The 72,089-nt window shown below is 37.3% G+C and overlaps 2 protein-coding genes across 9 annotated transcripts; one reads left to right on the plus strand and one right to left on the minus strand.

Moving 5' to 3' along the window:
• Nucleotides 1-16,714: 16,714 nt before the first annotated feature.
• On the plus strand, nt 16,715-35,489 carry LOC110605274 (nicotinate-nucleotide pyrophosphorylase [carboxylating], chloroplastic). 8 transcript variants are annotated; one of them, XR_002486368.2, is made up of 13 exons: nt 16,716-17,016; nt 18,093-18,261; nt 18,348-18,505; nt 18,779-18,912; nt 18,997-19,060; nt 19,154-19,236; nt 19,770-19,853; nt 19,935-20,087; nt 20,663-20,839; nt 26,023-26,090; nt 26,343-26,441; nt 32,396-32,501; nt 35,292-35,489. XR_002486368.2 is itself a non-coding variant. In XM_021743714.2 (12 exons), exons 2-11 carry the CDS (start codon nt 18,206-18,208, stop codon nt 26,437-26,439), a joined length of 1,074 nt encoding a protein of 357 aa, XP_021599406.1. In that variant the 5' UTR covers nt 16,716-17,016; nt 18,093-18,205; the 3' UTR covers nt 26,440-26,441; nt 35,292-35,489. The 8 variants fall into 8 exon arrangements, 7 of the variants coding, with proteins under 7 accessions (XP_043808285.1, XP_021599406.1, XP_021599405.1 ...); XM_021743714.2 differs by lacking the exon at nt 32,396-32,501; XM_021743713.2 differs by lacking the exon at nt 35,292-35,489 and having other exon boundaries at nt 32,396-32,727.
• A 410-nt stretch (nt 35,490-35,899) lies between these two features.
• LOC110604493 (plastidal glycolate/glycerate translocator 1, chloroplastic) lies at nt 35,900-42,719 on the minus strand. The gene is made up of 8 exons (XM_021742673.2): nt 42,326-42,719; nt 40,103-40,418; nt 39,661-39,922; nt 39,292-39,407; nt 38,589-38,698; nt 37,775-37,952; nt 37,042-37,171; nt 35,900-36,237 (listed from the first exon to the last, which is right to left on the minus strand). Exons 1-8 carry the CDS (start codon nt 42,608-42,610, stop codon nt 36,087-36,089), a joined length of 1,548 nt encoding a protein of 515 aa, XP_021598365.1. The 5' UTR covers nt 42,611-42,719; the 3' UTR covers nt 35,900-36,086.
• Between the last annotated feature and the right edge of the window lie 29,370 nt (nt 42,720-72,089).

Raw genomic sequence — 72,089 nt, forward strand, 5'->3', positions numbered from 1 at the left:
GCATAATTCTTTATTTTTGTGGATGGATGTTGGATGACCCACTAGCCCTTGAGCTTATTTTGTTATGTATGACGGATATGGAAATCCATGTCGAAACCCATTTTACGCTCCTAAAATAATGTAAGAGAAAGACTAGGGTGCCCACTCTACACTTTTGGCACTATGCTTATGTTATGTTATGTTTAAGAGGAAGTTTTGAGGAGGACCCATTGTGAGCTGCGCACTATTGGTATTATGGAGATAAGTTCATCTTGATGTGAATTGTTTGTGTTATTAAATTATTTTATATTATATTTCTACTTACTAAACTCTTATAGTTTATCCCTTTCCCTAACCCCAGATTTGCATGACTAGAGTTAGCTCGAAAGGTCAGCAATGTTCTATAGTATAACTCTGATGTAATAGTTTAGTGGTGAACATATAATGTATCGTGGTTTAGAATTATGCTTTGCCCGTGTTTTCTTTTAAGATCTCTTTGTTAATGATCTTGTTATGTAAAAGTTTGAAGTTTAAACTATGTTTGAATCAAACTGTGGTGTGTTGATAATCATACTAGAACATTTGATGAGGGCTCTAATATGAGTTTATGTTTTTAGTTATGTATATATGCACATATCGAGTTTTGATTCATGTGATGAAAATGTTTATGTATATTTTTAAGATCATATTTTGGGCTTATATCAAATGTAATAGGATGTATAACGGACTTGCTACAAGCTCCGGCAGCCTTAAGTCAATCTAAACCCTAGCGCCAATAACGATTCGATTTTTGGGTTGTTATAGGAGTTGCAACTTTCTTCTCCTTCCAAAACACCATCCATGCCTTTGAAACCAGTCATTCATTATGGGCTTGGCCCGAAAACCTTTTCTCACAAACCCACCTATCTAAACACCACAATGCCATCTGTTCCTCTCTCTCTCACCCAAACCTCCAGATAAATTTCTTTTCCAGCCCAAATAAACCTCATCATCTATCTCTTCCTCCATCAAATTAATCTCTTCAGTTGATTCTTCTCGTTTCCACAATACTCAACACCTTTCCTACTAAGAATTCCAAGATTTAAAGGCAAAGAGATTATGCTTTAAATGTAAAGAACCATTCTCCCCTCTTTATTAATATTCGAACAAATCTTTGCAAATGGTTATTGCAAGGGAGGATGGCTCCACATATGCATATCTTGATGTATTGGTTGCTGTATAAATAGAATCACCCAATATGAACATAATTGAGTCCCATTTGTCCCAGATGGAACTTCTCTTGTTCTCTGTTGGAGGAATTACTGTAATGATCCGGAAATCGGATCGCTTGACAGGAGCGGTTGTCGAGGCCGGTCAAAAATAACCTTCTTGGTTACCTACAATTTACAACTGTAGACAGTGGTGAAGGATCGTATCCACAGAGAATTGATTACTTATTTATTTATCTCAATCAAGACCAATAAGACTAATTGAAAACACAGTGAAAGCAAGTGATCAAAGAGAAATAGGAACAAGTGCAATAAAAGTAAAAAGGGGGTTTTGAGATGATTTGATTAACAACTATTGAAAGCAATTAAAACAGCAAGTAATCTAAAATAAGAGAGAAATTAATATGAGAAAAGTCTAGTTGAAGATAGAGATCCACTTTGGTTGTTTGGATTGATCATTGAAACATGGTTATCTTGATTGATTCAATAGGTTGGTTATGGGGGTGGAAGACGCTTCTCACCACCACGTCTTTCCTTATGAATAAACTGATTAGGGAACGTCCTCAAACCAATTACTAATCAACAAATTGCCAAGGAACGTCCTTGGGCATAGGCATCAAAACAATTGCCAATTGCATGAAGAACAAGAAAGATCCAAACCCTAGCTACTCAAACGCATGAGATGTTGCTAGATCATACAATTTCTTGGGTTTTTACACCAAGTGTTCTTGGATCAGAATATTTCCAGCAATTACGGACTAACAAATATCCTAATCCAACAATCAATTAACTTTGCAATTAAGAGTCAAGTGGCCAATTTGATCAAAACAACAAAGCAATCTTGGAATCAAAGCACAATTGCATGAATATTGAATAAAATCAAAGACAAAAGTTTCTGTTCAGATCTCACAACCCATTAAACAACCTTAATTTCAACCAAACTTCAACTAGAAAGAGGGTTTCAGCCACTCATGGCTGAACCAAAACAAAAAATAAAAGAAAAGAAGAAAGAAGATGAACAAAAGTGGTGGGAAAGCCTTGGAGTGTGGCTGCCGAACCTTGGAAGAGTTGGAACCAAATCTGCCTTTCTTGTCTTCTTGAAGCCTTTATATAAGTCTTGAGAGGCTGCCTAGGGTTTCATGGAAGTCCAGGAGACTTTTAGAGGCTGTCCAAAGTGTCCTTGGTGTTGCATGTGCCTTGTTTGTGCATGAGTGAAGGCAAAAACGAGTCACATGTGATGGAAGGCAAGTGGGGGCTCTTTGGTCTTTTCAATTGCTGCCCAAGGTCTTCAAGATGTTGCCCAAAGAGTTAAGAGGCTGCCCATGCACTAATAAGGAAGGTGGAGCCTCCTTTTGAATTTTGAATGTGCATGATACTAAGTGGGAAACATGTGATCTTTGGATTTGGCTTCCTTAATAAGCTTGATCTTGAAATCCAATATTTGAATGTGAATCTTGAAGATTTGGATCTCAAAATACTTCCCTTGTTTGGCTCCTCAAATATGGCAACTTGAGATATGGCTTCTTGAATAAGGAAAGTGTGCATTGGAGTGCATTTTCGGCTGCCTAAAGTGAGTTTCGGAGGCTGGACTTTCGGCTCTGGACATAAGGTTCGGCGGCCGAAGGTGCCGCCGAAGGTGGTCGACTTTCGTCTCTGGAGTCCTCTTTCGGCCGCCGAAGGTTGCCGCCGAAGGTGACTGATTTTTGGCTTCCGAAAGTTGCCTCCGAAGGTTGCTTCTCTAGTTTTGGCTTCTTTTGGCATTTTTAAGAGCATTTTCTCCAAATTGTTTCTTCATACCTAATACTTGCAAAACATAATTAAAACCACAAAATTAGGTAGAATAGGTGCAAACAAACATCAATAAGATCATGAAAATATGGGCTAAAATATGCTCTATCACCGCTACCGGCGCTAGGATCCAGATCGACTTAAGGTCGCCGGGACCCGTAGCAAGCCTACTATGCATCCTGTATACCTGATAGAATCTCATACATGATCATACATTTTCATAAAAAACTTAAACTTTTTATATACTAAGCTTGACCTGCATGCAACATAGCTGTAAACATAAAAACCTCATACTAGAGCCCTCATCAAATGCTCTAGTAGGGTCAACATTTTATACATCAAGCTTAGTTCAAAACATCTCGTTATTTAAAACATTTACATAAAGATCATGTACAAAGAGATTACAATCTACCAATAGGGCCAAACACAATACTATCCACAATACATTACATGTCCACTACTAATCTATTACAAAGACTATACCATCAACCTTGGCGACTTCCCGCACTATATCTGATCCTACAAACTTGGGGTTAGGCGAAAAAGGTGAGCTATTAGAGCCCAGTGAGCAGAACACAAAACAATTTAATAATCATATGCTCGTATGAAATGCGTCACAGCACAGACAATACACATTAAGGATGGACCGACCCAAAAATCCTTCCACTCTGTGCCCGGCCCTCGATGGAGCTCCTCAAGACTTCTTTACATACATAAGCTGTGTGCCAGGGGCGTAGAATGGCAGCCCTAGTCTTTCATTACATAACATAACATCTAGAGGGCTAATGGGTCGTCCTGTTGTCCATCCACATCAACAACCAATTATGCAATGCGGCATATTCATGAAATCTAATGCATCCAACCTATTTCATATACATGATGCATGAACATGCTTAAAACATTTGATTTCTTGAAATAAAAGATTAGTTTAGTTCTACTCACCTCTGGCTGACACTGGAACAACTAACTCACTGTTGGCCTTCTCGGTTCCTCGGGTCTGATCCTACACAGGTGGACTCAAATGAGGGGCCAAACAAACTCTAACATAACACTAAACATCTCCCCAAAAATCCCCTAAAACATCATAAAACATGCACACAAAACAAGCAAAGGAAGGTTGGGCAGGGGACTTTCGACGGCAGGTTCGGCGGCCGAAGGTCCCTACAGATCCGAAAGTCAGGCACTTTCGGGGGCAAGGTTCGGCGGCCGAAAGCCTTCACAGATCCGAAAGTCAGGCACTTTCGGGGGCAGGTTCGGCAACTGAAACTCCCCTCCAGAGCCGAAAGTCCAAACTTTCAGGGGCGAGTTTAGGCGGCCTAAAGCTGCCTCCACAGGCACGTTCGGCGGCCGAACATGGCTTCGACAGCCGAACCTGGGTTCTCCAGAATGGCAGAACCTGATTCGCCTCTCTCATCTAGCCTCTCAAAACCCTCTAAACTCATACTCAACACTCATAAGCATGCATAAACACATCATCAAGCATGTAGGGGCATAAAACTAGCCTAAAACTAGCCTAAAACCCCAACAAACAACACATAAACATACCATTTATCATTAAACTAACATAACCCTAACATTTTACATCTACTCTAAGCATGCATTAAATACCCTTAAAACCTCTCAAAACTTACTTAAAACATAAAAGAAGGTGAGGATCTACGCTTACCTCTTGAAGATCGAGAGGAGAGGTGATCCAAACTTGGAGGTTGGGAGAAATCGAGTTTCGGGGGTCTCCAAGTTTCAAAACTTTGATCTTAGCTTAAAATCTTCAAAACAAAGGTAAAAACCCATCAAGACTTGAAAGAAAACACAAAATCAACCAAAGGAGGGTGAAATCTCGCCTATACCCGAAAGTAGAGAGAGAAAACTCGCCCATTTTCGGACAAGGGGCCTTTTATAGGTGGCTGGCCAGACCACCTTCGGGGGCCAAAGGTGCTTCCGCAAGAGCCCAATGTTCGGCGGCCGAACCTAGCTTTTCCCTCCTTGGTCTTTTCTTTCAAAACTCAATTTCTTTCTTCATTAAAACCATAAAAACATATAAAAACATTTTAGAAAATTTTATTTTACCCTTCTAGAAGGCTCCGACATCCGAGAATTCCGGATTCCAACGGAGATTCCGCCGGAAGTTAGGAATTCCGATGCAGGGGTCTAGCCGGGTATTACATTCTTCCCCCCTTAAGAACATTCGTCCCCGAATGTTCAAAAAACAACAAAAGCAACAAGGAAGCACACATAAAACATAAAACATAAAACACTAACCTTAGAAGAGATAAGGGTATTGCTAGAGCATGGACTCTCGTGTCTCCCAGGTACATTCTTCTACATTATGGTGATTCCAAAGGACTTTTACCATCGGGATTTCCTTGTTCCTCAGCTTTCTGATCTGCGTGTCTAAGATCCGTACTGGCTACTCAACATATGTGAGATCTCCTAGGATCTCCACATGAGGCTCATTAAGAACCTTTCCCGGATTTGATACGAACTTCCGTAACATGGAAACATGGAAAACCGGATGGATTCTCTCCATTGAAGCAGGTAGGTCCAGCTTATACGATACATTCCCAATCTTCTGTAAGATTTCAAAGGGTCCAATGTATCGTGGAGCTAGCTTACCTTTCTTCCCAAAACGAATCACCCTTTTCATAGGAGACACCTTGAGCAACATCATATCTCCCTCCTGAAACTCTACATGCTTCCTGCGGACATCTGCATAACTTTTCTACCGGCTCACAGCAATTGATCCTTTTTCTGATAATGGGCACTACTCTGCTGGTGATCTCTACTAGCTCGGGCCTGCTAAGGCCCATTCTCCCACTTCCTCTCAGCAAACAGGTGACCTGCACTTAGGGGTGTAATCGAGCCGAGCCGAGCTGAGCTTTGTAAAGCTCAAGCTCGTTTATTAAAAAAGTTTGGAAGCTCGAGCTCGACTCGAGCTCTAATATTTGATTCGAGCTCGGCTCGAGAATTAAATATTATAATCGAGCTCGATTCGAGCTCGACTCGTGAAAGGCTCGTTCGATTTAATAACGAGTCTAATTCGAGCTCGAGCTCGAAAAGCTCGATTAAAAAGCTCGTTAATAAAACTCGAGCTCGAACTCGGAAAGCTCGATTAAGAAACTCGTTAAAAAAGCTCGAGACCGAGCTCAAAATTAAAAAGTTTGGTTTGAGCTCAAGTTCATGCTCGAGCTCGAATTAATAATTACACTTTAATTAGTTTTTAATCATCATTAATTTAAATAATATAAAAAAAAAGAGAGTGTACATAAAAAAAATTACGTAACACAATTTATAACTAAAATAACACAAATAAATATAAATTTAACAACATAATAAAATTAGATTACACACAAAGTTTAATATCAAACGAATAAAGTTGATTCCAACTTCCAACAGTTGAAACAAGCTAATATAATTTAATTATCTTCATAATCATCTTCATGCTTGTTCAATTAGTTAACTTGAATTTCAACTTCAACATCCATATAACCTTAATTAATTATTATTAATATACTTTGATAATTATTATCATCTTTTATATTGTATGCTTAATTATATACAAAATTTTTTTTATAATTATACTTTAATTTTAAAATGTATATAATTTTGACAACTCAATTTATCATGTAGTACTATAATTTTAAAGAATACTTATTATAATAATTAATATTAATTATTTGTGATTATACATTAATTTTATGGAATCTTATTATAATAATTATATACAAAAGATTTTTATAATTTAATTTTAAAGAATATTAATTATAATAGTTAATCTTAATTATTTGTATTTTTCAATACTATAATTTTCAAGTATTTATAATAGTTTAAATTTTATAACTTTATAGTTATTTTTATTTTTTTAATAATATATGAACTTGTTCATAAATTTATTTAACGAATTGGTTCACCAATTTATTTAAACAATATTACTCACGAGCCTATTTAACGAGCCTGCTCGTGAGCCTTCTCAACGAGTCTGCTCGCGAGCCTTCTCAACGAGCCAGCTCGCGAGCCTTAACGAGCCGAATACTATGGAGGTCAAGCTCAGCTCGTTTAAGTGACGAGCCTCAAAATTGAGCTCGAGCTTGGCTCGTTTAAAAAACGAGCCGAACTCGGTCGAGCTTTTATCGAGTCGAGTCTCGAGTAGCTCACGAATAGCTTGGCTCATTTACAGCCCTACATGCACTTCCTTCCATACAAAGCTTCATATGGAGTTATCCCTATGCTAGCATGATAGCTATTATTGTAGGCAAACTCAACAGACTCCACCAAAACCTGGAGGTGAACTAGGGTCCCCTATCTGACACTATTGAAATGGGAGCCCCATGCAACCTGACAACTTCATCAACATACACCTGCGCCAATTTGTCCACAGAATAGCCACTCTTGACAGAGATGAAGTGAGCAGATTTGGTCAGTCTGTCCAATCACCCATATGGAGTCTAGTCTATTGGACGTTGCTGGTAGCCCTACTACGAAGTCCATTGCTATGTTTTCCCATTTCCACTTTGGAATCGGTAGTGGGTTGAGCATCCCAACTGGCTTTTGATGTTCCAGCTTCACTCTTTGACAAACTTCACAGGCGGACACAAACTGTGCCACTTCTTTCTTCATAGCTGGCCACCAATAGACTCTCTTCAGATCTTGATACATCTTGGTGGCTCCAGGGTGAACACTGTATTTGGCATTATGAGCTTCTCTCATAATGTCCCCCTTCAGACTCACGTCATCTGGTACACATAACCTGTTCCCGTAACGGAGGATCCATTTGTTGTCAAATCTGAACTCATCATTCTTGCCTGCTTGAACTACTCTGGCGATCTTCACCAACTCTGGGTCCTCATGCTGTTTCTGAGCCACTTGCTCCAGAAACACGGGTGTCACTCTCATCTGGGCTATCAAAGCACCTGTACTAGACAACTCCAACTGCAGCCCTTCATTAATGAGCTTATAGAATTCCTTCACCACCGGTCTTCTCTTTGCTATAATATGGGATAGACTGCTAAGTGATTTCCGGCTTAGGGCATCTACCACAACATTTGCCTTATCCGGATGATACTGGATCTTGCAATCATAGTCACTGAACAGTTCTACCCATCTCCTCTGCCTCAAATTCAACTCTCTCTGACTCAAGATGTATTGCAAACTCTTATGATCTGTAAAGATCTCACATCTTACCCCATATAGGTAATACCTCCACATCTTGAGTGCAAAGATCACAGCTGCCATCTCTAGATCATGTGTAGGATAATTCAACTCGTGCTTCTTCAGCTGCCTAGAAGCATAAGCAATTACCCTCTCATTTTGCAGCAACACACAACCTAGTCCCATACGGGACGCATCACAAAACACTGTGAAGTCTTCATTACTCGTAGGCAGAGTTAATACCGATGCTGACGTTAACCTCCTCTTCAGCTCTTCAAAGCTTTCCTCACACTGTCCTGACCAAACAAACCTCTGATTCTTTTTGGTCAGCCTGGTCATGGGAGCTGCAATTCTAGAGAAGTCCTGAACGAACCTCCTGTAGTAACCTGCCAAACCCAAAAAGCTTTTTATCTCTGTCACTATAGTGGGTCTAGGCCAGTTAGCTACAACTTCTACTTTCTTGGGATCTACTTCAATTCCTTTTTCTGACACCACATGCCCCAAGAAAGAGATGCTCCTCAACCAGAATTCACACTTGGAGAACTTGGCATACAGGCCGTGCTCCCTCAGGGTCTGCAGAACTATCCTCAGATGATGGGCATGCTCCTCTACGTTTCTGGAATACACTAAGATATCATCAATGAAGACAATAACAAAGTGATCCAGATACTGGTTGAAAACTCTGTTCATGAGGTCCATGAATGCTGCAGGGGCATTGGTTAGCCCAAACGGCATTACTAGGAACTCATAATGCCCATATCTGGTCCTGAACGCCGTCTTCGGCACATCTTCTTCCCTAATTCTCAACTGATGATACCCAGATCTCAGATCTATCTTGGAAAAACAACCTGCTCCTGCTAGCTGATCAAATAGATCATCAATCCTGGGTGGGTAAAAGGGAGGATAGGGCATGAAGGTAGGATATGGGTTATAACTAAAGGATAGGGTTGGTACTGAGGTGGGTGAACCCTGTGGATACCCTGGACCCTGTGGCAAAACCCGAGGCCTGAGCTGTAATAGCCCGGAATCCGATACCCCTCTATAACGGCCCGAACAGCTACCGGCGCTAGGATCCAGATAGGCTTAAGGCCACCGGGACCCATAGCAAGCCTAACCTGAACTCTGTGTACCTGATAAATCCCATACATGATCAAACATAAACATAAAAACTGAAAAACTTTCCTTCCCCTTACCAAGCTTGACCTGCATGCACTATGTCTGAAAACATAGAATCCACTCTCATAGGGTCAGCATATCATAAGTCAGCCTTGGTTCAGCACATTTCTCATCAAGAAATGTAAAATAGGATTCATGCATAACAAGGGATCAATCATACACTAGGGCAAAACAAAACTTTATCCAGTACATTACACACTTCCTTTACTTTACATCATGTCCACTACTTTATAAGCCAATTCATACTCATAACTCTGCTGACTCTGACTTTCCATAGCTAACTTTAGCCCTGCAAAACTGGGAATTTAGGAGAGGGATGAGCTACTAAAGCCCAGTGAGCAGAACAATAATACAAAACCATTTAAAACATATGCTATCATGGAATGCCTCACATCACAATAAATCACATCACGGATGGACTGACCCACAAAATCCCTCAGCTCATTGCCTGGCCCTAAAAAGGGCACCACAGGACTTCGTCATATGCCCGGCCCCCTAGGGAGCACCACAGGACTTCGTCATATACTACTCAAGGGCTAATAGGTCCTACTCAGTGTCCGTCCCACATTCATGTAATAATGCAATGTAACATCTTCGTGAATACTAATGCAATGCAACAACTTATCATAAACATGGCATTTATGATGCATGGAACATGCTAAAACATTCATTAACTTAAAAACATAGTTCAGTTCCACTCACCTTTAGCAACTGTTGGGCTAACTCAGAACCAACTAACTCTGAAGCAGCTAACTCTGCTGACCTCCTCGGTTCCCCAGGTCCGATCCTATACAGGTGGACTCAAATGAGGGACCAAACAACTCTAACATAATACTAAACATCTCCCCAAAAACCCCTCTAACACTCCTCAAAACATGCATGCAAAACAGGCAAAGGAAGGCTGGACAGGGCACCTTCGGCAGCACATTCGGCGGCCGAATGCTCCCACAGATCCGAAAGTCAGGCACTTTCAGAGGCAGGTTCGGCGGCCGAAAGTCCATTTTCGGGGGCAAGGTGAGGCAGCCAAACCAAGCATCCAAGGGCATGTTCGGCGGCCGAAACTACCTTCGGCGGCCGAACCTGAGTTCATCCAGAACTCAGCCTCTCTTGCATACAAGCCTCCCAAATCTTTCACCACCCAAAACATGCCTCAAACCTCTCCAAAACATGCATAACTCATACAACAAGCATATAGGGGTCTACCCCCAACAAAACATCAGATAACATGCAAGAACACACTTTTCTCATAAAGGGTATCAAAACCCTAAACATGCATACCATGCAACTCATGCATAAAAACCCTCTTAACCCTTCATAAAACTCATTTAAAACCTCTCCAAAGCTAAGGATCTACACTTACCTCTTGAAGAACAATAGTTGGTGCGACCTCAAACTTGAAGATATGGAGAATCCAAGCTCCAAAGTCTTCAAACTTCAAAACCTTGCTCAAAGCTCACAACTCTTCAAAACAAGGAGAAAACTCATGAAAACCTTGAAAGCTTTGAAGAAACATCATGAAAATAACCAAAGGAGAGCATGAGCCTACCCTTTGCACAAAAAGAGAGTGAATGCTCACTCCATTTCCGGTCAACGGGGCTTTTATAGGTGGCCAACCGCCTCACCTTCGACGGCTAAACCTGCATGCAAAACCTCACCACTTTCGGCGGCTGAACTTGGGGTTCGGCGGCCAAAAGTAAGCCTCTTTCGAAAGCCAAACTTGAGCTTCGGAGGCAGCAAAACCATGCAATGTTCGACGGCCAAACTTCACCTTCGGTGGCCGAACCTTGCAAAAGCTTCCTTGGTCTTTTCTTTTCAAAACTCAATTCCTTTTGCATTTCAACCATCAAATCTTATAAAAACATTTTAGAAAACACATTTTATCCATCTAGAAAACTCTGACATCTTCAGAATTCCAGGTTCCAACGAAAAGTCCGCCGGAAGGTAGGGATTCCGATGCCGGAATCTAGTCGGGTATTACATGAGCGCCTCCTTGGGACTCTCCCATGCCCTCTTCTGACATGCTCATGCCCAGATTACCATCTCTTCTCTATTCATCCTCCTCTGATTCCCCCACTTCAGCTGACATTCTATCCTGAACTCATCTCCTCCTGCTTGCATCAAAAGACCTTTTAGGGTCCCTTGATGTTCCTTCTCTACTTGTTCTACAAGACCTTGCCCTTAGCAGAGCAGGGGGATGGGCATCCATGCCCTCATTCTCAGGTGGAGCTCCTGTCAATCTAGCGGATCGACGTGAGCCTCGCATCCTGCTTCTGAAAACGACATAAAACACATAAACATTAGCATCATATGGTTCATGTGGAAACACATGAACCCACATCCTACATAGCATATCATTAATGCACATGCATATCATCATGGCATTTCACATTATCCTCAAGACAGGACTCTATATCCTATTCTAGTGGACATGATTTTTCCTATTGTGCTTGCCCTTCTAGAACATCTATGAGCCCGACACTCTCTAGGTCCGACCATGTGAACCTAGGGCTCTGATACCACTCTGTAACGACCCGAAAATCAGACCGCTACCGGCGCTAGGATCCAGATTGACTTAAGGTCGCCGGGACCCGTAGCAAGCCTACTATGCATCCTGTATACCTAATAAAATCCCATACATGATCATACATTTTCATAAAAAACTTAAACTTTTCATATACCAAGCTTGACCTGCATGCAACATAGCTGTAAACATAAAAACCCCATACTAGAGCCCTCATCAAATGCTCTAGGAGGGTCAACATTTCATACATCAAGCTTAGTTCAAAACATCTCGTTATTTAAAATATTTACATAAAGATCATGTACAAAGGGATTACAATCTACCAATAGGGCCAAACACAATACTATCCACAATACATTATATGTCCACTACTAATCTATTACAAAGACTATACCATCAACCTTGGCGACTTCCTGTATTATCTCTGATCTTGCAAACCTGGGGTTAGGGGAAAAGGGTGAGCTACTAGAGCCCAGTGAGCAGAACACAAAACAATTTAATAATCATATGCTTGTATGAAATGTGTCACAGCACAGACAATACACATCAAGGATGGACTGACCCAAACATCCCTCTACTCTCTGCCTGGCCCTTGATGGAGCTCCTCAAGACTTCTTTACATACATAAGCTGTGTGCCAGGGGCGTAGAATGGCAGCCCTGGTCTTTCATTACATAACATAACATCTAGAGGGCTAATGGGTCGTCCTGTTGTCCATCCACATCAACAACCAATTAAGCAATGCGGCATATTCGTGAAATCTAATGCATCCAACCTATTTCATATACATGATGCATGAACATGCTTAAAACATTTGATTTCTTGAAATAAAAGATTAGTTTAGTTCTACTCACCTCTGGCTGACACTGGAACACCTAACTCACTGTTGGCCTTCTCGGTTCCTCGGGTCCGATCCTACACAGGTGGACTCAAATGATGGGCCAAACAAACTCTAACATGACACTAAACATCTCCCCAAAAACTCCCTAAAACATCATAAAACATGCACACAAAACAAGCAAAGGAAGGCTGGGCAGGGGACTTTCGGCGGCAGGTTCGGCGGCCAAAGGTCCCTACAGATCTAAAAGTCAGGCACTTTCGGGGGCAAAGTTCGGCGGCCGAAAGCCTTCACAAATCTGAAAGTCAAGCACTTTCAGGGGCAGGTTCGGCGGCCGAAACTCCCCTCCAGAGCCAAAAGTCCAAACTTTCGGGGGCGAGTTTAGGCGGCCTAAAGCTGCCTCCACAGGCAGGTTCAGCGGCCGAACATGGCTTCGGCAGCCGAACTTGGATTCTCCAGAATGGCAGAACCCGATTCGCCTCTCTTATCTAGCCTCTCAAAACCCTCCAAACTCATACTCAACACTCATAAGCATGCATAAACACATCATCAAGCATATAGGAGCATAAAACTAGCCTAAAACCCCAACAAACAACACATAAACATACCATTTATCATTAAACTAATATAACCCTAACATTTTACATCTACTCTAAGCATGCATTAAACACCCTTAAAACCCCTCAAAACTTACGTAAAATATAAAAGAAGGTGAGGATCTACGCTTACCTCTTGAAAATCGAGAGGAGAGGTGATCCAAACTTGGAGGTTGGGAGAAATCGAGCTACGGGGGTCTCCAAGCTTCAAAACTTTGATCTTAGCTTAAAATCTTCAAAACAAAGGTAAAAACTCATCAAGACTTGAAGGAAAACAAAAATCAACCAAAGGAGGGCGAAATCTCACCTATGCCCAAAAATAGAGAGAGAAAACTCGTCCATTTTCGGACAAGGGGCCTTTTATAGGTGGCTGGCTAGACCACCTTCGGGGCCAAAGGTGCTTCCGCAAGAGCCCAATGTTCAGCGGCCGAACATGAGGTTCGGCGGCCGAACCTGGCTTTTCCCTCCTTAGTCTTTTCTTTCAAAACTCAATTTCTTTCTTCATTAAAACCATAAAAACATATAAAAACATTTTAGAAAACTTTTATTTTACCCTTCTAGAAGGCTCCGACATCCAAGAATTTCGGATTCCAATGGAGATTCTGCCGGAAGGTAGGAATTCTGATGCCGGGGTCTAACCGGGTATTACAATTACTAAACCCAAAAACATGAAATTATTTGGGAATGTTGATGGTGGACAACGATGCTAGCCATTGTTTCTTTTCAGATCGCTTAATCCAACAATTAGCCTTGCCAATCAATACCACATTTCCATTTTTGAGTTAAATTAGATGATGTTCATTGTTTGAAAATCTTTTGGGCTCTGCAAATCTCTCTCCATTAACCTTGGTTCTCTAACTATTGTACCTGATTGTTATGTTTTTTCCTTCGGTAGAGTTTATGTCATATTGGGCATTTTGTGATTAGAAACATTAGGTAATGTCAAGATGAATTGGCAGAGATTGTCTATGTGATTTTGGCATCAAGAGTAGTGAATCACTTTATTGGGTAATCATTCCCTTTTGTACTCGCAAATTTCCCTTCAGACATTACTTAAATTGATTGAGGTTGATTTTGAGGTTATTCTCTATCCTTATAATACATATATGAATGTTGATGGCCAATCAATTTATAGTCTATCAGAGACTCAATCTCAACAATTATCTACTTTCTTAGCCATACATTCTTTAGTTTTCTCTGAGTCTCATGGTTTGCCTTTAGTGAGATATTCAGACCATGCCATTCCTTTACAATCAAGGGTCGCAGCTATTTCAATGAAGCTTTATTGCTACATTCACCACCAAAAAGACGAAATGGAGCGCATGATATCTAATATGTCAGCTGTTGGCATTATTCGTCCTAGTTCCTCTCCTATTTCGAGCCCATTTCTCTTAGTTCAAAAAAAAAAAAGATGGTATGTAGATTATTGCCAATTTAACAAAGTTATTGTTTCTGATCGTTATCTAGTTTCAATGATCCAAAAGCTACTCGATGAATTACACGGGGTAACTTATTTTTCAGAAATTGACTTATGAGCTTGATATCATCAGATCCGTATGAGATTAGAAGATGTTCCTAAGACAGCTTTCCATACACATTCCAACCACTGTGAATTTCTTGTGATGCCCTTTGAGCTAAACAACACCTAAGCCACCTTTTAGGTCACTATGAATGATGTCTTTTGGCCTTTCTTCCGACGGTTTGTTTTGGTGTTTTTCGATGACATTTTAGTTTACAGTCAAAGTTAGTCTGAAAACTTGGATCATTTACACTAGGTTCATCAGCTTTTTGCCTCTACAGATTGGTTGCCAACATGAAAAAAATGCTCTTTCGTGAAATAGTCCATTTCCTATTGGAACATGTGATATCAGTCAATGGTGTATCCATGGATCTCGGGAAGAATGCGACTGTGCTTCCTTGGCCAATTCCGTGATTAGTGAAGGGTGTAAGGAGATTTTTGGGACTCACAAGTGCTATTATCGCCGCTTCATAAAAAATTATGGGAAAATTGCACATCCACTTACAGTCCTCACTGGCAAGAAATCTTAGCAGAAATTTGAGTGCTCAACTGGTACAGTTAAGAGAAAAGGACTACACTCGGCTCAATATTATTTTAAAACAAACAAACCGGAAGATCACCAAGATTCTGTAGCTGTTGGGGTGCAGCTGAGCGACTGAAAGCTTATGGAATTGAAGGACCTCAATGAAAAATAGGTCCATGGGAAACTGAAGACCTACCTTTAGCTGCTCTCATAGACTATGATGGTATCCTTCGCAGGATTTGGTCATCTACGTGAATGCTTGGGGATGGAGCAAAGATATGAAAGATTTCTCGAGAGATGTGGTACTTGTCGTGAAGACGATTTATATCTCTCTCGTTAGTATGGAAGGGATGTCACTGATCAGGCTGTCTTCACTTTCATGGACCACCCTCAGCGGAACGATGAGAGTCGGAGCACGAATAGGACTATCGAAGGAGGACTTTAAGACAGAACTTCCACTAAAAGCAAAAGAAGTATTCCTATTCATTGGTATGAAACTGAAAGCAAATAGGAATTACTTTAAGTGTGCGAACAATAGAAGAGGTCGAGGGATTTTTAAAGCAAAAAAGTCAGTTGCTGGAGGAGAAGTAAGGTTTTTATGTGACGGTTTTGACGATAGGTTTTAAATGCGACTCGAAGAATAAGACAATCATCATTTATAGGCAGGAGTAGGCAAAGCGACGTAAACAAGAAAATGCCAATCTAAATGAGCCACGTATCCCATATCGTGAAGACAACTGTCACCTTCGAATACGAAGAATCGAAGACCAGCCGAGAGATATTTGATATAACACAACAATCACCCAAAATAAGTCATGAGTTGTTATCATAAGGCAGAGCCAAGTGGCAAGAGTTTGATAAGCCGATACACAGTCTCACTCTTGAAAAGGAAGAACCGAACACCGTAGCAATCGGTTCTTTATCGAGACTCGCCCTCCCCTAAAAAGTTCGAGTTTTCACATGAAATTACGTTCGCCCTTTTTTTCGATTTACTAACTTAAGCGTCGGAGAGACTATCGTAGGTGCCAACCACCTCACTTTCTTTTTTTTAGTTCGAGTTTTCACATGAAATTACGTTCGCCCTTTTTTTCGATTTACTAACTTAAGCGTCGGAGAGACTATCGTAGGTGCCAACCACCTCACTTTCTTTTTTTAGAGATTAGCCCATCATAGCACAATTTCGTTTCAACCACATCAAAATAAATAAATATTCTCTACTTAATTAATATTATTAATGTATTTTTATAATTATTGTCAAAAAGTCTATTGACGAAATTATGAAATTTAATTTAAAAAAATATAGTTTTAAATAAAATCCTTTAATTATATAAAAAAATTATTTTTATAACCCATTAATTAAATTATTTAATCATAAAAAATATATCTTTCAAACTACGTAGTTTTTCTACAACTACGTAGTTTTGGTGTGGCTAATAATAACCCAGCATCTGTTTTGGCTAATTCACATTTCTCCCAAGCAAATCACGCAGCAGCACTGCAGCAGCCATCATCGCATTTCAGCCAGAGGACCCGTCGACCGCCTGAGCAGCAGCTGCATCTCGTGCTCGTGAGCCGCCGCACACTGCACCTCTGCATCGACCGCTCGTTTGCCGCCCACCTCTCCATCGCGTGACTGTGAGCCGCCGCACGCCCGCAACTCTGCATCGACCGCTCGTTTGCCGCCACCTCTTCATCGCGCTCCTCAGCGGATCTCCAGTTCAACGGTAAGCTTTTTTTCTTTTTCTTTTCTTTTTAATAAATCTGAAGGGAATAGTTTGCTTGTGTTGAAATTTGAAATTTATAGCTTGTGTTGAAATTTGTTTGAGCACAATCTTCAGCTGAATTCAATTTGCTTTAGGGGTTACAACTAAAGATGAAAATTCAGTTTGTTAGTAGAGCTTTTTAATTTGGAGGTTCAGGTCGAGCTTGTTAACAAGCTTCCTAATCGAGCTTATCAGGCTCCTTATTACAAGGCTCGTTGTTACAGTAAACGAGCTTTTCACGGGAGCTCGATTTTAATGTGTAACTCAGCTCGAGCTCGGGCCATATACTGCTTGAGTCAATCTCGAGCTTCCAAAATTTTTTAATAAAGGAGCTTGAGCTTTATAAAGCTCGGATTACACCCCTAATTTGTTAGTGAGACATTAACGTGCTCCTATAAACATTTTAATTTATTTTTAGTCAAATACAAGGAACCAATATCATAGTTTGAACTCCATTCAAAAGTTTTAGTAATTAATTTATTATGTGCACAACTTTAAATCCACCTTCTCTATTTAGGAACAATCTAGGAAGCATAACACCTTTTCTACACGTACACAGATCCTCAATCCTCAATCTCTTTTTTTGTTTTGAAAAGAAAATTAAAATTAAATGGTTTTCTCTATTTTCTCTCAAAATTAGAGTGTTGAATCCTCACTTTCCACTTCGCTGTGAATTCTGCCTCACGATTGCAACACTTAACTTTTCCTTAGATCTTCTGCTCTTAATTTTGATGTCTTGGTTCTCGGCTGCTTACTGCAATGTGAGTTTCAGGGTAGCTCATAAGATGATGATTTTGCCTTTTGAGTACTGAGATGCTATTTCAATTTCCTAGAATTTTTTCTTCCTTTATTTTTAAATGTATGAAACAAATTCCTGTTTCTGATCAGATGAATTTTTCTAGTTTTGTTGATAAGATCTGTCTTTCTGATTCTGAACTTGATGCCATTTGAGATGTAAACTGTGAAAACCTAGCTCCACTGTCCTTTTGGTGTTGGAAATATTTTAATTTTGATTTGTTTATGTTGCTTATGGACAGTCCTTTTGGGTTGAGGGTTCCAGTTGCAGGTCTTTTGAGGTTTCCGTTTGCTGGTCATATAAAGGATTAGCTGACCTTGAAAGTGACATTGATTCAGCAGCCCCATACGATTAATGTCTTCTGTCATTTTTAATTCTTCATTAACTTTGCAACATTTATATTCTCCAAGGTACGTTCTTATTTGAAAGAAAAATTTCTTTACACTTTTTTTTTTGTTTTTTCAATTAGTCCACTAGTTGACCATTATGTTACTAGATTGGTTTGTCACAGGCAAATCATTAGAATGTCTGCTGTTGAAACCAAAAATCCCAATGTGGTGTTCCAATCTATGACAATAAAGCCTCCATCACATCCTACCTATGATTTGAATGGCGTCATTAAGCTTGCTCTTGCTGAAGATGCTGGGGATCAAGGTTTTTTCATCTCTTTTTTAATATGTATTTTTTCCTTACCAACAAAATATATATTTTATTATATCTTTGTTGCTGAGTTGAATACTTGAATCTTGATTTGCATAACATGACCTTTATGGTTTTAACATGTATGAAACCCCAATCTTTTGAATATGGAGATTGATATTTACTGGTCATTCTAAGTTCTTTTTCCTCTTTTCATCTGGATGGATATATAATTTTTGCTTCCTCATATAATGACATCGGCAACCAACATCTGTAGTTTAATTACAGGAGATGTCACTTGTATGGCAACCGTTCCTGCTGATATGGAAGTGGAGGCCCATTTTTTGGCAAAAGAGGATGGAATCATAGCAGGAATTGCTTTAGCAGAGATGACATTTCATGAGGTTGATCCCTCTCTGAAGGTATCAGCACATTGAACTTTTTTGCTTTTGTATTATGCCTGTGGTTTGCGTGCTTTGGCATTCTTCAGATACAATGTGCATTAGGTGGAATGGTCACGGCAAGATGGTGATTGTGTTCATAAAGGACTGCAATTTGGAAAAGTCTCTGGTAAACCAATGGGGAAACAAGGCATTGAAATTCTCTTTGATCGTATTTGATGAGGATGTATTGTTGTTATGATGCTTCTTTCTTTATTTGCAGGACGTGCACACAATATTGTTGTAGCAGAAAGGGTGGTGTTAAATTTTATGCAAAGGATGAGTGGAATAGCAACATTAACTAAGGTTTTCCTCTTCTATTTCCTTGAAATTTTATATAATTTCAGGTGCATCTGCATTGTTAATTTTGAAAAACACAATACCATATCAAAGCACATGATAAAGGATGCACGATTCAAAATTTCATTTGCCATTTCTTTCTGTCTATAACTGTGCTTATAAATGTTTGATAACTATAACTTTTTGAAGAATACTGCTGCATCCAGGAAGAGCTGAACAAGTCATGTTATAGTAGGATTTTATCAACTCTCCTTGTCATGGCTGCATACTCAAATTTTATACTGCAATTTCTAAATAAGGAAATATCAGTCTGTTTCCCTTGCATTCAGGTTTAGAATGTGGTTGATGCATAATATTTGTGTGGGAATAACATTGCAAAATATGAAGTTGAAACTCTTTTTACTCATGATAATCATCCAGTTTAATGAGGTTCCAGATCAATTTAACTGAATGAAGTCATGGCAGAACTAGCGAAAATTATTTCAATAGCTATGTTTGATGTGAAAAACGGATCTGTAGATTGTTCATGCTTTCTGCAGGCAATGGCAAATGCTGCAAGCCCTGCATGTATTTTAGAGACTCGGAAAACAGCTCCAGGTTTACGTTTGATTGATAAGTGGGCGGTGTGCATCTTTCGTTTTCTTATGCTCCTTTGCTACAAATTCTCCTGTTAGTTATGTTTGACATGCAGCCTTCGGATGCAGGTGGTAATTGGTGGAGGTAGAAATCATAGAATGGGTTTATTCGATATGGTCATGATAAAAGATAATCATATATCAATAGCAGGGGGTATCATAAACGCCATTAAATCTGTTGATGAGTATTTAGAGCAAAGGAACCTTCAAATGGATGTTGAGGTAGTTTTTCAAAATTTCAAGGTCTTTTTATAATTTAGAAAAATTATTATTTAGTCACTATGGTATGGGGAAATTAATTAGTTGGTCATTCGGTTTACAAAAAGACTACTAGTCTCTACCGTTATATTTTTCAGCTAATGCTACGAATTTTAACACTAAAAGGGGAGAAAATTTCCCTCCCAAAAGTAGCCTTCTCTTTATTAAGTGAATAACTAAAATAACTAAGGGTATGGTAGACTTTTCTTGGATCGCATTGTAGACTTTTTTGCAATCCTTAACAGCTAAAATTAACAATGGGACTAACTAGTAACTTTTTAAAACTTTTTAAAACCTTAGTGGCGTTTGAATGTATTTTTCAAAATTGAGGGACCAATGAATGAGTTTTGCATATCACAGGGATTAAATAGTAATTTTTCCTTTAATTTATGTGTACTAAGCAGGTTGAGTAGCCAGGTGAAAGTTTATCTGTTGTCTTTTACATCTCTCCTTCCCATGCATGCTAGTGTTTTTGTGTTTTCTCTGCTTTGAACATGTGACAGAATCTATGCTTGTTATGCACTGTTTTTGCTTCCAAGGTTGAGACCAGAACATTGGAGGAAGTAAAGGAGGTGTTACATTATACGTCACATGCGAAGACTTGCTTGACTCGGATAATGTTGGATAATATGGTTATACCACTGCCAAATGGAGATGTTGATGTATCTATGCTTAAAAATGCTGTGGATTTGATCAATGGAAGATTTGAGACCGAGGTAGCTCTTATTATCAGTTGTATTTTGTTTTCTTCTTTATTCTTATGGTTTGTTAATTTTTTAGTGATCTAATACTAAACGTTTTTTGGTGGGGTATTTAGAATTCATGCATTGATAATGTTATTTAAGGGACATTAAGAATTTAATGCGTTTGACATAGACACTGCATCCTTTATGTCCAACATTTTTTTATGGGAAATTATAAAAGAATATATATATATATATATATCATCACTTTTACAAGTTGGCAGCACAATTGGACCCAAATTGCCTCAAACCGTGCATCACTTCAACTTATTGAGACCAAGTTAAGTCAGCTTATCGAGACTAAGGTAGTCCAACAATTACTGAGACCAAGTCAAGTTAGGCTATCGAGACTAAGGTAGTCTAACAATTTGGACTGTAGCATTTAAGTTGAGCACAAGTGGAAGCAAAATGAAGTAAGGAGGATAGTCAGTACAAAGGGTTTAAAATGGGAAGCTTTTATTAAAGGAAGAGCAATGTACAATTGGGAGTACAATGAATGAGAGTTTTGGCCTGTACAAGTATTCTATAGGACTTACAAATGAGGGGGCGAGACCTATTTATTGCTTTTGGCTCCTCCTCAAGTTGTGAGAAAATTCTAAGATTTCGGAAAATATAAAAATATCGAGAAATCATAAATTTGATGTCCAAGTGTCCATCGTGGGTCTCACAAAAGCTTCTAAATCCTCTGGAACATGAAGTTCATTGGAATATTTCTGCCAAAGCTATCGCCTCGCTCTCAGTAGGTCGGTGCACAAGTCTGCCTGAGAGCACTGCCTCTAATGGTCACACGGGTTGGGCCCTTTTGCCCGCTTAACTCCCAACTTGGCCCAATTGTACAGTGCTGGCCTAAGTCCATGCGAGCCACATGCTCGATGAAAACTCACTTCGCATTCAGCCTTGTGAAGGATGCTATTGTTGGAACTTCAATTGGCAACTCTTCTTGGCCAGTTTTGTTTGGCGCCTCGTCAATGCTTTACAATATCTGGCCATTGTTGTGCCAAGCCCTTGCACCTTCCTGTTTGCTCCGCAGCACTTGTTTCATACCTACACCAATTGATCCTCATGTCGACAATAATCGGCTTGGCCTTCCTGCATGAATTTTTTGGATTTGCATGAGCTAGTTTATAAGAGTGTTACATTCTCCTCTAGCTATTTCGGCGATGCCCTTGTCGCCCCTTACCAATAAACGAGTAGCTCATCCTTATTTTACCTCAAATTCATCTCGTGCTCTTAAGTACCTTGAATATTGAGCAATCCTCATCAACAAACCAAGTACTCCTTAAAACTTGGGTGGTTGCCTCTCCTTAATATTACTCAATGTGCTAATATCTCGTGCATTTGGTTGGCATGAGTAGTACTAATGACTGTAGGTGCCTGATTAGACTCAACTTGGCTTGGTTTTTCCTCATTCTTATGATAGGTTTCAGCATACTAACGTGGAATATTAGATGAGCCTCACTAGGAGTCGGCAATTTCATTTTATAAGCCAACTTGCCACCTTGCTTTTAAATAGGAAAGGGTCCCTCATAACACTTTAACCCTTTATGGACCTTACCATAGTTTCTCATGGTATAGGGAAGTAGTTTTACTATTACTAACTCCCCTTATTGATATTCCTCATGTCTTCGAGCAGTGTTGGCTCACTTTTTTATCTTCTTTTGTGCTTTCCCAATGAATCTCTTAGCTACTTCAGCCTTTTCTTGCTAACATTTGGCAAACTTGCAGGCACTAGGTCTCCTTCCCTTATAGCTAATGGCCACGGTGTGTGGAGTTTGAGGTTGTTGCCCCATAGCTATCTCGAATGGACTTGCACCAGTGGACTCACTCTTTTACAAATTGTATGAGAATTGGACAATATCAAATAATTGCATTCAATCACGTTGGTTGGCACTCTTAAAGTGCCTCGAATACATTTCCAATAATCCATTGACCGGCTCCATTTGTCCATCGGTTTGCAAATGGAAGCCGGTGGAGAAATTCTAATCAATACCCATGATCTTGAACAATTCGATTCAAAACCTCTGCATAATCTAGCATCTTGGTCACTTATAATTGATTTTGAGATACTCCAGTACATCACAATGTGCTTGAAAATCAATTTAGCCACATATTCAAAGTTAAACGAAGAAGATACAGGGATAAAGATAACATACTCACTGAATAGATCAACTACCATTATGATATTTGTATATCCATCCACTTTTAGATGTTTAATGATGAAGTCTATTGAAAGAAACTCCCACGGTCTCTCGGGTATGGGCAAAGGCTCTAATAACCCAATTGGTAGTTGCTGTTTTCCTTTGTCTTGTTGGCAAATTAAGCAAGTTTTGACAAATAACTCCACATTGTTCTTTATTTAGTAGCAGTAATAAGCATACTTCACAAGTGCTTGTGTGCATTTCGCACTTGGATGGCCAGCCCGCAACGAGTCATGACACTTGGATAACGATCCTATGCAAGTTGCCTATTGCGGCACAAATAAGCAACCAACACTAGTCCGCAAGAACTCCATATCAACCACAAATCTCTGCAATCTACCAGCCCATGCAAGTGTCAATAGCTCTTTACTTACCTAATCCACTTGGTTGGCTTGCGGCTGTGAATTCTGCTTTGTGACTCAAGGCATCTGCAGCGAGGTTCACTTTGCCTGCCTTATACTCCATAAAGAAATCAAATCCTCACCTCGCTGGATTTGGGATAATAAGAAATAGTTTGTTGCAGCATTATCCATTTGACAATGAACTTTGATCCCAAGAGATTATGGCGCAACGTTCATAAGCAATAGACTATCACAATCATCTCTTTTTGTTGGACCATATAGTGCCTCTTGGTATCATTAAGCTTTGGCTCTTAAATGCCACGAGGTGACCTTCTTGCATCAGCATCCCGCCTATAGCATAATCAAAGGCATTTGTGTGGACTTCAAAGGGCTTGGAAAAGTTGCACAACACTAGCACTGGTTGGTTCCTCCACAATAGTCTACTTTAGAGCTTCAAAGGCTTATTGGCACTTGTTACTCCAATCACATGACTTGTATTTCTTTAATGAATTTGTCAAAGGGGCTATGATGGATTAATATCCTCGTATAAACCTCCAGTAGTAGCTTGCTAAGCTGATGAAAGATCTCAACTCTGAAACCTTCCTCCTTCCTCTGAGGCTCTCATTATTGAATGGCTTTCAATTTGGCACCATCTATCTAGATTTTTCCATCACCAACATTGTGGCCAAGGAACGACACCTTCTTTTGAGCAAATGAACATTTTTCCCTTTTAACATAAAGCTCATTCTCTTTAAGCGCTTTAAAGACCTGTCGTAAATGCTCAAAATGCTCTTCTAAAGTCTTATTATAAACAACAATTTTATCTAAATACACCACCACAAGTCTTATTAAGGAATGGGTGAAACACCCTATTCATTTAAGTGCAAAAAGTGGTTGGCGCATTAATAAACCGAAGGACAAGAATTTCAAAGGAATCTTACCTTGTCACACATGTTATCGTTAGCTCATCCCCTTTGACGATCCTCATTGGCAATAGCTCGATCTCAAGTCAAGTTTTAAAAACCATCTAGCTTTTGCCAATTTGTGAAAGAGATCAGCCACCAAAGGAATTTGATATTTATTCTTCACTGTGATTTTGTAAAGGGCCTGGAAATCTATACACATGCAGATTGAACCATCCTTCTTTGGAAAAAGCACGGTGCTCCATGTGGTGCTTTCGATGGTTGTTTAAACCTCTTGCTTCGAAAAGCTCTTTGAGTTGCCTCCTTAGCTCCTTTTGTGGAACCAATCTATAAGGAACACTTGAGAGTGGTTTTGGAACTGGGCTCTAGTTCAATCACATGATCTGCCTCCATCCTTAGCTGTAGCTTCTTAGGGAGCTTGGCGGGCATGACCTCTTTGAACTTGTCAAGCACCTTGAGCACTTCCTTGGGTATGGCCTCACATTAGAGCTCTTCTTGCTATTTCAAGGTAACAAGATAAGTAGGTTCATGCTTGTTATGGTCTCGAGTCATGTAATGCATCATGTGATAATGGATAGGAAATGAGCTCGTCAGAGGGAGCTTGTCAGAGGGAGCTCTTAACACCTTATACTCGTTAACGAGAGAATCTTAGATTTCAAATATCTTTATAATTTTTTTGCTTGTTTTATTGAATAAAAATAAATTCCTTATATAGTGACGGTTTATAAAATCATAGGATTTCTAATTAAGTAGAAGTGAAATGCAAGTAATTATTAGATAATAAATTATGAACATAAAATAATAAAAATCTAATAACGAACAAATAAGATAAGATAAAATAATAGAAATAAAAAATTAATAGATAAACATAATCTATTTGTTATGGATATAGTCTATCCTTATCCATAACATTACTCCCCTCTTAGAAAAAGAGTTTATATTCAAGCTCAAAGCTAATCAAAGATAAGGTATGCAGCCTGAAACCCCTATGTACCTTTAGATTCAGGCATTCTTGCCAACTAACTAATACTTTTCAAACTCAGATGTCTGGACTAAAAGTAACAACTCTATGCCCCTTTTCATCACATGAGGAAAAGTCAACTTTGGCATTTTGGGGCACCATAGATACCTTTGTCATTTCATTTGCTTGTTGATCAAAATTTTGTTAACTGCTACTCAATCTATCTTGATTTTGGTTCGTCGTTATAAAAGTTCGAACTAGATTAGAAATTTGCTGAGTTAAGTCGTTCAAATGTGCATCAAATCGTTGTGGCATACTCATGGATAAGATGAGATTAGATAATCAAATCGTTGCATGAAAGAATTCAAAAATTTTTCTAAGTGTCGTATGGTTCAAGGCAATTTAGGTCTAATTGTGCGGCCAACTTATAAGTGCCGTGACAGTTAGGTACATATATTTATATATATCACTTAATTAATAAATTTTAACTTACAGCAGAACATAGAAGAATCACTTTGTTCATTCAAAATGTAGCATATGAAAGAGGTTTTTTCTGAAAGTAAAGGAAAAAGAAACTTGCTTGTACTTTTCTTTTTCCTTCATAATTATTCTATTATATAAGCATATTTTGAACAATCACTTGCTAATTCTTGAGGTATCATATCTTGCATTGAACTAATTTTGATCTCATTTCCAAGGTTAACTATTGGTCTTATTTGTTTCCTATTGACAGGCATCAGGCAATGTAACTCTTGAAACAGTGAGGAAAATTGGCCAGACGGGTGTAACCTTCATTTCTAGGTAATTTTGCAGTCTTTTAATGGTTCTCTCTTTTCCCTGCATCTGGGGTCTTGTTAGAAGTTGACCGTTTTATAGAACTTCAAATTGGGATTCTATTAAGATGCTACACATTTTGTCAGCAATAGCAGCAGCTGCAAATTGCAAACATGCTCTTCTATTGTTATTGAGAATATAGACTACTGTTGTCCATATGAAGGTGGAAGCTATTGAGCTACTTAGTAGTGAAAAAAAACTGTTTAATTTGTTATGCAGTGGAGCACTGACACATTCTGTAAAAGCACTTGACATCTCTCTCAAAATCGACACAGAGTTAGCGCTACAGGTTGGAAGGCGTACAAAACGGGCATAATGGTAATTTTCTTCTCATTTTCCTTCGTTTATGCAGCAAGTCAACTCTGATGAACTCTTAGCTTGATTAGAATAAGAAGAGAGGAAAGAGAGAGAACAATCTTTCCACTGGTTGCTTTTTTAACCAAAAGCTTTGCTTTTATGGTTGTTTAAGGAAAAATCATCGTTAGATGATATAGAAAGCGTCTTTGTTACAAATGAGAATGGCAAGTTTCTTTCAATTTCTTCTCATTAGTCTTAATTCCAGTGTAGTTGTGAATTCTGGAGTCATAGGGCCAACCATAGCTATGGCCGGATGGCAATGAGTAGCTAGTGCCTGTACTTGTGTTAATAGTATTTTTATTTATTATTATTATTATTATTTAGGAGGTGGTGGTGTTGTAATATTCATATTAGGTTCGATTTGATTCATTATGCGAAGGATAACCGACAAAATCATCTTATCCGGATCCATTTTCATAATTTAAATATCTGAACTTGTTTCTGGTTTGATTAAAATTTATTTTTAAATTATTTTTATTCATCCCTAATCTGATTACCCAATTTGAATATATTTAAATTTGGTTAAAGTGTTATACTTTTTAAAATTTTTTTAATTGATGTAAATAAGTTTAAATAACGTATATCCTATGATTCCATGAGTCTTAATTATTAAATTTACATATGTATTTTTTTATGATTATGTACTATGCAAGTCTATCTATTAGACATTAAATCTGAAAAATATTCAACTTATTTTCATCCTATTTTGCTTAATATTATCTTTTTTCCCCTCGAAAATTTAAGTATATAGTTATTATACAGTGTTGGATTTTTTTTTTCTCAGAAACTTTTAAAAAATAGAGAAATATGGAAATTTGAAAACTTTTGTTTGGAGTTGATTTAAGCCAAGGGAGTAATATTTTGGGATATAATTAGTCTGTTTTGGCATTCACAGATTTATCCTAGCGATAAGTGTATCTGAATAAATTTGAAAGATTTTATATTTTATTTGTCTAATTCTCAATTTTTATTTCAAAAAAAAAATTTATATTTTGATTACATGCAAAAATTTGCATCAATGGAAGAATGAGTCACACTGCCAAACTCTGCTAATTGAAAACAATTATCATGCTTGTAGATATGAAGATTCTAGCAAAAAGAAATAAAAAATCAAATGCTTCAATTTTAATTATCAAAGAGTATCGATTAGACAAGTTGCGATAATATATAAGACCCTGAAACTCCATGAAAGGGATTGAAAGAACTATGAAAATATAGGAAGAAGAACCCTAATATTAGAGAGAAAAATTAGCAACGAATATTTATTGGAGGGAAACATGAAAATGTTGCCAAAAAAAAAATGAGGAGAGCCAATCAACGAGTTGGTGAATTTAAGATAGATGGGGAGAGCAAGAAAAAATTGATTATCTTGAAAAAATTGATCTCTTTTTTATTTATTTATTTATTATTAACGTTAGCTTCATCTTGAATTGATTTTTCATGGTTAATTTTAATATCTTCTCAATAACTTGATATTTTAAACGTCACTTTGAAGTTTAATGGCGTAATTGATTTTTATTATTTAGTTATGCGGTATAAAAAATTAGAATTTTTATTATTGAGTTCCTGTCCTATAGAAAAAAAAATGAATTAATACTTTAATTTTAAAATATATTACAATATTATTATAATTTTAAAATTTATTAATTATTATCCGATAATTTTAATCGATAAATATAATAAAATTTAAAAATATTTTTAATATAAAAAAATTAATTAATAAATTTTTTATAAATGTTTATTATATTTTTAAAATTAAAAAATAATTAATAATAAATTAAATTAAATAGTAAATATGTAATGATTAAAATTAATGAAAGAATTGATTAATAATTTTTTCTTTAAATTTTATTATTATTTTAATGTAAAATAGTAAATACATAATGATTACAATTGATGGTAGAATTAATTAGTAATTTTTAAAAAATTTTAATATCATTTTAATGTATTTTTCAACCTAATGAAACTAATTAATATGTTTTTAATAGTAATGTTTCCTTTCTGTTTAAATTTTTAACTTTATTTTTAGGATTTTATACACCCAATTTTCTGCATCTTAATAGCAGGAATCCCAAAACTCCTACAATTTTTTTTTTAAACTTTATTCTCTTTTGTAATATAATTTTATCAATTTTAGCAAAAAATTATTATAAATTTGTAACAATTTTAGCATATACTAAATGATAAAAAAAAAGTATATAAATTTCAATTTTTATTGTGGTGATACTTTTATGTTTGTAAATTAGTTCTTTGCAAAAAAAAAAAAACATATTAACTTATTAAATTTTTTTATTAATGAATATTGTTATACAAGATTTATCCGTGTAATTTTTAAAATTCCTTTATTTTGATTTATTTCTTATTCAGATTTTAATTTGTTTTACTTTAATTTTAATTACAATTTTTATTTTTATTTTTTAAATAAAATTATAATATTTTTACACTTTTTTAAAATATTAAATAACTGATATCGAAATAATAATAAAAATAATAATACTAATATTTAAACAACAATAATATTATAATTCTAAAAAGATTATAACAGTAGTTTATATGTTGTTATTAATTATATAATTTTAATTAAAATGTGTTTGTATAATTAATATATAATGATATATTATATTATTAATATATGATTTACTTATATAATTAAAAATTATAAAATAATTAATATGATGAAATAATAAATATATGTACACACAAATATATAAATATATACAATTTATTCACGTGGAATAAATTATACTTAACAAATTAAATTATTTAAATAATATTGTTAAAATTTTTTTAAAATTAATTAGAATATATAATTATTTTATAATATTATATTTAATAAGAGAAAATTATATTTAAATTATATGAATAATTTGATATATAAAAATAATTAAATAATATTAAATATAAAATAATAAAAAAGTATATATATATACTGAATTAAATTTTTATTAAGTTTCGAGTAACCAAAAGATAACTATTTTATTTATATTCTACCATATTTATAGTTTTCTATTATATGCTATTTAATAATTTCATAAAAAAATAAATTAAATTTTAATTTTTTAATTTTAACGTAATTAATAAATTATTTTTAAAATCAAATTTCAAATACCTAAAACACTCTCATAAACACTTAAATCCTTTTTAATATAGGTGAAAATTTTATATTATGTAAATTACACTTTGATCTTTAAGTTCTAACATAATTAACAGATCATCGGTTCTTATATTTTTAAAACTAAATCCTTAACTCATTTTATATTTAATTTATCTAAAACTATAATTTTTCTTTCCATAATAAATATTAATTCGAAATTAGTGGATAATCAAATTTCTTTTTTAAAAGTACAATTTCTTTCTAAAATATTTTTTATAAAAATTTATAATCTACTTAAATGTTACTTTGTATCATTTAAAATAGTTAAAATTGTAAGTATTTTTCTGAAAGTTTTAAAATTATAAGTATTAAACTATTTTAATGAATGAAAATTGAAAAATAAAAAGTGTTAAAAATTAGTGAAATGAGATATTATAGATAAAAGTTAATGGAGATTTAAAGGATCAAAATGTTTAAAGAGGATGGATTGATTATAAAAAAGATTAAGTATACGTTTTTTAAATATATAGGAACTAATTAATTAATTATGCTAAAATTTAAGTATACAAATGCAGTTTATTAATTTAAAAAAAGTAATCAAAACATTTTCATATTTTTAACGATAAAAATGGATGGAGAGATCTTTAATTTGGACAGAGAAGTATCTAATTTAGACGAACTAATTATAGAAAGATTTAAATGTTCGGTTTAAAAAATATAAGGATCGATCCGTTAATTATGCTAAAATTCAAAAACTAAAATGTAATTTAACCTTTATAAAATTAAAATATAAACCCTTTAAATATAATAATATATTTTTAGTAATATAGTTTATAAGATTATATTAGAATTATAATAAGATATATTATTGAAAATCATAATATCATTGGAATTATTAAAAAATATATATGTATATAAAATCAATTTTTTGATATGATTTTGATTCGGTATAATTTTAATTCAGTATCAATATGGTTCTTGATAAAAAATTAAAATCAAAATTAAATAGTTAAATGAATTCGATTCGATACAATTCAGTTCTTATAACATTGATTCATTTTCGATTCTAGTGCGATTTAGTACAGTTTTTCAATACTTAGTTAGCATGTATATATTGCCCACAAGAAATTTTATTTTCTTAAAGTTGTGCCTTTTAATTGAGTTTTTTTTCATTCTCCGATATATGATAAAAATTGATAATAAGTTCATATCCACCCTATATTTTTCACCATAAACTAAATAGGTTCATTTTAACTTTCTTAGCCAAGTGATTTCATAAATCTTCATTTTTTAAATATTATATTAATGAAAAATAATATTTAAACATATAAAAATTATATTTTATTATTAAAAATTAATATTTTTATATAATAAGACCTATTTAACCTTTAATATAAAGTTGTAAATTTACTTGACAAAAAATTAATTTAGGTTTATTTAACCCTTTATAAAAATATAGAGGTGAATTTGTTCATTTTAACTGGGTGATCATGCCCACATTTGAGTACTACAGCTTCCTTAGATTAATATTGACCGAATCATGAAATTAACAGTCGAGATAATAGACTAGTTAAAAGACATTCTTGAATATGCGAGCAGATAAATGTTATAGGGTAAACATTCGTCGGTTCAGTTTAAAAGTAAATCGAATTAAATAAATTAAAAATTAAAATTTTGATATTTATGAAAATTAAATCAAATCAATTTTGATCAAAAATCAAATCGAATCGAACCAGTCTAATTTAATTCGATTCAATTTGATTGATTTAAATTTTTAATAATTTTTTATTTTTTACACTTTATTTTTAGTATTTTAAAATTTAATTGAAATATTTTAACCTTAATATGAACTAACCTCTATATATTATTGAAAATAATATACTATTATCACTAATCAATTTGGTTCAATTTTTTTTATCAAAATCGAACCGAACCAAAATAACAAAAAGTTTTAAAATTAAAAATTGAACCGAACCGAAATAAATAAAAAATCAAGCTGAATTTTGAAATTAATTCAGTTCGATTAATTTTTTCAATTTAAACCGATTACCCCTAAAATGTTATACTCTTTCATGGAAAATACTTGAATTGTTTTATATTAATATATTGTATGAGTTGATTCTTGAGAAAATCCTATGTAATTTTTACTCGGAATATTACTCTCTTATAATTATTCTCCAAAACTCTATCGTTAACTCGATTTAGTATTCTAAAAATATTTGTTTATGTAATTTTTTATATATTTTTAATTGATTTTTGATAGAATTTAACTACTTTAATAACAACTATAATCCAATATAATTTTAATATTAGTATGTTATAATAAATTTAATTAATTTATGAAACTATTATGTTAATTATTGAAATTAATTAACTATATTTCATTTATTATATAAGTATTTGTGTGGGTAAATACTAATTTTTAAAAGTACTTTTTTAAAAAAAAAATCTATATGAGAAATTATTTTCAAGACCTTTTTCAAATTATTTTTTATATTATTTATATATAATTAAATTATAAATAAAATTTTGTATTTTTCTTAATACTAAATGTATGTAAATAATCTAGTTTCAATAAACATAGCATAATTGTAGGCATGATGTTGGGGATTTGATTATAGACTGATTTTAGGAGATTGATTTTATTTCTATATACGGGTTTTGTAACATGAATAAATATCCATTCACTCATAGTATAATAACACAATTTTCTTTCATTCTTAGTCTGATTTTACGTGGTATTATAGCTTTCAATTTTTTAAGATTTTTTAGTATTGTTCATTAGTGTTGTTCATAGATACTGTTTGTTGACGTGGTACAGATGCACCTGATTCTTCTATTGGAGGATTAATTGTTTAGATGATTGGGCTTTTGCTTCGCTGCTCCTTAATGTACCTAGAAGATCCTCTTTCACCAGGTGTGGGAAGGTGGGCTCTATGGTTACTCTTTTACTACTTCGTTAGCACTGGGACTTAGATTGTGGATTGTATCTTATTTAGGCTATTCAATGAGGTTCTTTTTATTGTAATCATTTAGGCTTAAATGTTAAATTTTAAGTCCTTATTGATATGACTTGGTGATCATACCCCACATTTGAGTACCACATCTTGCTAGGTTAATATTGTTGAATCGTGAAACTAACTATTGAGATAATGGATTAGTCAATATGAAGTTAAAAGACATCCTTGAAAACATGCGAGCGGATAGATATTATACTTACATTTTACGGAAAACAATTGACTTATGTTATATTATTATGCTATATAAGTTGATCCTTGAGAAATCTAATATCCTGAAAAAATAAGAAGCAAAATGTGGTATCTAGATCTAGTTTCGAGTTAGAATACAGGGTCATGACTCAATCTATTAGTGAGATTCTGTGGATAAATCAACTGCTGAAAGAAGTTGGTTTGAATGTTGTGTCACTAGCGAAACTTTGGTGTGATAATCAAAATGCTTTTCACATTGCTTCCAACTCAGTATACCACGAACGGACTAAATTTATTGAAGTTGATTGTCATTTCATCCGTGAAAAAATTTAAGAAAAGTTAATTTCTACCAGTTATGTGAAAACAAGAGAGCAATTGAGTGATCTACTCATCAAAGTTTTAAATGAACCTCGAATAAAAAATCTTTGTAACAAGTTGGGTATGATAAATATCTATACTCCAACTTGAAGAAGAGTATTAGAGTGTGAATATAATCTATATATAATTAAAGGAGATTACATAATCATAGGCTAATTGATACTATTGATTGATAGAGGATTTTTAGGAGTTGCCTTAACAAGATCTTGTAATCTGTATATAAACACAATTATTTCAATAGAGAAGACACATAGAAATTGTCAAATTGTTTTTGTCTTATTATATTGTGTATGAGGAGGAGCTGCTAGCCATTACTTTTGCTGTTCAGAAATGGAGGAATTACTTGGAGCATGCCTCTTTTACATCAAAATTGACCATTAAAGCATCAAACATCTCTTAGAGTAGAGGCTTCATACAAAAGACCTATGACTAAAGATTGCTTTTGCTATGCAAGCTACAGCAGTATTACAGCCTACATGGATGAATTCCTTAACTATTAACTATGAAGGGGATGTGTATGCCTCACATTTGCTATCTCAATTGGCTATAAATCCCTAAGCTCATGAGGGCTATGCTATAAAAAAGGGGCTTCTTTACTATAAGGATAAGTTGTTGGCAGCAGTGGGAACTTGAGATCAATTTTACTAGCCTTGTATCATGATTCTTATTTGGTAACTACTCTGGGATTCAAGCTACATATTTGAGGCTTAAAAGGTACTTCTACTGGCCTGGTATGTTTAAGGCAGTAGTTGAATGGATTAAGCATTGTGACATTTGTGCTAGGTGTAAATTTGAACATTATGGATTTCATTGAACAATTGCCTAGATCAGGGGGCAAGGATACTGTTCTGGTGGTGATTTGTAGATTTTCTAAATATGCCCACTTTATTCCATTAACTCATCCTTTTTCTACTAGAGATGTTGCTAAATTTTTCTTAGATTTTGTGGAGTTCCTCTCTCTATAGTCTCTGATAGAGATAAAATATTTACTAGTTTATTTTGGAAGGAGTTATTTAAATTACTAGGCACCACACTCTACTATAGTTCAGCTTACTTTCCCCAGAGTGATGGCCAATCTGAAAGACTCAATCAATGTTTAGAAGGGTATTTACACAGCATGACTTTTACTGCTCATTCTAAATGGATAAAATGTCTTTCTTTGGCTGAGTGGTGGAATAATACTTCCGACCATAGTGCAATTGACATGTCTCCTTTTGAAACTTTGTACGGTTATCCTCTAGGTCCTTTGCCCTTAATTTCTTCACTAGATACTCCAGTAGCCTCAGTCTTTTATATTTTTCAAAAGAGGCAAGCCGTGACTTAACTACTCAAGGGCAACATGCTGATTGCATAATTAAGGATGAAACAAGCCGACAAGAAAAAGATTAATTGAGTCTTTGAAGTTGGGGGTTGGGCGTTCTTGAAGGTTTAGCCCTACAGATAGACTTCTTTAGCTATCAGGAAGTCCCTTAAGCTTTCAACCAAGTATTATGGCCCTTTTGAAGTCATTGCTAAGATTGGGTCAGTGGCATACAAGCTACAACTTCCATATGATTCTACCATTCATCCTGTATTCCATGTATCCTTGTAAAAGAAGAAGCTTTGAGATCATATTACTCCTATGAAAGAGTTACCCGTGATGTTTAATGAAGAATTGGTAGTTGCTCCTGAGCAATTGTTGAAAGTAAGAACTATTTTGAGACAAGGGAAAAGGGTTCTTCAAGGCCTAGTCAAATGGGTCAATTTTCCTAGTGAATATGCTACTTAGGAAGATCAAACCTTCCTTGCAGTTCAATTTCCAGAATTTCAACCTTCTTGGGGATAAGAAGGCTTTCATGGGAGTGTATTGTTACGTATCACAGGAAAAGAAAGGGTACTTAGAATTGACGGGAAGAATAGCGGTAGTTTGGTTATATTTTCATAAAGCAATTAAAACAACTGGAAGTTGTTATCCAACTGTATTCTGTTATAGTAACTTGTATAGGAGAGCATACTTGTAGAGAGGTATCAAGAAAATTGCTATCACAATACTAATCTCAAATTCCTCTCTAATTTTGTTCTTCTCTTTATCTTCTCTTTCTGTTTTCTTCTTTATTTTTCTTCTTTTTTCTCTATTGTGCGGTTTGGCAGATTGCCTCGGTACGGCCTCCTACTTGTGGTCTAAGAAGAAGTGAAAGAATTCCAGTGAAGACTATTCTCATTAAGATGACTCTAGTTAGGTAATTTTTAGATTTTTTGCAAAAAGTAGTTTGAGATTGGAGTTGTCAAGATCTAAAATATTTTTCATGCATATTCATAATTTATAAAACCATCTTTATTTGGTTAGAAGTGATAGTGATTTACATAGTCAGTATGGTTTTATTCTAAAATTAAAACTTGCAGTCTCAGTTTTGACACTCGAATTATAATTTCACTACAGTTTAAAATAACGACTAACTTTTAATAAAATCGTTTTTTTACCTAGAAGATCAACTCCAAACAGCTCTTTCTCATTTTCAATCTATAAATACATTATTTTTCAATATTTTGCATTTAATGAAAGCCTACCAATTTTTGAATTTACAATCTTATTAACACAACTAATTTTTGTACAGATAATCCATTAATATCTTTTATTTTTTTAACATAGCAATCAAACAATGAAAATAAATGATTTTTTAAAATATATTTTTCTCATACAAATTATTTTTTATAAAACAAATATAAATTTAAATACAAAAAATAAAATTCATCATAAGTAATGGCCAAGAAGGAAATAAATAAATAAATGGATGCACCTAGCTTTTAAGTCAAGGCTAATATTAACAAATATAGATCATGCACCTAGCTACCAATAACAGGGATTGGCTAAGCTTTACAGAGCAAAAGAAGAAAGACTTGATGCAGAGAGAGGATGATGAGAAAAGCCAAAATAATGAATACATCTTACCCAACAATTGCAATTAAGCTTTGCCTAACTGCTGGAACTGAGCAAATTAATGAGCCAAATATACCAGTAAGAGCATAAGCTATGGCACAAAATGGTAGAGCCTCAGGTTCCTTAGCTGACAATGCTGCTGTTCCCAGTCCATGAGCACTGAAATTATTTTGCGCTTTTGTCAACTTCCATTTTCTTCTAATTTTCACTAATATAGTAAAAAATTTTAATTTATAGCACTTAATTAAGTTAATGATAGCACTTATGATGTGTTTGTATTTGAGTATGTGTTAAACTGAAATGTTAAGATGAATTAGTTAAATAAAGCAAAATATATATTTATACTACTAAATTATTTATTTGAAATTAACTTATTAATATTTAAATTAAAAATATAATCTATTAACACTTATAAAATTATAATAATTTTATTAAGGCACGGACGTTAATGCTATATTATGTACCGTAAACTATATTCTACTGTTGTTTTCTTGATAAATTTTTGAAAATTATTATGTATTTTTTATATTTTTTTTAAATATATAAATATGTAATATTTTTTTAGTATATCATGTTTAAAAATTCATAAAAAAAATAATAATAGCTATGAATATAATCAAATTGATAAATTCCGTTAAATCTATATACTATGTATTGTACAGTTATCATACGTATTTTTTAATTATGTAATTATCATACTTATTTTATAACCATGTGATTTTACAAATTTATCACAATATATTTAACATTGCGGTTTATTTAGCATTCTTGTTTTTATTGCTATTAAGAAAATTATTTTTTTTTAAATATATTAGTTAATATTATTAAAAATATTATAATAAATTTGAAATATTTTAATCATAAAAATTTCAAAACAACTCCATAATATTTTAAAACAACTTTTTTAACATCTAAAAGTAAGCTTCAACTTTAATGTTAAATAAGCTCTGACAAAGCACGCACCTGGAAGCGGTTGCTATTCCTCGAGCAATAGGATCCTGAAACTTAAGTTTATCAAGTGTCGTTTGCACAAAATTTGCTCCAATAAGACCAGTTACGACAACTACTGCTGCTGTGAGTGATGAGTTAGCACCTACAAAACGACATTTGAAATAATATTCTATTAAAGATGGCTCTATTTATAGAAATTTAAATGTTTAAATTAATAGAGTTCTGAAAATTTCACAATTTAAGTTCTAAAAGAAATTAAAATTGAATATTGAAAAATTAGGGAACTTATGCATTAGGGCTTTGACAATTAAGAGACAAATTTTTATGAAAATAATTCTTAATATAATGCTCATATTTCATTATATAGCAATAAAAAATCAACCAATTTAAATATAGATAAAATCAAACTGTTTCTTTTAAAATAAAAAATTCAAAAAATTACATAGTTAAATTAAACTGAAAATTGAAATAAAACTAAAATCAAAGCAATAATTTTGAATCCAGCTAAAATCGATCAAATTTTTTTAAAAAAAAGTTAAAAAATAAAAATATTTTAAAAAATTTCATCAGCTGGATTAGATCGAAACCGGATTAAACCAAAAACTGAAATCTATTCAGGAACAAAAGCTAGAATAAAAGGGGCTCTCTGGTTTGAACTCAGTTCCTCTAAACTTAGGACCGGAACTCGCCTGAATGGTTGGCCACCCCTACTTATATAGAATGCATGATAGTAGCATCACTGTACCTTCAAATAATGATACTATGCTAAGAGCCAATGCAACGGTGATACATCTGGGCAGAATGGATACAGTCAAAGTTGGTTCTAACCCAACAAGACGTCCAACGAGAGCTGTTGAATATAATGAGAAAATTGTCGAAACAATGACAGATGTGAAAATCTCAGCTGCATGTCTCTTGACTAGCTGCAAAAGCATACAACAGACTTTACTTTTCATGGCAATAATATTTCATAATTTAGGACATTATTTAAAAGGATAATTTATAATATAGTTTCTAAAATTTGATAAAACTCTACAATTTAATATTTTGGTCCCCGATTTTTTTTTATGAAAATAACATAGTCCATGAAATTTCTTCATGTTAACAAAATACCCCTACTGTTAAAATTTATATTAGACTATAATAATTTAATTATTTAAATTTTTAACAGTATATTTAATAGGACTATTTAGTCACCAAAATGAAAATTCAAGGGCTAAATTGTTTATTATTAAAATAGTAAGGATAAATTAAATTTTAGAAATTATATTATAATTTACAATATTTAAAATAATATTATATGAGAATTATATTGATATCAACATGCCATTGAATGACATGAACAATCTAGAGACAAATTAATCATTCAATTTCCCTTTGGATCATGCAACGCAATGTACAATGGTCAATAAGTCTCAGGATTTTTGTTCTTATTTTTACGGTTCATGTTGAATTCCTGATATATTTTCTTCCATTATTAAAAACCTAGAACATATAATTGAAATTATATATACAAAAAAAAAAAGCTTTAACATATCAACTGAAAACAAAATAATTACCCTTCTTTGCTTGAACATTGAGAAGGCAAAAGAAAGAATAACAGAACCCAAAAATCCCATCAGTACATCACCAGCTCCAGGATTGGAAGACGCTTTTGTAAGATAATATCCTATGCACATGGGAAGAAGGACAAACGAAAAATAAATGTGAATCAAGTGTTGTAGTAAAGCTTGAGGAGGTAAAATTGTCTAAAGAAATGGACATCTGAAGTCCTAGTTTTTCAGATGTTTCTTATCTAAATGCCGTTCAACATTAACTCAAAACACAAACATGTTAGACTCATATGCCAAGTGATTAGATTCCATTATATACCTCGTATCTTGGATTCATGATAGACTAGATCTTCAATACTCATTCAGAAAATAGTGTCATGACTTCGCCCAGAAGTCATTAGATATCGTAGTAACAATAAAACAGCCTTTTTACTCTGTCTCTCAATTTATGAAATCTTTACTCAGATACCTTCATTTGAATTCAGCGAATAAACTTTGTCTATATTCATTTCCAATTAGGAACATATCTCTCCTTAGACTTGCATGCAATTCACCTTCATCACCAGAGAATAATTACACTGATTTGAATATATGATAATAATCTAGCTTGTTCTTTGCATGGCTATGTTAGTATCTTATATTTATAAATTTTGATCCTCCTTGTTTTTGCAATCCATTGGATTGTTTGCTCAAGAAAAGTTAAAAGTACCTAGAACAGGATCAAGTCCAGATTTAGAAAGATATCCAAAAGCCAATGCTGCTAGTTCTGCAGAAAGTGTGCAACAAATAATAGGATGGAAAACGTTCTTCACACTAGAAGGTAGCCTGAAAACCAAAAGACAATTAAAGGATCACGGAAGTTCATTAGTTTCAAATGACAATTAAAGGATGACACATCTGTTTTTCTCTTTTCTAATCCTGTTAAATGTAAGCATATTTCTGCTAATTGCCACAAACCATTCTTCAATTTAGGAGAAAGAATGCAAGAACTTGAGATTAATCCTTTTTCCCACCTATTAGCTTATTTACTAAAGAAAAAAATTGCAGATATTCTAATATGAGAATAATGAAATTTTACCCAGAACCAACCATGTAGCCTAACACAGTGGACGATAGAAGAAAAGGAAGGCAAGTTCGAGCAGTTGTCCCCAGAGAAGTTGGATAAAATAGTGCAGCAATAAATGATAAAAGGAAGATCCCACTCCAGGACCATATTTCTATTGAAGAAAATGGAGAAGGTTTTTCCATTGGCTCGGCACCAGTCATTTCTGTCTTCACAATTTTCCTTACAGCAATAGCTGTGAATCCTGCAACACAAAGTGAAGCAAACCAACCCCCAGCTGCAAACAATTGAAAGATATAGAAATATTATTTCATTGAAAAATTCTTTTCCTCTTTCTGAGAATAGTAACTGAAAAAGTACTTAACAGCAACTTGTGTCTAATGGCCAATGGAAGGATGGAATTTCAAACCAAAAAGGTTGAAAGATACAAAAAGTAAATCAAGAAATTTTTGTTTACCAATGATGAAGCAAATCTTGGCTCCTGAAGCTGCAGGGATATCTTTTACAGAAAGTGGCAAAACAACTAGTGAAGGAACATAGAATAATGGAAGCCATCTCTGTATGAACAAAAGTGCTGGCTGGAAGAAGTTCATTAAGCTTGTTGCAGCAGCAGGAATGGTAGAATCAAGGATTATTAGAACTGAGAATATGCAAAACATGCCAAATAAAGCACTTGGGAACTTAATAGCAGCAGCAACAAACGCCTTTTTCAATAACTTATCCGTTGCAAGAATAATCCCAAGCGAAACAAGTAAATGCAAAATCCCAAACACCTAATACACCGAACAATAACCAATAAGAAACCAAAAAAAAACTTCAAAATATCAAATTAAACACTTGCTAGTTACAACTTTAAACAATTATGGCAATAATCGGATCTTTAGTACAACAAAATATTATATATTATTGAAAAATTTTAGCTAATAGTTTTGAATAATTATGTCAATAGTTGTTAGCCATAGTCATCATCCTTGACTTCCAACCATAATGATAATAATTTTCATAACACCATTAACAGGATTATAACAGTTTTAATATTAGCAATAGTCACTATTGGTCTCTTATAAGTTAGATCCCAACTGTATTATAAATATATAGCTAGAGATACTAATAAACTTTTAACTTAATGCTAGAGAAGAATGTATGTGTGCGTGGAGACGGAGAGAGAGAGCTAGAGCTGATACATGTTTCTACAACTTAAAAGTATTCTAAAATGGCTTATTGATATATGACACATAATATCAATAAGTTTTAACTTACTGAATTGCTGGTTTTATTAGTTTACTCATATCATAACTACAAAACTTTTTTATTATAATGAGCTTTGAGATTTATCACTTTTGGTTAAGGAGTTATTTTAGTAGGGAAAAATTATTATAATATTTTATATTATAAAAAAATTTATTAGTTAATCTCTTAGTTTTAAAAAATACATTAAAAAGTTTCCGAATTTTTAAAAAATTTATTAATTAGTCCCTCTATTAATTTCAATCAGTAAATATTACACAAAAATCTAAAATGGCTTCAATTTAGAGAGACTAAATAATAGTCATTTTTATAAAACTAATAGATCAACTAATGAAAAATACCTAATTGCTAAAACTAATGAAAAGACTAATTAATAGATTTTTAAAAATTCAAGGACGTTTTAATATATTTTCAGAATTAAAAGACCAACTAATAAGTTTTTTCATAATATAAAGATTAAATAATAAATTTCTCTTTTAATAATTATATATAAAATAAAAAGTTATCCAATTTAATTTTTTAAAATTACGTGGATATTTTTATTATTTACCTCGTCAAAAAAAAATATACATATAGTTTTTTTTCAAATGAATTAATAAATTTTAATTATTATAGTTAAAACAATAATTTTTACATTATTTTTGCTAATATACCCTCCAGTCCAATTGCTTCATTACCATATTATTATTGAAAATAATAAATTATACTTTTCAATATATATTAAATGAGAGTATATTAAAAAGTTAATAAATAAATTATTATCTTAAAAGGAAAGTGGTTTGTAATTTGAAATGAACAAAAAAACAATGTTTTTAAACATTCAATTCTTTATTTGTTTCAAGTGTGAATTTAATTGAATCCATTAATAATGTTATGTTTAGTTGATTTTTTTTTTCCATTTGGATCAAAATATTATTTAGAATGTTTAAAAAAATATGAATATATATTTTAAACAATATAAAGGCACAAGAAAATAAAATTTTCAAATTTTGAGTATGTCATTTAAAAATAAAATTCAACCTAATAAAAAAAATATTTTTAACTCATTTTCATTTCCAATTATAAATTCAAAATACCTTTTTACCAAACAATCAATTTTTCAAATTTATAAATTTCATATTTAACATTTAATATTTGAAAAATGAAACTCATTAATGCGGATGCAACCTAAAATAATTGCAACTTCTACTATTTCTATTTTCAGAAATAAATATTAATTTTTCCACTGTTATTATACTAATATTGATTAAAATCTTCTTAAAAAGTCAGTTATCCAGTTGCTAAATTCAAATATTCAATTATCCTGTTGAAGTAAAAATAAACAAATAATTGGTTATAACTTTTCCCTTCATTGTCACTACAGAAAAAATCCCTAAGGAATCCAGCAATATGACAGCCAAGTAAAAAGAAAAACGAAAGAAATGATACATACAGATTGAGAAGGAGTGGAAGATGAAGCAACAGGGCCATCTGAACCAATGGATTTGGCAGAAATAATTCGAGTAGTACAACTCTCTTGAGAATCCATCGGCAAGAACCTTGTATCGGGTTTAAAAACTCTAATGGGTGCGAAAGATTTCTGCAAATTGTGTCGATAATGATTCCGAATGTTTTGGACTCCATTGGGAAGTGAAGGAGGAAATGGTTGTTTTGAGCGATAGTGATTTGTGGTGAGAAAGAGAGATAAATATTGAGAGGAAGCTAAAGGAGTAGCCATGGAGAAACGAGTTATATGTCTGGTTGCAGTTTCTGCGTACAATTTGTTTGGCTTTGAAGCAACGGCAAGAGTCCAAGAAGATGAGTTTTTCTTTTTCTTTTAAAAAAAAAATGAAAAATGAAAAATGATAAATAGAATAAGGTAACGATATAGTACGGATTTTCTTTGGATAATTTTCAAAGGGTGATATTTTTGTTTTTGCAACTCTACTTATTTTTACCGTTTTAATTTTTTATTATTATTTCAAATGTTCTTGCTTAAAGTAATTTTAACTAAATTTAAAATTAAATTAGCAAATAACTATAATTTTTAAATACATTAAAAAATATTATATAAATCAGAATACGATTCTGATTGAAACTAAATCGCGTGACTTTTTGAAATAATAATAAGTAAAATTACAAGGTATTTTTTTTTTATTTTTTTAATTAATAATTATATTTTATTATTAAAAAATATATTTTATTTATTATATCAGTATTCACTAATAGCATAATATTATGAGATATATTATTTTAACACAAATTAAATTATAATTTTTTAAAATTAAAAAACTTTAGTGATGGCCGCTGGGTTATTAGCACTCAGGCCACCCTCGAACCTTTATAGAAGAGTCAGACCCAAAATCCATCAGAACTCACTACGCAAGCTGACCCATTAGTACACAACCCAGTCTATGGTTGAAGCAGGCCAGACTGATCGGGATCCGGATCCATCAGAGAGGAACCCAGCTCATCTAACGTGATGGGGAATAGGAGAGCAAGTCTAACTATGCCACTACCCTATCAGCATGAGCATCGGAAGGGAATTAAATGGCCGTTTGAGGATGGTGGGCAGACAGGTACGCTCGCCTGTACGACTCTGTGTGATAGCGACATGTGGGACTATAGCATGGTGGCAGTTATACGTCACTAGAGGACAAGGAAAAAGAGAATAAAAGAGGAAAGTGTAAACCATTCAGACTAAGCTTACTTACTCATATCCAAACTCTACCTCTTTCTATTTCTCAAATCATCAATTGACGCCGTCTGTGGAAAACGAATGAGATCTTTCCATCATTGAAGTTTCAATTCTTATAACACCCACTGAGATCCACATGGCCAATCACAACGAAAACCATACCACCAATACCCCAAACGACCTGAGTTTCACTCATGTAGGTCAGCAATTCTCATTCTCCAGCCCTACAGCCCCATCAAACCAACCACCCATATTGCTTAACCCCTTGCTAAGTTCAGCAGGGAACGCACCTAGAACCACCCTATCTGACCAAGAGCTGCAAAACATGGTTCTCCAACTCTAGAACACTGTCTACTGGCTGGGGCAAATGCTGTAGCAGAGGAGTCTCAACACCCTGCTGAATATACCACCTGTAACCGAAGGCTTCAATGCCAGTGAACTCCAACCTGCCTTAAACCACCAAGTTCCCCAACAAAGCAGCCGAAGGATGGGAGAAAGGAGTGGAGAGGCCAGCAGGGAAAATGAGCCTACAACTAGAGCAAGAGGCTAAAGGGTAAGAGAGCTCATCGAAAACGACGAAGTTGAGAGTTATTCCACTGAGCCAACAAGAAGGTCGGAGAGCGAAGAGTTGGAGAGAGGATACCGCCTGGAAAAGAGGCCGAGGCAGGAAGAAACTGATATAGACCAAAAGCTGGAAAGGCTAAATGAACAGCTCCTAACTGAACTGGGGGCACGAGACAACAGCCACACCCTGCTGCCTACGTCCTCCCCTTTCTCAAGATGGGTGCAGCAGGAGACCATCCCTAAGAAGTTTATGTTGCCGCCGATGAGCCTATGATGGCACGGGAAATCCCCAGGAATACATCCTGAACTGCAAGACATTCATGGAGCTCCAAACTCATTCAGACGCCCTGATGTGCAAAGTCTTCCCTACCACCCTCATAGGACCAGCTCGAGCGTGGTTTAACAGCCTAGAAGCAAGAAGCATTAAAGGCTTCACGGATCTAGAAAACATCTTGATCAGCCAATTTATTGCGAAAGTCCAGACAGAAAGGAAAATAAGTTACTTGGAGACAGTCCGGCAGAGAAGGAATGAGTCTTTAAGAGAATACGTAGCTAGATTTAATTTGGAGGCCCTGCAAATCCCTGAGCTAGACCAAGCAAGGGCTGTGGAGGCCATGCAAAAAGGGACCACATCTCTTGAGTTTTTTGGCTCATTATGCAGGAAACCGCCCAATACCCTAGTTGAACTGATGAAACGGGCTGAGAAGTACATCAGGCAAGATGATGCCTTGACTACGAGCAAGTTCGCCAGAGAGATGAGGGACAGAGGAAAGGGAGTGGAGGATAGACAGCCTGAAAGGTAGGAGAGGAGGCAAAACCGGGGGCCAGAGATGCATAGACAACCATGGGAAAGGAAAGAGTAGAGGTCGTATCAGCCCCGGATCCCTAAGGTAATCACTCCTTTAAATGTATCTAGAGCCGAGGTGCTTGTGGCTATACAGAACAAAGATTTCATATAGTAGCCTAAACCCATGAGAGCTGAGACTAGTCGAAGGGATCTGGACAAATACTGCCAATACCATCGGACACATGGCCACGACACCAATAGTTGCTACCAGCTGATAAACGAAATAGAAAGACTCATTAAGAGAGGGCACCTCAGGAACTTCATGAAAAAACTAAAGGGGGACGATCAATATGATAGTGGAGGGAATATGAGGATGGATGAGCAGGAGAGGAAAGAAGAGGAACCAAAGTGGATAGGGAAGCAGCAATAAAATCATGCAGATAGTAGAACACTCCCCGGCGACCATCTCTTTTTCTCCTGAAGATGCCCATAGAGTCCAGATGCCTCATGACGATGCCTTAGTCATTAAGGTCGTCTTTCACAACTTCCAGGTTCGCAAGGTCCTGGTGGATGATGGGAGTAAGGTAAACCTGCTGCCTTATGGAGTTTTTCAGCAAATGAACATTCCCGAGGAGCAGCTAGTTAGAGATCAGGCCCCAGTTAAAGGGATAGGTGGGACTCCCATGGTGGTGGAAGGAAAGGTGAAAGTGGCCCTGACGCTGGGAGAACCACCTCTTTTGTGCACCCACTACGCGGTATTCTTATGGTGAAGCTACCTCTGAGCTACAATGCTATTCTGGGAAGGCCGGTGCTATACAACTTTGAAGCAGTAACCATCATTCGGTACCTAACCATGAAGTTCCCTATAGATTCAGGGGTAAGCGTAGTCCGAGGAAGGCAAGAGGAAGCCTGAGCTATATATTTGGCCACAGTGGCAGTACCGAGCACAGCACTAGAAGAAGTAAATCCGGAAGTTATGGAGGTCCGGAATGAGAAGAAGGAAGCCAGGACGGAGCCTGTTGATGAGCTGGAGACGTTCCCACTGATTGAAGAGAAAGCTGACAAAGTCTTCAGCATCAACGCGAACCTTGAAGAAGATAAGAAAGAGACAACAATGGCTCTTATCAGAAGACATGTCTTAAGCTTTGCCTGAAAACCTTCAGACATGTCGGGGATAGATCCTGAAGTGATGACACACAAGTTGGATGCCTTCCTTGGAGCCAAACTAATAAAACAAAAGAAAAGAGTATTCGGGAAGGAGAAACAACAAGCCATAAGAGAAAAAGTACAGAAGCTGGAGGAGGTCGGCTTTATTAAGGAAGTCATATACCCGCAGTGGTTAGCTAATCCTGTTCTAGTTAAAAGGGCCAATGGAAAATATAGGATGTGTTAGGAAATCGAGAGATTACTGCAATCCAAACACGCAGCGGGAAAATTAAAAATCTCTGATTTCCTTCCTGGGATCCGTGTGCTTCGTTTAATTCGAAAGGAAGGATAAGCTACTATCATGTTAGACACGACGAGAAGATACAATTCCGGACTCAAGGTGCTGCCTTTTCAATGAACACCCGCTATGGTATCCACACGAATGTCTCTTATCCTTCTGGAGTGCTAGCTCTCTCTGATGGATAAGCTATGTGTTTTTTAATCTGCAGCTCAAAATGAATTCTCTAAAAAAAAAAAAACAGTCTCCCCCACAATTCGCAGCAGGAGTTATATACGTTTTTAAGTCTTTCAGTTTTTCCACACTTCTTTTCGTAAAAGAGTTGTATGCATAACCCACTATCTCAATCTCACAGATACTATAATATCTTATCTGATAGTTTATTTTTATAAGGAAAACTGAAGAATTTTTTTATCTGTAACAGTTACAGATAGACTGTAGATCTTTTAAATATTATTATCTCATAATAATAATTAATATTATTAATAATAACATCTTTATTAGTATTAATTATACTAATGAGTTTTTAGCCCATTAATATAACACATCAACAACGTTCTTTTGTGTGTGACCCAATAGGCTCATATTAATTGGCAATAGGCCCAGTCCCACAAGACCCATAAATCATAAGCGGCCTCTAGCAAGACATTATGACTACCAAATTAATATGAGGATCGATAGTCCGATAAAGCCTAATAAATAGAATATGTATTGATCCCTTTGTCACACGATATCTAGTTTGAACATAAGTCATGGTCAATGTCAAACTTATGATTTCTCGATCTCTAAGTAGACTGATAAATTCAAATGATATTAATCACACTATCAATTCATTTGAGCACGACCATGCATTTCTCAGTCTCACTTATCGAGAGGCCCAGAAAATATCTCTCTCAAAAAGAGAGACAAATTCTATCTTGATTGTTCAATATCCTCTACATAATTTCTGTTATGCTCAATCATAACCTTTATGATTGTCCGATTAAAATAATATTTGGTTATGTCAAAACATAACAGTTCTTATGTTGGAAACTATGACAATCTCATATCAAAGGATTAAGACATAACTACTTTAAGATTCACTTATGATAATAACCCATGTAGTGATCTTAGTGTGGGTCCATCTAATACTTTATTATCTAACAAGTATCTATGATTATTGAATTATATTAACATATACATAATCATCTCATGATTATCAATCAATAACCATACTAGTTATATTTTATTATTATCAATATAATAATAAGTAATCAGAGATGTTAATCATTATTATGTAACATGCAAACAAATAATAATGATAGTAAAAACATCTTTTATTAATAACCAAAACGACATACAAAAAGGTCCAAGATAATAGCTTAGGGCAAATACACTAACAGGATGTGTATAGATTTTACTGACTTAAACCAGGTCTACCCTAAAGATTATTATCCCCTTCCCGATATAAATAAAACAGTCGATTCTATGGCCAATTTCGATTACATGTCGTCCTTTAATACTATGTCAGGATATCACCAAATTTCCATGGACAGGTCAGACAAAGAAAAGACCTCATTTATAACTAAGGATGGGACATACTATTATAAAGTCATGCATTCGGGCTGAAAAATGCAGGGGCGATGTGTCAACGATTGATGAATAAGATTTTCAAGAGCCAAATAGGGAGGAACGTGGAGGTTTACGTCGATGACATGGTGGTAAAGAGCCAAATCTTTCAGTAGCACTTGGCCGACCGGAAAGAAGTATTCGGAGTGCTACAGCAGTACAAAATGAGGCTAAACCCAACGAAGTGCACCTTCTTTATCAGGGGAGGAAAGTTTATGGGCTACATGGTTAGTGGAAAAGACATTGAGCCGAACCCAGAGAAGGTGGAGGCCATATTGAAAATGTCCAAGCCGACCTGCGTAAGGGATGTGCAGAAGCTCACAGGAAGAGTGGTGGCGCTTAACCGGTTCATGTCAAAGTCTGCAGAAAGGTGCCTACCATTCTTCAAAGAACTGAGGAAGGTCCCAAACTTTGAATGGACAGAGGATTGCCAAGAAGCCTTTAAAAACCTCAAGCAATACCTCAATTCACCACATGTGCTCAGTAGCCCTCTAGCTGGAGAAGAACTCCTGATATACTTAGCCGCCTCAGAACAAGCCATAAGTACTGTGCTGGTAAGAGAGGAAGCAAGGGAACAGAAGCCTATCTTTTACGTCAGCAAAGTGCTTAAGGATGCCGAGGTCAGATACATGAAAATTGAGAAATTGGCATTTGCCTGGTTGCTAGCAGTAAGAAAATTTAGAGTGTACCTAGAATGCCACCAAGGGGTAGTAATGACAGACCAGCCTTTGAAGAAAATCCTGCACAGACCCAAAACTTCAGGACAGACGCTGGCTTGGTCTGTAGAAATCAGCCTGTACTGCCTCATATACCGACCTCGGACGGCTATCAAAGCCCAAGCCTTAGCTGAGTGCTCTTTCAGCTCAGATCAACAAGAATAGAGTGAGGGGTTACCGAGCTCAACCAAAGGAGGGGATGGGGATCAACAACCGAATGAGTTCAATTGGAACCTATTTGTAGAGGGGGCATCCAGCACCGTGGGCAGTGAGGCAGGAATACTTTTGAAATGACTGGAGGGATTCAGGGTCTGCTATGCCCTACGCTTAGAGTTTGCAGTATCTAATAACATGGTCGAGTATGAAGCCCTCATAAATGGGATGCAAATAGCGTTGGAAGTGGAGGCAACTGACCTCAAGATAAATAGTGACTCCTAGCTGGTAATCAGCTAAATAACAGGGGCATACCAAGCAAGGGACCTCGTCATGCAGAAGTATATGGCCAGGGTACGAGCCGTGGAAGTTGAGCTTGACAAATAGAGAATAGTTGTTCAATATCAAAGGATACCTGACAGAACGGTTGTCGAAGCCGGTCAAAATAAATAACCTGTTTAACTATCAACAATATTAAAATTGCAGACAGTGGTAAGAGGATCGTATCCACAGGGAATTGATACTCGTTTACCTTCCTTGAATAGACCAAATTAAAGAGAGCAGAAAAGAAAAGAAAGTGCAAGTGCATGTAAAGTAAAAAATGGGGGTTTCAAGATTGATTTGATTAAGCTAAAGAAAAGAGCGATTAAAAGTAAGCAGAAAGTAAATTGAGGGTAAAACAATGATGGTAAAAGCTCTAGTTGAAGATTTAGATTCACTTTAGTTGAAGGGATTGATCATTGACTCAAATGTTCCTTTGTTGATTCAATAAATTGGCTATGGAGATTGAAGAAGCTTCTCACATCCATAGTCTCTCTTTTAGATTAAATTAATTAGGGAAAGTCCACCAATCAATTACTAATTAACAATTGCCAAAGAACGTCTTTGAGCCTTAGGCCTTTTGCAAAAGTCAATCGCATAAAGTAATGGAGAGAACCAATTCTAGTCACCCACACGCATGGAGACAACACTAGATCATGCAATTTCCTTGGTTGTGCACCAAGTGTTCTTATGTTCAAACGATTCAAGCAAATACGGACTTAAAATCATTCAAAACAACAATATATCACTTTGCAACAAAAATCAATGGAGATCTTAAATAACAAAGCAATAATATCCTTAAGCATGAAATCACAAGAATATTGAATAACAAAAGGTAAAACAATGAATGTCCAAGTCTCTCAATCCACAATACAACTAAAGCTTCACTTGATCTTCAACTAGAATAAAAGGTTTCAGCCTCTCATGGCTGAAACAAAACAGAAAATAAAATAAAAGAAGAAGAAAGGAAGAAGAAGAAGGAGAGAAGTGCTTGACCGAAGCCTAGGAGAAGGGGGAAAGAAGGCCAACTCGTGGCTGCCTTGAAGAGAGGTTTTTATAGCCTCTAGATGCTGCCCTAGCTTCCTAATTAGTGAGGAGGCTGCCCATATGCAACTTGCTGCCCAAGTTGTTGCAAAAGAGGAAAGAATCGTAGTGCATGCACTTCAGAAGGCAGGTGCGCGCAGATGGCTTTCAGAATAGGAAAGGAGCGTACCTTGTGTCTGAAAAGGAAGGAAGAGCGATCCAAGGATGCCAATAGAGGAAGAAAAGTCGTGGCTTGCTCTGCAGGAGAGAGGCATGCGCGCGGATAGCACTGAAAGGGAAGGAGGCGCGCGGATCAGGCTTTGCAGAAGAGGTAGGCGCGCGGACAGCACTGTATAGGAAATATTTGCTGTCCAAACTTCCTATTTAGATGGATCCTCTATTGAATTATGAATCTGGACTGTATGAAGGCCAAGTGCATAGAGATCTCCTTCCTGAATAGAGAGTGGTGCGCAGATCATGTTGCAGAAGGCAAGTAGTGCGCAGTCATTGAATGCAAGAGGGAAAGTGGATCTGCCAAGTCTTTCCTTTTCAGGTGGAGCCTTCGTTTGAATTTTAAACGCTGAACGCAGAAGAGGCAAGTGTGCCTTCATGAGATCTTGCTGCCTAAATTGGAAGATATGACTGCTGCAGTATGTGCACATCTTTGAATAAGGAAAGAAATATCTGCGATTTGAATTTTAAATAATCCTCTGACTGAGCTTTCCTTATTTGCTTTTGCCTCTGCACTTTCCTCATTTGAAGACTTTCCTTTTCTGAAAACTTGCCTTATTTGAAGACTTTCCTTTCTTGGCACACGTTCTAAACAAGGCAGGAAGGATTCTGCAGTTCGAATTTCGGACAGTTTGCTGGCTGCGCTCTTTGACTCTTTCCTTGTTTGGCACTTTCCATATATGAAACTTTCCTTATTTGGAACTTTCCATATATGAAAACTTTCCTTTTCTGGAACTTTCCATATTTGGCACTTTTTGGCAGTTTTAACCACATTTTCTCCAGAATGTCTTTTCACACCTAGTTTCTGTAGAACATGAACAAAACAACCAAATTAGGCAGAAACTGTGCAAATAAACATCATTAAGATCATGATAATATGGCCTAAAATGCGCTCTGTCAAATACCCCCACACCTAACCCTTTGCTTGTCCTCAAGCAAACAAACACAGTTGAACAAACTCTCTTCACTTAGATCCTTTATGTCTACTTAAGCTCTTACTCTAGACCCCTATTTTGAATCATTGCAATAAAGAATGTATGCATCAAGGTTACTTACCTCTTTCCTTGTTTCCCTTTACTTACCATGGTTAGGATTGGTTTTCCTCAAGAGAGAGATCATACATGCATTAGTTCTTGTTCATTCAAAGACTTAATCTAGCTTTCAGAGTGGCTTGCCCTTACCTTGAAGTACTTAATTCAGCCTTTTTGCACTTTAAACTTGCTTGGAAAAGTCACCAACCTTTTGACGTGAAGGTACATATTGGTGATACCCACCCCCAGTTACTCAGTTGGTCACCTGTCCAAGTGGCTACTAGCTCTGTTCATAGTCTGTTGACCATTGGAACAGTTTTCACATTGTGCTTATGAAGTCTAGGCCTTTTCTGAATTTCTTTTCTCAATGATTTGGGCAAATCAACACCAATTGCTAACAAGTCACATTAAGTTCATTCACACAATTTCACTTTATTCTCATCAGTTAAGGGTCATCAGTATGTTTTTCACCATGGCAAGCTCAAGGATTCAATTCAAAAGCAATTCCCAAACATGAATACATCTTATTGCAATTGATTCAACCTAGGTTTAAAGATTCATCACATCAATGGGGTCATGGAGAGAAAGTTCATTCAACATAGTTTGTTCAGTTTGAGTAAAGCAAATCAAGAAGAAGATTGTGGATGAGTGTGTTATTGAAAGCAAGAAAAAACGAAAAATTTTAAAAAACTGAAAGCAAAACGCAAAGCATGAATCTGAAAGGAAATCTGAAAGGAAGAAAACTGAAAGGAAAAAAACTGAAAGGAAAATGCAAACTGAAAGAAAAAATGTGTCTAAAGCAAAAAATTAAATATTTCAGAGATCCGCACCCCCACACCTAAATCATGCATTGTCCTCAATGTATAGAAAACATAAAAGAACAAAGGAAACTGAGTACTCCCCTGGTGTGGTGTTGCATGGTGCGATCCACTTGGCAAGTTGCCTCAAGTAATTGGGGAAGGGAAAAGAGTCCCCACAGAATTAAGAACAAAGTGTAGCATGCCTTTTGCTTTGGTCATAACCCATCCTCTTTCTTTCATGTACTCATGAAGTAACATGATCAGTTTCTCCTCTTTCAGATGAGGTGTGCCTCTTGCCCTTATGTTTGCATTTTTGAGATTATTTGGCAACATTTTGAATTCCAATTCATGTTTCCTCATAGATGTCTGCAACATGGCACTGAATTCAGGCAAAACAAACTCTACCTTATCTGGCGGTTTGGGCAAGCATAGATCTGCATGCTCCTTTGGTTTTGGATCTTGGAGTTCTTCATTTTCATTGTGTGCATGGGCTGGTTGCATTGGATGAATGGCTGAATTGGTTTCAGTTTCCTCCTTTTGCGCAAGATCTGACTGAAAGGGAGGACTAGAGGAGCTCATCTGCGATGGAAACTGAAAGGACGCATCTGAAAGGCTTTCATGTACTCCTTCTTGCGCAAGATTGGTCTGAAGAGGTGCGATTGACTCCCCCTTGTTCTGCGCATGGCTACAGTCCACCTGTTGGATGCAACAGTCAGTTTCTTTTTGTTCTGGATCTTTCTGGCTCTCTTCCCTGCAAGGATCATTGTTTAGAATATCATCTTGATTCATATAAAAAACATCTTTGCTCAAATAATCAATGACATCTAAATCAATAACAGGTTCTGTTTGATCAGTTGGGTTGAACAAACAGTTTTCTGGTTGTGCCTCTTCAGCAGCTTGCACTTGTACTTGCCAACTTTCATCATCTGTCTCACCATTTTGGAGCTCTTCCTCTTTTCTTACCATGCCTGCTCTCCATTTGGCGGCTATTCGATCCACGTCTTGTTGGACATTTTGCAAAGTCTCCAACATCTTATAAAGATTAGTTCTGGTATCTTCAGGTATTGCATATCTCGGCTGTCCATAGAATCTTTCACATGCATGTACTTGTTGGAGTTGTTCTTCAAAAGCTAGTTCAGCTTGGTCTATAACAAAACTTCTCATAGCAGCAATTTGTTCATAAAGTTCCGCAAGGCGAAAAGGTGTACTTACCGCGTCTTGTTCTATGGTTAAATCTTTCAATAAAGATGTTAGAAGAGAAAGATCAGATCTACTTACCTTATCCATGATTCAGATGTGCAATTGAGATGTTTCAGAAGTGTGGTCTGCGATGGAGTGCTCTCTCTCTTTTTTTTTTATTATTTTTTTTTCAGTTCTGCAATAAGGTGTTCTTCGCAGTGCAGATCAGGTCCTGAAAGAAAAGTAAACAAGTTAGATCAATTCCCCGGCAACGGCGCCAATTTTGACAGAACGGTTGTCGAAGCCGGTCAAAATAAATAACCTGTTTAACTATCAACAATATTAAAATTGCAGACAGTGGTAAGAGGATCGTATCCACAGGGAATTGATACTCGTTTACCTTCCTTGAATAGACCAAATTAAAGAGAGCAGAAAAGAAAAGAAAGTGCAAGTGCATGTAAAGTAAAAAATGGGGGTTTCAAGATTGATTTGATTAAGCTAAAGAAAAGAGCGATTAAAAGTAAGCAGAAAATTGAGGGTAAAACAATGATGGTAAAAGCTCTAGTTGAAGATTTAGATTCACTTTAGTTGAAGGGATTGATCATTGACTCAAATGTTCCTTTGTTGATTCAATAAATTGGCTATGGAGATTGAAGAAGCTTCTCACATCCATAGTCTCTCTTTTAGATTAAATTAATTAGGGAAAGTCCACCAATCAATTACTAATTAACAATTGCCAAAGAACGTCTTTGAGCCTTAGGCCTTTTGCAAAAGTCAATCGCATAAAGTAATGGAGAGAACCAATTCTAGTCACCCACACGCATGGAGACAACACTAGATCATGCAATTTCCTTGGTTGTGCACCAAGTGTTCTTATGTTCAAACGATTCAAGCAAATACGGACTTAAAATCATTCAAAACAACAATATATCACTTTGCAACAAAAATCAATGGAGATCTTAAATAACAAAGCAATAATATCCTTAAGCATGAAATCACAAGAATATTGAATAACAAAAGGTAAAACAATGAATGTCCAAGTCTCTCAATCCACAATACAACTAAAGCTTCACTTGATCTTCAACTAGAATAAAAGGTTTCAGCCTCTCATGGCTGAAACAAAACAGAAAATAAAATAAAAGAAGAAGAAAGGAAGAAGAAGAAGGAGAGAAGTGCTTGACCGAAGCCTAGGAGAAGGGGGAAAGAAGGCCAACTCGTGGCTGCCTTGAAGAGAGGTTTTTATAGCCTCTAGATGCTGCCCTAGCTTCCTAATTAGTGAGGAGGCTGCCCATATGCAACTTGCTGCCCAAGTTGTTGCAAAAGAGGAAAGAATCGTAGTGCATGCACTTCAGAAGGCAGGTGCGCGCAGATGGCTTTCAGAATAGGAAAGGAGCGTACCTTGTGTCTGAAAAGGAAGGAAGAGCGATCCAAGGATGCCAATAGAGGAAGAAAAGTCGTGGCTTGCTCTGCAGGAGAGAGGCATGCGCGCGGATAGCACTGAAAGGGAAGGAGGCGCGCGGATCAGGCTTTGCAGAAGAGGTAGGCGCGCGGACAGCACTGTATAGGAAATATTTGCTGTCCAAACTTCCTATTTAGATGGATCCTCTATTGAATTATGAATCTGGACTGTATGAAGGCCAAGTGCATAGAGATCTCCTTCCTGAATAGAGAGTGGTGCGCAGATCATGTTGCAGAAGGCAAGTAGTGCGCAGTCATTGAATGCAAGAGGGAAAGTGGATCTGCCAAGTCTTTCCTTTTCAGGTGGAGCCTTCGTTTGAATTTTAAACGCTGAACGCAGAAGAGGCAAGTGTGCCTTCATGAGATCTTGCTGCCTAAATTGGAAGATATGACTGCTGCAGTATGTGCACATCTTTGAATAAGGAAAGAAATATCTGCGATTTGAATTTTAAATAATCCTCTGACTGAGCTTTCCTTATTTGCTTTTGCCTCTGCACTTTCCTCATTTGAAGACTTTCCTTTTCTGAAAACTTGCCTTATTTGAAGACTTTCCTTTCTTGGCACACGTTCTAAACAAGGCAGGAAGGATTCTGCAGTTCGAATTTCGGACAGTTTGCTGGCTGCGCTCTTTGACTCTTTCCTTGTTTGGCACTTTCCATATATGAAACTTTCCTTATTTGGAACTTTCCATATATGAAAACTTTCCTTTTCTGGAACTTTCCATATTTGGCACTTTTTGGCAGTTTTAACCACATTTTCTCCAGAATGTCTTTTCACACCTAGTTTCTGTAGAACATGAACAAAACAACCAAATTAGGCAGAAACTGTGCAAATAAACATCATTAAGATCATGATAATATGGCCTAAAATGCGCTCTGTCAATACCCCAGGAGAAAAATGAAGAAGCGGACATGCTCAGTAGATTGTCCGAAGAGGGACTAGAAGAGCTCCTAGATGAAGTATACATACAACACATTAATGTCCTTACTTTCGAGAAACCAGCCATCGTAATGCAGATTGAAGAAGAGTGAAACTGGATGAACCCGTACTTGGAATACTTGGAGGCAGGAAAGTTGCCAGAACACAAAACAGAAGCAAGAAGAATCGTGGCTAAGGCCGCCAATTACCAGGCAGTGAGAGGAACCTTGTACCGAAGGGGGAAGTCTAGCCCATGGCTGAGGTGTAGGTCCGAAGGAGGCCGTCAGGGTAGTTCAGGAAGTGCACCAGGGAATTTGTGGGGCCCATGAAGGAGCAACTACATTGGCAAACAAAATTTTCAAGTAAGGATACTACTGGCCTATGGTTAAAAAAGAAGCAGAAGAGTTCATCAAAAGATGTGACATCTGCCAAAGGTTTGCCAAGCCCAGCCACACCACAATCCAGCATATCCAACCCCTGGCCGTTCTCACAGTGGGGAATCGATATCCTGGGTCCTTTTTCAAAAACTATGAGGCAGAAGAGGTTCATGATAGCAGCTGTAGAATACTTCTCTAAGTGGCCTGAGGCAAAAGCCGTACCCATAATCACAGCCCGCAATGTGATGACTTCGTCTAGGGCAACATCTAAACCACGCCTTAGACCCAACCGGACATGAGCCCCAAACATCCGAATGAACTAATTCACAAGAAAAATCAGCTCGTTTATTGACTTTAGAGCTGAAAGAGCTTCGATGATATTTTGCAAAATGACATGACTCACATTCCAGTGAATATACCTTATGAAATTGAGGGCATAGTTTTTTTAAAACTAGTAAAGAAGGATGTCCTAACTGAAAATTTGCTTCAAATGGAGATACAACACTAGATCAGGCAATAGACTGAGGCACCCATACATCCAAAATGTAGAGACTCTGAGATACATGTCCTTTATCGACAATCTGCTTCGTTACAAGATCCTGAATGAGACAATGATTAGGAAAAAAAGAAACACAATAATTTAGGTCTTTGGTAAGTTTACTCATAGAGATTAAATTAAAGGTAAAATTAGGTAAAATTAGCACAAATGATAGGGTAATAGAAGGAGTAGGTTTAACATTTCTAGAACCCTCAACATTATAGGTTGACCCATCAGCTATAGTAATAGGAGAAGATTCTTTATGAAATCAAAAGGTAACAAAAATATGAGGATTACCTGTCATGTGATCTGTAGCACTAGAATCAATGACTAATGTGTGAGGAGGAGATAAGGTATGTTTTACCTAACTTAGTACTAGCAGTTATTGGGATAGACCCTCTCAATAAATTATGATACTGAGCATGTTCTTTAATATGGTAGAAAATTTCAACCAATTCAAGATAAAATAACCACTTCACAAAATCCTTTTCCCAATGATTTAAGACACAAAACTAGGCTATAAAACAATACACCTAAAGATTGAAAAGCAAAAAAAAAAAAGGTTGTCATTTGAAGGAAAGAACCTGTACAGCAGCCCAACCAATGAAGGACCCTGTTGCATGAGCTTCGATGACCGGAGGATGACTGATAAATGGCCAAAAATACGGCGGTGACACTCGAAAAGGAGATTAGAGGTTTGCCGGAGGTCTCATGAGCCTACACTCACCAGCACATGAAGGAGAAGCCAAAAAAGAAAATCGACGCGTGAAGCTCACGTGATATCCAAATGGTCATCGTATTCTAGGGATGGGCCGTAAACAGGGGGCGTGATCCTCCCTTTGACGGTAGTGAGATCCAACAACCACTGGAAATAGTGACCCACGACTAGCAGAAGCCAAAACGCAGAAAACAGACTTAGATCCCCTATACCATGTAACAAGACAAGAAACAATTTGATAATTTTTGTGTATTTTTTCTATTGAAGTGTGTTTATATACAGATTACAAAATCTTGTTATGACAACTTCTAAGAATCCTCTATCAATTAATTAGTATCAATTAGCCTATAATTATATACTCTCTTTTAATTATGTACATATTATATTCACACTCTAACATAAGACAATTCAAGTTTGACATGAGATGGCCTTTCTATCCTGAATGCTTTGAAATTATTAGAAATACTTAGGCTTCCATAAATTCTTCAGGGGAGGATCTTTTGGATAATATGATTTTGTGCAGTAAAGCTCTAACCAATTGAAGTAAAGCACAATAATAAATTCTCTTATTAGAATTAAAGAGCTTTCAAAAACTCTAATTTTATCCTATCGTCTCCTTTATATGCAGTATCCAGATTAGAGATTGAAACAACAAAAAAGGAACTTAATTTTTATTATGAACTTGAAGAAATTTACTATTTTCAAAAATTCAGAATCAATTGGCTTTCTTGTGGGGATAAGAATACAGAATTTTTTTCATGCCATAATAGCTTAAAGGAGGAACAATAACCTTATTGCTAAAATTCAAGATGAATCAGGCAATTGGATTTATGATGAGGAAGGGATTAAAGCATAAGCAGTTTCTTTCTTTCAAAAGTTGTTTACTGCAGATAATTTAGATAGCAGTATTGACATATTGCAAATGTCAAGGGGTTCAAAATCAAAAGATCATGTCCCACTTTAACTCGTTTGCCTTTTGCAGATGATACAATTCTTTTTGACAAAGCTGAAGTGGACGAGGCAGTGAATATTAAAAATTTCCTAGATAAGTATAGTCATCTTACTGGTCAAAGAACAAATCAGATCTTACTTTCAGTAAGAATACCCCATCTGTTATACAAACTACGATTGCTGGAACCTTTTCCTCCAAACTCTGGTCCTCTCTCCTTATATCTCGGTTTACCTATCTCCTGAAGGAAATTAAAAAGCCAAGCCCTTATGTTTTTAAAGAAGATATTGACTTCAAAGCTTCAAGGTTGGAAAAGAAAATTTTTTTCACAACTTGGAAAGGAAATTCTAATCAATTCAGCGATCCAACCCATCCCTACCTATGTTATGTCTCTGTTCAAATTGCCTAGCTCTATTATTTCTGAATTTCAAAAACTGGTAGCAAGATTTTGGTGGAGCAATTCTATTGACAAAAGCAACATACATTGGTTCAGTTGGAGCAAAATGACAAATTCTAAGAGGAAGGCATTGGCTTCAAAGATTTGCATTTCTTCAATCTATCTTTGCTTGCAAAAGAAGCTTGGAGACTGGTATCAATCTATTTTCTTCTGCCCACATGCCTCTGCCACATGGTTTGCATCTCCTTTGGGTTTTGGAATAAGTTCTCAAAATATGGGATCATTTTCTTCTTGGTGGAACTCCAACAACAATAAGCTCTCTTATTGATGGTTTCTCCTTCTCTTTTTTTGTTGTGGTTCAGCACTTATGGCAAAAGCTCAAGCCCTAAGAATATTGATTCAATTTAACTAATAAAATAAAAAGCATTTATTATATTTTGCAGTAATATGCTTTGATGTATTTTCTTAAATTATATAAATATATATTTTTTTATTAATTTTTCATTTTAAGAGAGGAAATTATAAAATAAAATTAATAATATTTGTCAATTATATGCAAAACACCACAAAATGTGACAAAAACCCTAAGCTTCTTTTACCTTAATTAAAAAAGAGTACTCAGCCAGAAAATGTCAAACAACATATGAGGAATTCTATGGATTTCATCACGAAACTTCCTCAAATTGTGTCCATGAATTTAATCCCATGCGTCAATTTGATAGTGGGCTTATAATAATTATTGGCGTAATAATTAATATTATTAAATTCTATTTGTTTTACTGAAAAATATTTTTTATATTTTTTTATATTTTCTAATGTTTGAAATTTTTTAAAAAATTTAATTAACAAAAAATATTTTACTAATTAGAGAAAATATTTTTGATAGATTGAAATTTTTATTAAAATCTCTATAAATAAATTTATTAATAAATTTCATTTTTTAAATTAAAATTAAATAATAAAAAATAAATTTATTTATTGAAAAATATTTTCTATGAAAAATATTTTTCAAAAAAATATTATTTTTTACAAATCAACATAAACTTAATTATCTATTTAAAAAGGTAACAATTAAGCTTGTATTATTGAATGTCTTCCATGTTGGTCGAAGCATATATTAATAAAACTGTTTTTTATTATAATAAGTTAATTTATGGTAATGTTAAAAATAAATTTTTGTAATTAGCAAAAATATCTTTATTATAATATTATTATTATTTATATAATAATATTTATTTATAATAATTATAAGAGTAAAAGGAATTTACCACAATATATCACTTTTGAATATAAAGAATAAAAAATTAGCGGTCATCTCTGATATAATATAATAATCGCTCAAAATTCAAAATAAGTTATGAATTGTCACTATAGAATAAAAAATTAGCTATTATTTCTTCTGCTCCTGACAATGGACAAAATATACCTTCTATGGTTAACAAAGCAGATTCCAACAATCAAATAATGAGTAAATACTCCAATACATTAGAAGATTGTAGGCTACTTTTAAGTAATACAAGGTTCGGGAGGAGGCATCCTTCATGACTCTTAGTGTAACGACCCGGAAACTGGACCGCTACCGGCGCTAGGATTAAAATCGACTTAAGGTCGCCGGAACCCGTAACAAGCCTAACATACATCCTGTGTAATACCCGGCTAGACTCCGGTATCGGAATTCCTACCGTCCGGTGGAATCTCGGATGTCGGAAGCCTCTAGTAGGGTAGAATCATGTTTTCATAAAATGTTTTAAGGTATTTCATGGTTTTACGTAAAGTGGAAATGAGTTTTTGCATGAAAACAACCTTGAAGGAAAACTCAGGTTCGGCCGCCGAACATGCATGCCTTCGGGAGCGCCTTTAGGCCCCCGAAAGCATAAGTGAGGAAAGTCCAGGTTCGGCCGCCGAACCTCAAGTTCGGCCGCCGAACATGGCATGCATGCGGAGGCACGTTCGGCCCCCGAACGTGGCCTGGCCAGCCACTATAAAAGGGTCCCTTAGCCGAAAATGGGCGAGCTTTCTCCCCATTTCTGGCCAAGGTGAGCTCTCCGCCGCCCCTCACCGATCTTGAGTTCTTTCCTTCCCATCTTACTCGATTTTCATGAGTTTTTACTTGGTTTTGAAGATTTTCAAGCTTTGAGCAAAGTTTTGGAGCTTTGAGGTTCAAGAACTCAAAACCTCCTACCTCCGAGTTTAGGACGTCTCTCCCTCGATCTACAAGAGGTAAGAGCCGATCTTAAGCTCATTTTATGTTTAAAGTAAGTTTTATGCAAGATCTATGGGTAGAATGCATGTTTAGCTCATAGTTAGGTTTATGGGTTTTATATGTGTTTTTGAGCAATGTGAGTTGCTTGTGTGTTGTAGTTGGGGTTTTTGATGGTTTGATGCCCCTAGGAACTTGTATGTTTGCTTGTGAATGCTTGGGAATGTTGTAGAATAGGTTTATGCATGTTTAGATGAGATAGGAGGCACAAATGCATAAGGGAGCCAAGTTTCTGCCCTTTGGCAGAAACCAGGTTCGGCAGCCGAAGGAACTTTCGGCCGCCGAACATGGCTGGGGAGGCAGGCCTTTCGGCTGCCGAAGTTGCCCCCGAAAGGAGACTTTCATCTCTGTCTGGGACTTTCGGCCGCCGAAGGTGCCGCCGAACATGCATGAGTTTCGCCTCTGTCTGGGAGTTTCGGCCGCCGAAGGTGCCGCCGAACCTACCTGACTTTCGGCTCTGGAGGGACTTTCGGCCGCCTAACCTGCCGCCGAAAGTGCCCTGTTCAGCCATTTCTTGCATGTTTTTCTATGATTAATCCATGATGTTTTAGGGGGTTTTGGGGGATAGTTTAGAGTTATGTTCATGTATGTTTGGTCCCTCATTTGAGTCCACCTGTGTAGGTTCGGACCCGAGGAACCGAGGACCCCAGCAGTGAGTCTGTTGCCCCAGTGTCTGGTCAGAGCTATCCAGAGGTGAGTGGAATAACTTATTATGTTTTAAAGCAAAGAATAAACTTTTCAGCATGTTTCACGCATCATGAATGCCATGTGATGAATTAGGTTGCTTGCATTAGAATTCACGTATATGTTGCATTGCCCATTTTGATGTTGATGTGGATGAATGTTGAATGATCCATAGCCCTCGATCTATGATATGACGATATGATATGTACGGTACGGAAAGTAAGACCAGTGGGACCCATTCTACGTTCGCTGGCACTATGTAAGGGAAAGACCAGGACCCATTCTACGTTCTGGCACAGTTGGACACTGTTATGTTATGATATGTAAGGGAAAGACCAGGACCCATTCTACGTTCTGGCACAGTTGGACCATGTAGAGGGCTATTGGTGACAAGTTCATCCTTGATGTGATTTAGCTGTGATGTGATGCATTCCATGATCCATATGATTTAAATGTTTTTATTATTCTGCTCACTGGGCTCTAGTAGCTCACCCCTCTCCCATTTCCCCAGGATTGCAGGTACAGGGTAGACCAGGAGGTTCACAAGAGTAATGAAGTCTGGTTTATGTAATAGATAGTGTGGACATGATAAATGTATTAATGTTATGTAAAAGTATAGTTTCAGTCATGTAATGATATTGAGGATTAGATATTGTGCTTGACATTGTATATGAGGAATCCCTTTTATTACATGATCAAAAATGTTTTATAATGTTTATGAAAGCCAACTCATCTCATGATGTATTGCCATTGGGGCATTGATGAGATCCCACAGAGGGATCATGATTATGATTATGACTATGTACATGTATGTTCAAGTTGAGTTGGATGATGGAAGGAAAAGTTTTAAATTTTTATGTATATTGTTGATCATGTATGGGATTAAACAGGTTTTCAGGATGAATGTCAGGCTTGCTACGGGTCTTGGCGGCCTTAAGCCGACCCGGATCCTAGCGCCGGTAGCGGTCCGATTTTCGGGTCGTTACAGAATGGTATCAGAGCCCTAGGTTCATAGGATCGGACCTAGAGTGTCGGGCTCATAGATGTTCTAGAAGGTCAAGCACAATAGGAAGATCATGTCCACTAGGATAGGATGTGGAGTCCTGTCTTGTATGATGATGTGAAATGCCATGATTATATACATGTGCATTGATGCTATGATATGAATGATGTGTATGTGACGAGGGTTCATGTGTGCCCACATGAACCATATGATGCTAATGTTTGTATGATGTGTACTGTTTTTCAGAAAACAGGATGAGAGGAACTCGTCGATCTGCACGATTGACTGGAGTGCCACCTGAGGATGAGGGCACGAGCGCCCGTCCTCCTACATTGCCTAGGGCAATGTCTTGTAGAGCCAACAGAGAAAGAGTGTCAAGGGACCCTAGAAGGTCTTTTGATGCTAGCAGAAGGGGGACAGATAGAGGAGGAAGTTCTTCAGATGTGAGGAAGGTTACAGAAGAGGATCAGAGGAGGGATGGGAACCTGGATGTGAGCATGGAGGAAGAAGGGACAGGGGAGTCTCAGGGAGGCGTTCAGGCCTCGGGGTATGGTTTTCCACCCCATTATCCACCCTTCCCACAGGGTTCAGGGTATCCGATGGGAGGTACATCGGATTACTCCAGCTTTAACCCCTACCCTACCTACATGCCTTATCCACCTTTCTATCCACCTTACACACAGTACCCAGCTTATCCACCCTCACCCTTCTATCCAAACCCGGCAAACCCCACCTCGGGGAATGCTGCACCCCCACCTCCACCACCTACAGAACCAGCAGGCCCAGTTACTCAACCTCCCAGACCTAGCTCAGCTGATGGGAGCAAGGTAAAGATGACAGATTACCTCAAGCTGGATGCTCCCAAATACAAGTCAGGGGATGACCCCTTTGAGTATCTGAGAGTAGTAAAGACTATAACTGATGAGCTAGGGGCGAATGATAGCAGGGCCATTCAGATGGCAGGGTTCACCTTAAAGTGTAAAAAGGCACGGGAATGGTACAAGTGTTATGTGGACCCGAGACTAGACGGCATGACATGGGAGGAATTTGCGAATGAGTTCGCTGGATGGGCTTTTCTAGACAGTTCCAGAGAACTGAAGATGATTGAGTTTGAGCAACTGAGGCAATCAGAGCACATGAGTGTAGAGGAGTTCACGGATAAATTCTTGGAGCTATTGCCTTTTTCAGGGCAAGCTCTAGATACAGATACGAAGAAAGCCAAGAGATATGTTATGAAGCTGCATTCTAGGTACTCCTCATTGATTCAGTCAGCTGAGAGAGAAAGTTTCCACACTGTGGTGGATATGGCTCGAAGAATGGAGGCGAGTGCTATAGTTGAGGGGTCAGTGAAGCAGTCAGTGACCCAGTCTTCAGGGGTTAAGACCCCAGGCAGAGGAGGACCAGGTTTCTCTTCTCAGAGATCAAGTAAGAAGAGGTGGGATAACACCACCAAGAAGCCGAAGAAGAATAAGTTTTGGAACAAGTTGAAATTCGGTCTGGGTTTTGGCGGTGGCTCGAGTTCAGGCTCAGATGGTACAGAATGCCAGAGATGTGGAAGACCGCACAGGGGAGTGTGTCGAGCTGGGACTAATACATGTTTCAGATGTGGTCAGGAGGGACACATAGCTCGAGAGTGTCCTAGAGCGCCTTTTATGGGCCAGCCCCAGCAGACAGCCTCCGGTAGTGTGGCACAGCCAGCAGCTCCAGCCACAACTCAGGGCAGTGGCAGAGGTAGAGGGAGAGGGGCAGCCTTTTCTTCTGGTTCCCGAGGTGAAGGTCCATCAGCTCCAGCCAGGATCTTCACCATGACTCAGCAGGAGGCTAACACATCCAACACCGTGGTGTCAGGTAATCTCGTCATTGGGTGTTCTGATGTGTATGCTTTAATGGACCCGGGTGCATCTCATTCATTTATTGCTCCGAGAGCCGTTGAGAGGTTGGGTCTGATAGTCTCTGGGTTAGAGTGTCCCCTATGGGTCAGTGGACCCAAGTGAGACCCGTCAGTGGCAGTGTCAGTCTGCCAGTACAGTCCAGTTTTTGTAGAGGGAAGATGCCTCTCCGCCGACCTTGTGGTTCTAGATTTGACAGACTTTGACGTCATTCTAGGGATGGATTGGCTATCTACCCATGGTGCTACCTTGGACTGCAGGGACAAGGTAGTCAGGTTCAGAGATCAGAACGGGTCAGAGGTCGTCTTCAGAGGAGACAAGAGGGGCACACCTAGAGGTCTGATATCAGCTCTTCAGGCTCATAGGTTGCTTAGGAAGGGATGTCAGGGGTACTTAGCTCATGTGAGAGAACTAGTCAGTCAGGTCAGGGAGCCAGCCTCAGTGCCAGTTGTCAGAGAGTTTCATGATGTCTTTCCAGATGAGCTTCCAGGTTTACCACCTGCTAGGGAGATAGAGTTCGAGATAGAGTTAGTGCCTGGAGCTAGACCGATCTCTATCCCTCCCTACAGGATGGCCCCAGCCGAGTTGAAGGAGTTGAAAGAACAGTTGCAAGAGCTGGTAGAGAAGGGCTTCATCCGACAGAGTACCTCACCTTGGGGTGCTCCGGTCTTGTTTGTGAGGAAGAAGGATGGATCCCTTAGACTTTGTATCGACTACAGGCAGTTGAACAAAGTCACTACCAAAAATAGGTACCCTTTGCCAAGGATCGATGATCTATTCGACCAGCTAGCAGGAGCGGGTTGTTTCTCCAAAATAGATCTGAGATCGGGGTACCATCAGCTAAGGATAAGAGATGAAGATGTGCCGAAGACAGCTTTCAGGACCAGATATGGGCATTTTGAGTTCCTTGTGATGCCGTTCGGGTTAACCAACGCCCCTGCAGCATTCATGGATCTCATGAACAGAGTGTTTAGCCAGTACCTGGATCACTTCGTTATTGTCTTCATAGATGATATCTTGGTGTATTCCAGGAACGCAGAGGAGCATGCCCATCATCTGAGGTTGGTTCGGCAGACTTTGAGGGAACATGGCTTGTATGCCAAGTTCTCTAAGTGTGAATTCTGGCTGAGGAGCATTTCGTTCTTGGGGCATGTGGTGTCGGAAAATGGTATAGAGGTAGACCCCAAGAAGACAGAAACTGTGGCTAACTGGCCTAGACCCACTTCAGTGACGGAGATTAGAAGTTTCTTGGGTTTGGCAGGTTACTACAGGAGGTTCGTTCAGGACTTCTCAAAGATAGCAGCTCCTCTGACCAGACTAACCAGGAAGAATCAGAAGTTTCTGTGGACCGACCAGTGCGAGGAGAGTTTTAAAGAGCTTAAGAAGAGGTTGACTTCAGCACCAGTTTTAGCTCTGCCATCTAGCGATGAGGACTTTACAGTCTTTTGTGATGCGTCCCGTGTGGGACTGGGTTGTGTACTGATGCAGAATGAGAGGGTGATCGCTTATGCTTCTAGGCAGCTGAAGAAGCATGAGTTGAATTACCCCACACATGACCTGGAGATGGCAGCAGTAATCTTTGCACTCAAGATGTGGAGGCACTACCTCTATGGGGTTAAATGTGAGATCTTCACGGATCATAAGAGCCTACAGTATATCTTGAGTCAAAGAGATTTGAATTTGAGACAGAGGAGATGGGTGGAGCTGCTGAGTGACTACGATTGCAAGATTCAGTATCATCCGGGTAAGGCGAATGTCGTGGCAGACGCCCTAAGCCGGAAGTCACTAGGCAGTTTATCCCATATATCGGCAGAGAGGAGGCCAGTGGTGAAGGAGCTCTACAAGCTCATTGAGGAAGGTCTACAGATGGAGTTATCTGGTACAGGTGCCTTGGTGGCCCAGATGAGAGTGGCACCCGTGTTTCTGGAGCAGGTGGCTCAGAAACAGCATGAGGACCCGGAGTTAGTGAAGATTGCCAGGACTGTTCAGTCAGGCAAGGACAGTGAGTTCAGATTTGACAGCAAGGGGATCCTCCGCTATGGGAGTTGGTTGTGTGTACCAGATGACATAGGGCTAAAAGGAGACATTATGAGAGAGGCTCATAATGCGAGATACAGCATTCACCCCGGATCCACCAAGATGTATCAAGATTTGAAGAAGGTTTATTGGTGGCCAGCTATGAAGAAAGAAGTGGCACAGTATGTGTCAGCCTGCGAAGTGTGTCAGAGGGTGAAGCTGGAACATCAGAAGCCGGCTGGAATGCTTAACCCGCTACCTATTCCAGAATGGAAATGGGAAAATATAGCTATGGACTTCGTAGTGGGGTTACCGGCAGCGTCCAACAGAGTGGACTCCATATGGGTGATTGTGGACAGACTCACCAAATCTGCTCACTTCATTCCTGTCAGGAGTGGCTATTCTGTGGACAAGTTAGCACAGGTGTATGTCGATGAGATCGTCAGACTGCATGGGGTTCCTGTTTCGATAGTGTCGGATAAAGGGCCCCAGTTCACCTCCAGATTTTGGCGGAGTCTGCAGAATGCCATGGGTACCAGGTTGGATTTCAGTACTGCCTTCCACCCACAGACGGACGGACAGTCAGAAAGGACCATCCAGACCATAGAGGATATGCTCAGAATGTGTGTGCTGGACTTTGGCGGTTCTTGGAGGCAACATCTACCTTTGGTGGAGTTTGCCTATAATAACAGCCATCATGCTAGCATCGGGATGGCTCCATATGAAGCTTTATATGGGAGGAAGTGCAGGTCACCTGTTTGCTGGGAAGAAGTTGGAGAAAAGGCCTTGGCAGGGCCTGAGCTTGTTGAGATCACCAGCAGGGTAGTACCCATAATCAGAGAAAGGATCAAGACTGCTGCAAGCAGACAGAAGAGTTATGCAGACATCCGCAGACGACAGTTAGAGTTTCAGGAGGGGGATCTGGTATTGCTCAAGGTGTCTCCTATGAAAGGAGTGGTTCGCTTTGGGAAGAAAGGTAAACTAGCCCCACGATACATCGGACCCTTTGAAATCTTGCAAAAGATTGGGAATGTGTCGTACAAGCTGGATTTACCTGCTTCAATGGAAAGAATCCATCCGGTTTTCCATGTTTCGATGTTGAGGAATTTTGTGTCAGATCCGAGCAAGGTTCTTAGTGAGCCTGATGTGGAGGTCCAAGAGGATCTCACCTATGTTGAACAGCCAATACGGATCATAGACACCCAGATCAGAAAGTTAAGGAACAAGGAAATCCCGATGGTGAAAGTCCTGTGGAACCACCACAATTTGGAGGAATGCACTTGGGAGACACGGGAGTCTATGCTCCAGCAGTACCCTCATCTCTTTTAAGGTTAGATCTCTATGTGTTTATGTGTATGTATGTTATGTTTTATGCCATGCTATGTGCTAGTTGAGGAACATTCGGGGATGAATGTTCTTAAGGGGGGGAGAATGTAATACCCGGCTAGACTCCGGTATCGGAATTCCTACCGTCCGGTAGAATCTCGGATGTCAGAAGCCTCTAGTAGGGTAGAATCATGTTTTCATAAAATGTTTTAAGGTATTTCATGGTTTTACGTAAAGTGGAAATGAGTTTTTGCATGAAAACAACCTTGAAGAAAAACTCAGGTTCGGCCGCCGAACATGCATGCCTTCGGGAGCGCCTTTAGGCCCCCGAAAGCATAAGTGAGGAAAGTCCAGGTTCGGCCGCCGAACATGGCATGCATGCGGAGGCACGTTCGGCCCCCGAACGTGGCCTGGCCAGCCACTATAAAAGGGTCCCTTAGCCGAAAATGGGCGAGCTTTCTCCCCATTTCTGGCCAAGGTGAGCTCTCCGCCGCCCCTCACCGATCTTGAGTTCTTTCCTTCCCATCTTACTCGATTTTCATGAGTTTTTACTTGGTTTTGAAGATTTTCAAGCTTTGAGCAAAGTTTTGGAGCTTTGAGGTTCAAGAACTCAAAACCTCCCACCTCCGAGTTTAGGACGTCTCTCCCTCGATCTACAAGAGGTAAGAGCCGATCTTAAGCTCATTTTATGTTTAAAGTAAGTTTTATGCAAGATCTATGGGTAGAATGCATGTTTAGCTCATAGTTAGGTTTATGGGTTTTATATGTGTTTTTGAGCAATGTGAGTTGCTTGTGTGTTGTAGTTGGGGTTTTTGATGGTTTGATGCCCCTAGGAGCTTGTATGTTTGCTTGTGAATGCTTGGGAATGTTGTAGAATAGGTTTATGCATGTTTGGATGAGATAGGAGGCACAAATGCATAAGGGAGCCAAGTTTCTGCCCTTTGGCAGAAACCAGGTTCGGCAGCTGAAGGAACTTTCGACCGCCGAACATGGCTGGGGAGGCAGGCCTTTCGGCTGCCGAAGTTGCCCCCGAAAGGAGACTTTCGTCTCTGTCTGGGACTTTCGGCCGCCGAAGGTGCGGCCGAACATGCATGAGTTTCGCCTCTGTCTGGGAGTTTCGGCCGCCGAAGGTGCCGCCGAACCTGCCTGACTTTCGGCTCTGGAGGGACTTTCGGCCGCCGAACCTGCCGCCGAAAGTGCCCTGTTCAGCCATTTCTTGCATGTTTTTCTATGATTAATCCATGATGTTTTAGGGGGTTTTGGGGGATAGTTTAGAGTTATGTTCATGTATGTTTGGTCCCTCATTTGAGTCCACCTGTGTAGGTTCGGACCCGAGGAACCGAGGACCCCAGCAGTGAGTCTGTTGCCCCAGTGTTTGGTCAGAGCTATCCAGAGGTGAGTGGAATAACTTATTATGTTTTAAAGAAAAGAATAAACTTTTCAGCATGTTTCACGCATCATGAATGCCATGTGATGAATTAGGTTGCTTGCATTAGAATTCACGTATATGTTGCATTGCACATTTTGATGTTGATGTGGATGAATGTTGAATGATCCATAGCCCTCGATCTATGATATGACGATATGATATGTACGGTACGGAAAGTAAGACCAGTGGGACCCATTCTACGTTCGCTGGCACTATGTAAGGGAAAGACCAGGACTCATTCTACGTTCTGGCACAGTTGGACACTGTTATGTTATGATATGTAAGGGAAAGACCAGGACCCATTCTACGTTCTGGCACAGTTGGACCATGTATAGGGCTATTGGTGACAAGTTCATCCTTGATGTGATTTAGCTGTGATGTGATGCATTCCATGATCCATATGATTTAAATGTTTTTATTATTCTGCTCACTGGGCTCTAGTAGCTCACCCCTCTCCCATTTCCCCAGGATTGCAGGTACAGGGTAGACCAGGAGGTTCACAAGAGTAATGAAGTCTGGTTTATGTAATAGATAGTGTGGACATGATAAATGTATTAATGTTATGTAAAAGTATAGTTTCAGTCATGTAATGATATTGAGGATTAGATATTGTGCTTGACATTGTGTATGAGGAATCCCTTTTATTACATGATCAAAAATGTTTTATAATGTTTATGAAAGCCAACTCATCTCATGATGTATTGCCATTGGGGCATTGATGAGATCCCACAGAGGGATCATGATTATGATTATGACTATGTACATGTATGTTTAGGTTGAGTTGGATGATGGAAGGAAAAGTTTTAAATTTTTATGTATATTGTTGATCATGTATGGGATTAAACAGGTTTTCAGGATGAATGTCAGGCTTGCTACGGGTCTTGGCGGCCTTAAGCCGACCCGGATCCTAGCGCCGGTAGCGGTCCGATTTTCGGGTCGTTACATCCTGTACATCTAATAAAATCCCATACATGATCATACATTTTCATAAAAACTTTAAACTTTTCATATACCAAGCTTGACCTGTGCATGCACCATAACTGTAAACATAAAACCCCTTACTGGAGCCCTCATCAAATGCTCCAGTTGGGTCAACATTTCATACATCAAGCTTGGTTCAACATATATCATCATTTAAAACATTTCATAAAGATCATATACAAAAAAGGGATTAACCATACATTAGGGCCAAGCACAATACTAATCTTCATTACATCGCTGTACAATACCTTACATTACATTACATATCATTTCATGTCCACTACTAATATATTACATAAACTATACCATAACCTTGCTGACTCTCCTATATCTACCTGTGCTCCTGCAAATCTGGGGGTTAGGGGAAAGGGGTGAGCTACTAAAACCCAGTGAGCAGAACAATAAAACAATTTAATAAACATATGCTTTCATGAAATGCATCGCAACACAAACAATTCACATCACGGATAGACTTGTAACCAGTAACCCTCCACATAATCCAATTATGCCAGGGGCGTAGAATGGGCCTCACTGGACTTTCTCTTAAACATGACATGACATAACATATCCAATGTGCCAGGAGCGTAGAATGGGCCTCACTGGTCTTTCTCTCACATCGTGCTAGGGGTGTAGAATGGGCCTCACTGGACTTTCATACCATATCATAACATATCATATCGAGGGCTAGTGGGTCATCCAATATCCATCCACACCAACATCATATTATGCAATGCATCATATTCGTGAATTCTAATGCAAACAACCTATTACATATCATGGCATTCATGATGCATGAACGTGCTGAAAATTTCATTTACTTTAAAACATAGTTCAGTTCTACTCACATCTGGCTGACTCTAAAACAGCTAACACTGATGGCCTCCTCGGTTCCTCGGGTCCGATCCTACACAGGTGGACTCAAATGAGGGACCAAACATACTCTAAACATGTAACGACCCAAAAATCGTACCGCTACCGGCGCTAGGATCCAGATCGGCTTAAGGCCGCCGGGATCCGTAGCAAGCCTGACATACAACCTGTATACCTGTTTAATCCCATACATGATCAACATATACATAAAAATTTTGAACTTTCACATTCATTTACCAAACTTAACCTGTGCATGCACAACTCGCAAGCATAACCATCAACCCTACACTGGAGTCCTCATCAATGCTCCAAAGGGGTAACATAACATACCTTAAGTGTAATACCCGGCTAGATTCTGGCATCGGAATCCCTACCTTCCGGCGGAATCTCCGCTGGAATCTGAAATTTTGATGATGCTAGAGTCTTCTAGAGGGGTAAAATGTGTTTTCTAAAATGTTTTTACTGATTTCATGGTTTTAAATGAAAAAGAATTGAGTTTTAAAAAGAAAAGACCAAGGAGGCATTTACCAGGTTCGGCCGCCAAAAGTGAAGTTCGGCCGCCGAACATGGGAAGGTTTTGGGAGCGCTTTTGGCCTCCGAAAGCCTTGTTTAAACGAGCCAAGGTTCAGCCGCCGAACCTTAAGTTTCGGCTGCCGAATATGCATGAGTTTAGGGGGCACGTTAGGCTGCCGAAGGTTGTTGACCAGGCCACCTATAAAGAGTCCTCAGATCGGAAATGGGCGAGTTTTCTCCCCATTCTCGAGCTTAGGTGAGTTTATGCCCTCCTTTGGTCGTTTTCATGTTTTCTCTACCCATCCCTCAAGTTTTTCATGAATTCTACCTTTGTTT

This window comes from Manihot esculenta, chromosome 17, assembly GCF_001659605.2.
Source record: "Manihot esculenta cultivar AM560-2 chromosome 17, M.esculenta_v8, whole genome shotgun sequence".
Classification (NCBI taxonomy): Eukaryota; Viridiplantae; Streptophyta; class Magnoliopsida; order Malpighiales; family Euphorbiaceae; genus Manihot; species Manihot esculenta.

Coding starts and splice junctions, on each gene's coding strand:
- LOC110605274 (XM_021743714.2), top strand. CDS start 18,206: ATGTCTTCTGTCATTTTTAATTCTTCATTAACTTTGCAACATTTATAT. Junction 19,854..19,934: donor GTTTGATTGATAAGTGGGCG/GTGTGCATCTTT, acceptor CTTCGGATGCAG/GTGGTAATTGGTGGAGGTAG. Junction 26,091..26,342: donor GGTGTAACCTTCATTTCTAG/GTAATTTTGCAG, acceptor TTTGTTATGCAG/TGGAGCACTGACACATTCTG.
- LOC110604493 (XM_021742673.2), bottom strand. CDS start 42,610: ATGGCTACTCCTTTAGCTTCCTCTCAATATTTATCTCTCTTTCTCACC. Junction 39,408..39,660: donor GGCTACATGGTTGGTTCTGG/GTAAAATTTCAT, acceptor TTTGGTTTTCAG/GCTACCTTCTAGTGTGAAGA. Junction 36,238..37,041: donor GGAATAGCAACCGCTTCCAG/GTGCGTGCTTTG, acceptor AAATAATTTCAG/TGCTCATGGACTGGGAACAG.